Here is a 72,089-nt window from a genome sequence, read left to right on the forward strand (position 1 = left end):
ACATTTAGTTCTACTTTCATTCCAGTTTGTGAGATGAACATTCTAACTGGAAGGTTGCTCATGATCTATTCCTTTTCTACGTTGTTATAGATTAAATAGGATCAATTACTAATTATGCCTACCATTAATTCGTCAAACATGCATTGGGAGAAGGATATATAATTTCTACCAAAATTCTATAACATGTACTCCTCTTCATTTTGTAGCTATTCCAAGTTTTCTTACTTTATAAAGTTTTCTTACAATTTACATTTCAATTTCCAATCATTACTTAGATGTAATTCCTTCCATGCTACTGATATAAGATAACTAGGCTACAATCTAGTGTTTTTTATTTATTTATGACATTCCAGTCAATGACATCCCTCAATCGCATTACTCAAAACCATTAGATTAAACCATGCATCTATAATGCTTACACATACATACTTCAAGAGAAATAACATTTTATCCGTATTATACATAATTCTTTAATATGTAGTTTTTTTTTCTTCCCTTTCTGCATTCATTCCATATTTAGTATCATATAAGCCAATTTTGCTAATTTAACAAAGAGTGATTCCATAGATGTGAATTCCTTCAATGAATCTAAACCAATATTCTAGTTCATAACAAAATATTTTTTATTCTTTAAAAAACAAACAACTTATCTGAATAGTAAGCATTCCTTTGGGAAAACTATGGGAGATAGCACACATGTCCCAACAAGTGAGCTGAACCTCAAAAAATCGCCCTGAGGTAAGACTTCTTGTCTTCAAGAATCCTCCCCCTTTTATATTCCTTAGTGGTGTTTTATATTTTCTTCCCAATAATTTTTCCTACCAATGTCCTGCTTTTAGGGTCTATACCCTTTGATTTTCCTTGGGCTTTTTATTTTAGTTTGAAAATAGTTGTTCTTTTTTCCTTTAAAACACACCATTCTCTCCCATTTTTCTTTTGTCAACTTTTACCCAAACTCAACATTTCTCTCCAGCTAAGATTCTAGCACAATACTTCTCACCAATTATGCTACTTTTTGAATATTAATTTAACATAATATTTCTCTCTATTTATGTTATTTTCCTAATATTAATTTATCTTGGGATTTTTAGGATAAATATTTGGGAAGGTCCACCATGTGGGCTTGAGCACTTAACAACTTTCTAGAATAGCAACAAATCCCTAGTTACTAATGTTCTCTTTCCCATACAATTCCCAAAAGTCAAAGATTTATAGAATTTAATTACATAATCATAATCCCTAGGTCACAATAATTTAAAAATAACTTTGTACTTAAAAAGAAGAGCAGCATGGGTATCACACAAGGGTTTACCCTCACCTTCATACAAACACTCAATAATGCAATATGAGACCACCATGATACCATAATTAATAAGCAAACCACCTGTCCCACATGTAGACCTTACATGCCCATGCATACACTAAAATGTCATGTCGTTAGAGAAATAAATACCCATCAACTCTGATGTGGTGGTGGACGCTCCACCAAGGCTTTCATGTCCTCAACATTAACACACACATTAGGGGAATTTTTGTGCATTATTATTATTATGGTACATAGTTGTTAAAATTGGCATTACAAGCATTCTACATGTGTATTCATGAAAACCCATTACCACCAAGCATAGAAATGTCTATATTAAGATTAGGGTTTGCATCTGCATGGAGAACTTATATGTTTGAGGTCATGTGGTTGTGGGAGTTTTTTCTAGGAGGAGGTTGGGGATGTTACAACTCAACTTGTAGGAAACATAACGTGTACATATGAGCTAAAATTGAGGTGATTTTCACATTTTTGGAATTGTGAAAAATAGTGTCAAGGCACTAGGAGCTATGCTTGCAAAATTTTGACCCAAAAAGTGTCATTTACCGCTTGAAAAAATGACTCATAAAAGTTTTAGAACCTAAATCTTGAAACTCAAACCTCCTACTAAAATGGCCTATCAAAGCTAGTTCATTAAAAATTTCAACTAAAAAATACAAAAATAATTGGCAATATATATAGATTCATTATACATGAAAAAACATGTACATTTGCAATTTTTTCTATATAAAAAAATTGGTTGAATATTTTCCCATTAAAAAATCTTGAAAAAATGCTTACATTTATAAACGTTTAATTCATTTTAATGTAGAATAGATTTAAAATTAAAATAAATTTATGAATATTTATATTCATACCTAGAAAAAAACATAAACATGTACAACTTATTATACGTATTGTATGCATGGTATTATGTATTTTATTTTTTCCTTTCACTGAATATTATATTGTTTTGACCAAAAATATTTACAAGTTCTCTATAGTTTAACATTATGGATTCAATTTTATTATTTTTATTAATATTTAAAATTATTTATCTACAATTTTGTAATGATTGTTATTGCAACTTTTGCACAACATAATGCCATATGGATAACTACCTCATATTTTTCTGCTATAATTCTAGATGTAGTTCCAAAAATTAAAATCCTTCAAAATAACTTATACTCAAGTAAATAACATATTTACCATAAATTACTACAAACTATAATTTCAGCAAGAATTTATATAAAAAATGGATAGGAATATTATCCTCAACAAATAGGAATACAAATCTAAATATGAAGACTTAATAAGTAGGAATACAAATGTAAATGTGAAGACTAGAGTAAAAATTTAAACGTGAAAACCTTTTAATGGTTACTATGCAAGTCTTTTCCATATAGTAGATTTTTATTTTTATATTTTTTTCATATATCAATTTTCATTTATTTTGAAAGCATAATTTCCACCTAAATGGAATGGATTACAATGCCATAATTAAAATAGATATCAATTCACACAACACATAACTAAGTAAATAAAGTAACTCCATTTTTAATATTTATATTTTTTAAGGAATATATTTAACCTATCTTTCACAGATATCTCTAGTAAGAACAACTACCCTTTAAAATATGTTTATCTATACTTTACATAGAAAATGTAAAACCTTGTAGACAATCTTCTCAAAAAAAATATTATCACTACAATAAGAAAACATTATCACTACAAAATAAATTATTATTGTCACTAAGTGGGATTGGATTCTCCACAGCCAATAATTAACAAAATACTTCAATTTACCAATAAATAAAAATTAAATTGACTAGATTCTAAACCTTAACACTAACTTGAATTCAATATTTTTATTTTTATTTAGTTATATTTACACTAAATAATACGTTAATTAACAAATTTATATGGTTGTGTAAAATTTAAAAAAATATCATCTTTTTAACACTGATTAATGTACAAATTAAATAAATTTGATGAATTCACAACTTGATTGGATTTGTTTGGGATTTAACAGATCACTCACATAATTGTTATACAATGCGAACTTGTCAAGTAAATTACTTGAAAATATTCAGTGTTCCATGGGGACGCATCCCCAGGGTGGGCTGCACGTACCCCATGATTCCCACGCACTCAGGGCCGGGGATGCCTAGGGAAATATTTCCCCACGTCCTCCTTTTGGGGAGACGTGGAGAGACGCAAGGTGAAATTTTTCCCACTGTGCGAGACATGTCTCTCCAAAAAGGGTGGTTCTGGATGCACCCCCTCAAAAGGGGGACACCCTGAAGCACCCCTTTTGAGTTTTGAGAACTTTTTTATGGGAAATCCTAGTATTCAAGCCTATGGCCCTATTATTTCTCTGTAATTCATGGTAATATTAAATTCTTAAAGTAAAAGTGACATTCTCCTTTATCTTTCATTTACATCCTTTTACTTAAATTTGTAACATTACCATGAAATAACTTAGGATGTTTGAGAGTCATTTCGACCTCATTGATTTTCATATGGAGAAGGTAGAATTTTAGATTTCACTCAAAATCGAGGAGACTTAACAATTTTATTTATTTATTTTTAATTTTTATTTTATTTTATTTTATTTTATTTTTTATTTTTTATTTTATTTATTTATTTTTTATTATTATTATTATTATTAATTATTATTATTATTATTATTTTTTTTTTTTTTTTTTTTTTTTTTTTTTTTCAGGATTTCAGGATCGGGGGATTGCAATGTTTCCATTGGATTTTGTTATGCACGAGGCTATGAAACTAATATTTAATCAAGAGCACCAAGCCCTCTATGTACCTTGATGTTATTGGCACTGGTTGTCAAACTCCTCTGTCATGAGCTCACTAAAAATGTACATATTGATTAGGAATATCCCATTAGAGGTAATGGTTTTGATGATATATTAGCATTTGTTGTATCATGATTTTCTTTTAGATATTAGAGGTCATCTAGAGCCTATTTCTTGATGTATTTTCAGTTCAAAGATAGATCACACTCGGTGTCATTTTCATTATGTGCACCCTATATGCTATATAAATGAGAATTTTTTCTTATTTGTATATAAATGGTTTGGTTTCATATGGATGCACATGAATATATATGATTTTATTTAAAATTTAAATATTTTAGGTGTTTTTGGTTGACTCTTCAGAGGGTTTTTTGGTTTGATTATTAATTCAGTTTCAATAACATTTGTATCTACTATTTTCTATTTTTCTTAGTACTAATTAAATTCTAGAATGATAAATGATCAAATTTAAATTTTAAATCAATTTGCAATCCAGAATGATGACTGATAAATTAAATTTTTAAATCAATAGAATGATGAACATGGATTAATGTATTTCATTATTTAATTCAATTATACATACATACATACATACATACATACATACACACACACACACACACACACACACACACACACACACACACACACACACACACATATATATATATATATATATGATGGTGATGATGATGATGATGATGATGGTTAACGTCCACTGAGACCAAATTGGTCTATCGGACCTACAATTTTCTTAATTTTTACTCGTCTACCTCCTCGTCTTTCTTGGCGAGATTGGTGTTGTAGCTTTCTTTTTTTTCTCTACGGTCTTCCAACTTCCTTTATCTTGCATCTCCTTCATCTCTTCTGGTTCTTCGGACATTGGTGTCTTAGCTTCGCGATCTATTGTGTTCGTTCTTTTGAAAATAGTCGGAGAAGAAGTTTGGTCTAGGAGATCTGCTTTGCTGTTAAATGAAGATTTATTTTCTGCGGTATTCGAATCCTCATAACTGTTGATTTGTTGGGGCGGGCTTTCTCCTTGCTTGTCTTGAGAGTTGTTTCTTTCTTCCCTGATTTCTTGTGACTCAGAGTTTTCTCTAGAATATTCTTCTTTGATGACAGTGTAGTGTTCTTTTTGTGCTCCTTCCCACCATGTAGATCTGTGGTGGTTTTTTCTAGAAAAATTTTTCTCAGAGGCTTTTGGACAATTTTTGGCTAGATGCCCTGTCTCAAAGCAGGATCAACATCTGAAGAGGACACTTTCATAATCAAGTTTCTGGTTCCACACATAGTATTTACATGTTAGATTTCTTTCAGCTGGGAATCCGGCGCTGAAGTCAATTTCCACACAGATGCGTGCATAGGTGGTTCTAGCATATTCCTCTGTTTCTGGGCACCTGCAGTAAAATTTCCCAATTGCATTTCCGATGGCTTTTAGCGAGGAGAGATTCTAGAGATGCAAGGGTAGGCTTGGCAATCTCACCCAAACTGGTGTTGAGGTTATCACTGCTGTAGAGGGATCGAATGATGGGTTCCATGGCTTCATGAATAGGCCTGATTTTTCCTAAAACCAAGGGCCGGAATCTAGAATACATTGTCTGCTTTCAGGATTTTCAAAATCTACTATGAAGAAACCCCTAGCACAAGGGTAGATATTAATTTCATTAGAAATGACAGGCTTCCATATCTCCGAGATTCAATTGTGGATTGTTATCAGCCGTGGCCAAAAACCATTGAACCGAAAAATTAGGGCACTTTCAGAGAACTTCAAAGCTTCATCGAGTGAGGCCTGGACCACTTGGATAGTGGGAGTTGGGGCTTCACTGACGATATGGGCAGGAGATTGCCCTCCAGAGGCAGATGAGCCACCAGTTATTTTTGCGAAGCTCGGAGCCATATTTTACTTGCCCGTAGAACCCAGCCGCAGAAAAATAACGCAGAAGATAAGATTAGATCTAGATCTGGCCGCAGAAAATTTTAGCCGCCTAGATCTAGATCTAGCCGCAAAAAATTAGATCTAAAACCTAGCCGTGAAGGGAAATGGAATTACCTTCAAAAAATACCGCTGGACCTGCAAAGCATCACGCAGCTATGCGTTGGATCTGTTAAGTAGTTGACATATAATGCGAAACAATAAAGTGGGGAAAAAGAGCGTGATGTCTGTATTTCGACCTAGGCGTCTAACAATCCCGATCTCCTCGCTATCAAGTGAATCCTTTTCACCTTTGCATTGCTCCGACCTCGCCCGTCCAGCGAATCGCTGAATCGTCAATTCACTTCTGCAATCTCGGTCTCCTCCACGCCACGTGATCTGTAGTCCCAATCGTATGGGCTGATCCTACTATAGCGAAAATGCTGGATCCCAGCTTGGATCCTATGGGTTGGGCGCCGTTCTTGCGAAAATGCAGGCAACAATATATTATTGGCAATCAACACAACCTCCAAGCACATATCCTCAATAGCAGCTCCTTTGGCCGGCCCGCAACAGCGAGTCCACTCCAACTCGATCCCGCAGCAGAGCAGAACGAACGTAGAACGAATATAAATCTATATCCTGATGTCTCCCCGTGCCCCTAAATTTCCTTAAAATTTGAGAGTATTCTCACATTCCCCTTGTGCATCTCCCCACACTGGCATCTCCCATCCCGAAATCTTAATAAAACATTGAAAATATTACATAAATTTAAAGTTAAAATACAAATTAAATAAATTTAATTTAATTTTTAATTTGTATTTTTTTTAATATATATTAGATGAATTCACAACTTGGTTGAATTGGTTTGGGATTTTAACACATCACTCACATAATTTATTTTTATACAATGGAGGTTTCGCCGTGAATTAGTTGAAAATAATATATAAAGTTAAAGAAAAAAATAAATAAAGTCTATTTTATTTTTTAATATTTATATGATTTTTAATTTTTTTTAGGATTTTCACACATTACTTACATGAGTTTTAACAATAAAGATTATTCAATAAATTATTTGAAAAGATTAGATAAATTTAAACTAACAAATTTATAATTTATTTATTTATTTATTTTGGTTAGGTTATGTGAATTTTGTGATAGTTATATTGTTAATTTGTGGTTTGAATAACTTGATCTAAGGTATCTAAATTATCAAAATTTCTAAAGATTGCACTCAACTTGATCTACACTAACCCTTAGCACATGTAACCTTTACACCAAAGAATGTCTTACCCTCTCACACTCATAATAGTCTAACTATATTATTAACTCTTCTCTCGGAAAACTTTTCTCCCTTTCTTTTTATCACAGAAATAAAATATGAACTAATCTCAATTAATCTCTTAATTTTTAAAATTTGGTAAACCATATTATTCTTAATAAGCATTAATCATCATAATATCATTAAAAATAAAATGAATTACCTAAATACACTAATCAATGTCTTTTAAAAATTTAAAAATATGACATCAGTTTACATAAATAACATTAATATTTATAATTATAAGGTGTGCTGTATCCTATAATGCAATAGAATTTTTGTGAATTGCACGGCAAGGTCCGGATGCTTACGTGGAAAAGCCATAAAATTAGTTTCAACACATATAATTCAAACATTATAAAAACAAACGCAGCAAATAGAGAAGATATAATGTCGATAACATCATGATATAACCTTGGGCCACTAGAACCTGATATAACCTTGGACCACTAGAACCTGTCGTATGTCACCATTTAACTTTTCTTGTGAAGTCAAAATCTAAAGAACGGCTACTCTGGATGTCAAATGCCCCATCGATCATATTTAGCGCTTTATTTTTTTTGTCGTTTTTTCATATATAATTTGAAGACTTCGAAAATACCAAATCTGACTTCATTGTCATCCAAAACATTTATACAATCTCAACTTTTGTATAATGCCACAGCGAAAGAGACCTTCAACCAAACTAATCAGTTTCTCAGTTCATTCACGATTTACAAAGTTAAAATGTGTGTAAACGTACGACAGGTGAACAGAGCTGTGTATGTCAATATGCAAGAAAGCACATGGTGGAGGAACACAAAAGTTTCCTTGTAGCAATTGTGATTTGCATGGGAGGATTTGATTGCCATAACAGTGCACTCAAAATCCATGGACAGGACACGAGAAAGTCAGTTGCAATGTAAAGCTAGGGTTCATGACATTGCCTTACTATACAATCCAATGAACTCTCCTTCCTCCTAAACCTAATCTCAGGATCATGAGTTTTAACAGATTTCAGAACCCATAACCATCAATATTTGAGCTTTGATGAAAAGAATAGTGTTTCCATTGCAGATGCAAAATCTCAATCGACATGAATCTTGGACCTGCAGATAAGGATCTCGATTCTCTTATTAATGGTGACATAGGTTCTATTCAGCAATTTCATGTCGGCTGGAGAAAACTGCACAACCCCAACTTTAAGGCCTCCGGGCGATTGTGCGACGGGCGCTAGGCGAAGTTGCTGTGCACGAGGGCGTGGGCGGGCGTGCGGGCGCATGGGCGCACGACAGGCGCACGACGGGCGCGCGACAAATGCAAGTGCAATGGTGCTGCGGAAGAAATGCGACGATACCGTGAACGAATGCGACGAAAGGCAAAACACTTAGAAATACGACTAAGTGTGGAACGAAACTTATACGATGGTTATGAGAGCTTACAAGCCGACTTAAAGAAGAGTCTTGTGGGCGCATGTTGGTGGCTTTGGGGGTCGGCCAAGGGGTTGCACACCCCATGTAAACCCACGCTAGGATGGCTATATATGTGTGAGCCTTAGAGCTCATTTCAACATCGCATTCTCTCCAACACTTCTACGCATAGCTTGAAGGAGGTAACAAAGAGTGCGCAGATTTAAGTGGAGCTGTGCATATCTCATGCGCTCTACTTGAAGGTGCACTTGGAGGTTGTCTTGAGCCGGTCGAGGTGTGGGCAAGGTGTGCCCGAGGTGCGGTGGATGTGCAGAATTGTGCAGGACTTGGCAGGGGTATCTAGGTGGCTCGGGTGAGCACCACCCTTCGTGCAAGAGGTGCACATGTATTGTAAAAGGTAGGGTTGCCTCTCTTTGTAATATTTGGCTAAGTGTGAGACTTGGTTTGGCAAGACACACTTGTATGTTGTAAACTGATATTCTTATTATATTGATTCGGGCAGACTCACATTACGGGGAGTTTCCCCTTCCCTTTATACTTGTTGCAATTGTTGATGTTCTTGTTATAATTGCATGATGATAATGAATGAGTATGGGCTTCATTAAGTATAAAGGATAATTGGATGTTTACTTGGTTGCAAAACACAAGCTAAGTAATGTTAATGTGAAAGTAGACGTAGTCCACAAATGTTAGTATTGGTGAAAAGAAAGCGTTCGGTGGTGCCGCACCTTGTTACAAGCGGTTGGAAGACTACCGCAGGTGTAGGGGCGTGACACCAACTGTTCCAGCAGCAACGTGGAGATGGAGTCGATAAACATCATCAACACAGCTAACAAGCATAGATGCATGATCGAGACAACTGCCATCAATGCCGGTGCAATTTGTTCTTGGGACATGGCGGCGGGCACGATGGGTTCTTGGAAACCAAGGCCCGGCATCTGCCCTGTAAGGCCTTCGTGCAACAGGGCGATGATGGGCGATCGTGCACGGGCGCGGGAGAGAGCGCGGACGGGCGCGCGGGTGCGTTCAACCGATGTGCGACGGAGCGCAGAGGAAATAGGACAATCCTACGACACTATGCGACATAAAATGCGACGATAATATAAACACATAATTTAACTAAGTGTGGGAAGCGTATCACACATATATGCGATGGAGAAAATACTTGAAACCGACTTGTAATATAGAGATATGTGTGGGCATACGTGAACACTTGTGGGGTCGGCCATGGGGGCTACACACCCCCTTAACTCATACATATGATGCATATAAGTGTATGGAGCATGAGGCTCATAAAGATCATCGAACTTGCTCTCTCATATGCATAAGGGGTAAAAAAACTGCGAAGGGTAAAGGAGGATACGCATACCTCATGCGTAGTCCATCTAGAGTGCAGTTTTGGTATTTTTATGTCGGTTTAAGGAGGTTCGGGTGTGCAGTTTTATGCAGGATTTGGTAGGAAGGTTGAGTGGCTCGGGTGAGCACTCCTTCTTATGCAAGGGTGCATAAAATGATGTAAAGGTTGTTCTATGCCTTGTTGTAAAATTATTCTAAGTGTTGGCTTGAAGATTGTCAAGCATCACTTGTATTTGTACTATTGAAGAAAAGCTGTTATAATACATTGTTGGGCAGACTTTCTGGGAGTTGCCCCTCCCTTTGTACTTGATTATTGTTGATGTTCTTGGTTTATTGTTCATGGTTAATAATTGAGAATGGTCTTCACTAAAGTATAAAGGATAATGTTTTATTCAGTTGCATAAGCTAAGTATGTTCATGTTGAAGTAGGCGTAGTCCACGGGTGTTAGTATTGTTAAAAAGAAAGCGCTCGGTGGTGCCGCACCTCGCTACAAGCGGTTGGAAGATCACCACAGGTGTAGGGGCGTGACAGTTGGTATCAGAGCTCGGTCAGAGTTGGTGAGCAAAGGTTGCTCGTGATAGAGGAAAGGGTGCTTGCAGGTGAAGGAAACCGTTTCACACGAAGTGGAACAAAGGTTGGTTCTAATTGCAGGTGACTTGGTGAAGCTGTTGGATGGTCAAAACTAGATTGCAAAAGAGAAAGAAGTTGTTAGAGATGGCAACTGAATCTCAGGTTGGGTCTAGCCACGTTATGAAGGATACTACTATTGGGTTCCTTGAAAAGATGTCGGAAAAGATAGAGAGTATGGAGATTTCTTTTAAAGAAGAACTTGATGAACTCCGAACACAGAACGATGAGCTCAAGACACAGTATGAGTACACTGATCTTAGGTGTGCACAACTTGAGCTAAGGGTCAAAGAGGTCGAGGAATCAAGAAATCAAGGTCTTGCAGAGATTGTGAACTTGAAGAAGACTCTTGAAGATACAAAGAATGAGCTTGCGATTGTGAAGAGGGCCATGGGGCATAATTCATTTGGAGGAGTGCCTCATATGAAGGTCAAGGAACCGGAATCTTATGATGGAACAAGGAAGGCAACAATTCTTGGCAACTTCTTGTGGGACGTGGAGCAGTACTTGGAGCGGTTGAACCTGGTTGATGGTGAGACACAAGTCAAGGTAGCTACTCAGTTCTTGACAAATGATGCTAAGATGTGGTGGCGAAGGAGGGTGGACCAGATTGCCAATGGTAGTGCTGATGACATCACTTCGTGGAAAGACTTGAAGAAGGCTTTGCAGACCCACCTTAGTCCTCAGGATGACACATGGGAAGCAAGGACCAAACTCAAGTACATAAAGCAAATAGGAAGCCTACAAGCATACCAGCAAGAGTATTCAAGTGCAGCTTTGGAACTTCATGACATGGCAGAAAAAGACAAGGTGTTCAACTTCATTATGGGATTGAAACCTTGGGCACGCAATGAGGTGAGGAGACAGAAGATTAGAACACTTGAAGAAGCTTTTGCTGCGGTTGATAGGTTGGTGGATCACCTTGATGAGACTTCTGATGACAAGAAGAAGAAGTCCGAAAAGCCAAAAGAGAAGAAGGATGATGGTGCTTCGAAAGCAGATGATGGTTCGAAGACAAAGAAACCTTTGAAGTGTTGGATATGTGCAGGACCACACATGGTGAAGAATTGTCCCTCTAAACCAAAGGTGGCTGTGGTTGCACAGTCTGATGATGAGAGTAATGATGCTTCTGTGGGGATGATGCAGATACTTGGTGCTTCTACTACTACAGAAGTAGTCTCTAAGGGAGACCCAGAAAGAAACAAGTTATAGTATGTTCGAATGAAGGTTGGAGGTACTAGTGTACTCACTATGGTGGATATTGGGGCTTCTCACAACTTCATGGGAGAAGATACTGCAAGAAGAATTGGGCTGAAGTTTGTGCCGGCTAAGGCACAAATGAAGACAATGAATTCTCCTCCTATGGACATTCTTGGTATAGCTAAGAAAGTGGACACTACACTTGGTGAATGGACCGGGAAGGTGGACTTCACTATAGTGCGGATTGATGACTACGAAGCTGTATTGGGGGTGGAGTTTATGAAACAATTTGATGCTATGATTGTACCACATTTGAAGAAGCTCTACATTTATGATGGAAGGGAAGATGTACCCATTGGTGTGCCTACCATTGGTGCAACGAGACCTGATTGTAAAGTAGGAGCAATGCAAATGGAGGATAAGGAAAAAGTGAACAAGCGGTTGTCCACTGTTGAGGCAAAGCTTGTGGAGCAGTGAGTGGTCATCAAGACACTTTCAGATAGCATCTTGGACTTAACAAGAAGGCTAGAGCTGGTGGAAGATGATGATGATGATGATGAGGTCTATGTGAGGCCGGATGTCCAGAAGGAAGACCGGGTTGCTTATCTAAAAAGGATGGAGATTGAGGATCCTGATAGATGGATCGAGTTGATTAGTGAGGGAGAGCCATTAGGCTCTACTCCCTCTACATCTTCTTAGATGAGTAAGAAGATGGGCTCATTTTTAGCTGCTCATGGCAGTGAGTCCTCAAGCATATGGAGCAGGTATGATTGATGATGGCATGTTGCAAATGAGATGGATGGAGCTTCCATGGACCTGAGCATGGATTATGGAGATACATACTTTGGTATCGTGAGCTTGGTGGCAGTGGTCACTAGGCCGGAACATAGTGGAGAAAGAGTCTCTACATATGTTGCAGAGATGTTTGCCTTGTGTGGAAAGGTCGACATCGTTGATGATGATGATCTTGGTGGATGGCTACCGAGATGGTATGTTGTCGAGGACGACAACGATTTCAGGTGGAGGAGGATGTAAAGCCTTCGTGCATCAGGGCGATGACGGGCGATCGTGCACGGGCGCGGGTGAGAGCACGGATAGGCGTGCGGGTGCGTTCAACCGATGTGCGACGGAGCGCGGAGGAAATACGACAATCCTACGACACTATGCGACATAAAATGCGACGATAATATAAACACATAATTTAACTAAGTGTGGGAAGCGTATCACACATATATGCAATGGAGAAAATACTTGAAACCGACTTGTAATATAGAGATATGTGTGGCCATACGTGAGCACTTGTGGGGTCGGCCATAGGGGCTACACACCCCCTTAACTCATACATATGATGCATATAAGTGTATGGAGCATGAGGCTCATAAAGATCATCGAACTTGCTCTCTCATATGCATAAGGGGTAAAAAAACTGCGAAGGATAAAAGAGGATACACATACCTCATGCGTAGTCCATCTAGAGTGTAGTTTTGGTATTTTTATGCCGGTTTGAGGAGGTTCGGGTGTGCAGTTTTATGCAGGATTTGGTAGGAAGGTTGAGTGGCTCGGGTGAGGACTCCTTCTTATGCAAGGGTGCATAAAATGATGTAAAGGTTGTTCTATGCCTTGTTGTAAAATTATTCTAAGTGTTGGCTTGAAGATTGTCAAGCATCACTTGTATTTGTACTATTGAAGAAAAGTTGTTATAATACATTGTTGGGCAGACTTTCTGGGAGTTGCCCCTCCCTTTGTACTTGATTATTGTTGATGTTCTCGGTTTATTGTTCATGGTTAATAATTGAGAATGGTCTTCACTAAAGTATAAAGGATAATGTTTTATTCAGCTGCATAAGCTAAGTATGTGCATGTTGGAGTAGGCGTAGTCCACGGGTGTTAGTATTGTTAAAAAGAAAGCGCTCGGTGGTGCCGCACCTCGCTACAAGTGGTTAGAAGATCACCGCAGGTGTAGGGGCGTGACATGCCCGAACGCGTCGTCGCTTATAAATAGTTTGGAGCCCACGTCGATTCAACGGAGCTCCAGCGTTATCATAAAAATTGTGCCCGCATCTATAAATGTCGCGTCAACGTTGCACAAACATTCTTCAGGATTCCACGATCGACCAGCAGAAGCGGGAGGGTATTTGTCTCGCGGCACATGTACGGTAAAAGTAAAGAAGAAGCGCTTGAGACGCGCGCCCACCATGGTGGTGAAGACGAACACTTCCAATTTCAAGGCCATGGTGCAGCACTTCACTGGAATCCCCTCCACCTCTACAATTACCACTCAAGAATCCACTAAAGCTCCATCTACCTCCTCTTCTTTTTCAGAGATTAGTAGCTCAACCACTTCTCCATGGCCAAGCAAGCCCCTCCCTCACCCCGTCCTCTCCACAATCTCAAACGCGCCCACCGCCACTGCAAACACGAGCCCTTCCGCAGCCACGGTTGATTTTATTCTCCTCTGTTGCCTCCCTCCCCTCCCTTCTGCCAATCTCTCACCGAACTGCCCTTCATAGGTGGCTCCTATCATAATCCTACCCTTGACAATCCAGAAGAACTGACCGTATCTCATTGACCCAACTTTCTTTGATGAACTGTGGAGTTTTTAAAAACTGAAGGGGAGAAATATACAAGCGTTGTACAAATATGCAGAGCTGCTCTTGGTGAAAAAGTGGTAATATTAATGGCTCCATCAAGTTGTAATGTAGATCGTTTCCCATGATCTGTTTGTTTCTCTTATATTTTTTTTCATAGCGTTCTAATTCTTTATTATTTATCATTGTCGAGTTACCACTAGGTTATTTGGTCCACTATGTTGTACTATAATTAATTTATGAACATATTGCATTCTCTTTTCAAAATATCTGCGAATAAGATTCGCTGCAGAACTTATCCAATTTTCCATTTGGTTTCTGTGAAATGTTGTTTCTCGTTTTGTGAAATGGTCAACAAGGGTTACAGATATGGTGTCGGATAGCAGGGTTAACGGCTGCCTCTATTCTTATTTGATTTCACTGGGAGATTCATTTTTCAATGACAATCGCTTTCAAGCTTCGAATGATTTAATTGCTTCTTTAAAATATCGAATCTCAATAATTAAAATTTAAGATTTTATAGTTGAGACATTCTGACCAAATGAGGATCTATAATCTGCTCACATTTACCTGAAAAATCTCTGCTTACCATATAAAAATTTCTTATTAAAACAAGTGATTAGTTCATAACTACATTTATATTTATTTTCCTGACCCATATTGATTATCAAAATTTTAAAAAAAAATCTGAAACCATTATACAAAAGTAAAATTGCTGATCTAGAATTTATTTTTAAGCAGGTAATGATTACCAAAATGCATATGATTAGTTTATACTAGTTATATTTATTTTTAAAGTATATATCAATTTCTAAAATTGGAAAAAGTGTAAAATTTCAGCCATTGTGTGTTAAATTTCAAGTTGACAGATGTTTCTTATAATTATGTCCTAAATAAAAAATAATGTTAGTTATAATTAAAAAACAAAAAACAAAAATAATATAGTTAGTTTTAATTAATAAGTCTAACTTATCATGGTTTTATATTTCTATATCAACATTATGTAATATAATTTCATATCAAATTTGAAAAGTGATAGTAAAAAATATGTAAGTAAGATGTTTAAACCATATATTTTTCAAAAATATTTCAACCTTTGTTAAATAAATTATTTGAAAATCTATATTAGCTTTTATATATATATATTAAAAGTAAATATTTTAATGTTGTACACAAAATATTTAATGCCCAAAAAACTAACTTAAATTTAAAAACTACAATAAAATATGATATAAAGCATTTGAAAAATTAAAAAAGTTATACTAAAACATTTGAAGTAATTTTCTTTTATATTTTAGTTGTTTTTTTTATCAATTTCTTTTAAAACATTTTTTAGACTTACAAGTTTAAGTTATGTACTTTTTATAGCATTCAAATTACCATTTAAATAATGAGAGTGTGCACTACTAATTCATTGGGATCTATGGAAAGGAAGGGAAAGGATGATATTTTTTTATTGAATTTTTGCACCTGAAAATAGGTTTGTATCTAAAGAGATTGATCCTATCAGCTCATGCTACATCCATCATACTACATCCATCAGATTGATTAAGATGGATCTATACTAATTTATATCATACTCATATAATGTAACATGCCCTAGTAACCTCATCCAGGGAGTTATAAATTTCTACACAAATTACCCATGAGTAATTATCTAAATCACTCTTCCAGATATCAATGTAGAGTAATTTTTAGTAGAGGAATATTCACTTGCATAACTATTAACAACCACTGTTGTAGTATATTAACATAAACTGTATGATGTAACTTTGCATCTATTTCATGCTTCCCTTAACCAGATTAATTAACTACATACTTGACATTATGAACATCACGTCAGACAAGGAATCAATCATCATCAAACTGACACAATAATCATTCATAACATGGAAAATTGATATACCCTAGAAACCTCATAGGGTGAAAACCAACAAACGTTTAATTTTATTATTAAATGCTCATGAGGGTGTTCATCCCTCACTCAATGGCTTATAAGGGAGTCCATCCCTTAACCATTGTCATAAAATATTACAATGAAATATCATTAAAATACAACATACATAAAATGTTACAATGAAATATCATTAAAATACAACATACCTAAATAAAAGCTATTACAATAATCATGAAACTATTTGCCCACAAATAATCACTCTTTATATCCTTATGGCATGTTTGTTCCATCAGTGGACCATCCTGCAACTCTTACTCATCAGCGTGGACCATTAGTTCTTTTTCTGCCACAATATTAAACATAATTTGTCTTTTGCACAAATCATCATCCTTTCCTGTCGTTGTTTTTGTCAACAAGCTTTGGTAACATAATTAGATAAAGTATTAATCAATCAATAATCAGTGTCTAAAAACGATCTTTTAACATCTATTCATGGGCATGCATGAGATGTAAATATAATATCACAACATGCTTCTTCTAACAACATTGTGCATGTATAAACAAATAATTATCAAGCATGTCAAAATAATTACCACGTTACTATGATCATTATTGCACCAACACACATTCATATCCATTTCATTTAAAGGCTATTAGAAACTTATCTTTATTTTTTCATGCATGTAATTAGATAAAAAATAATTCAAAGAGAGCTAATCCCTTAGCTTCTTCTTTGTGCATGTAACTAAGTAATCTTTCCAATACAATAGATATTATTATAATACATAAAAATGCATGCCCCCTTCTAAGGGAAATCTAACATGATAGACATCATTATCATGCATGCAAATGCAAGTTCCTTTTCGAAAAACATCTTTCCCAAGATAGAGCTATTTACAAAATCTATTGTATGCACAAAAACATGCATTGTTATAAAAGAAAACTAATGTGTTAGTCATTACTTCTTGCATGCAGATATATGTATTTTAAAAAAGAAAGATAGTGCATTTATTGCATGTAATTACTTGTTTTCCTTTCTAGGATCTAACATAATAATTATTCTTTTCTGCACACAAATCCATGTTTCTTTTTAAAATATCTAACACAATAGTTCTACAAATTCATGTTTCTCTTTAAAAGATCTAACACAATAGTTCTATTTTCGTGCATGTAAAGAAAATCTTTCTTTTCAAGAATCCTATCACAATTTGAGTATTTCTTATACACACAATACATATCTCTTCCCCAAGGAATCTATCAAAATGAAACATATACCCCTTCACAAGGAATTAACACTACAATTATTATTCTTGCATAGAAATACACTATGTGAATACATAATATTTCCCATAATAGCTATTATTTTAGCGTGAAACCATAACCTTATCCAAGGGAACTATCACTATAGGTATTATACTTCCAAAAAGAATTGACATAATAGCTATGACACTTATACAACTACATGTTCTTCTCCAACAAAAAGCTTAATATTAAATACATGCTCTTTTGCAAAATAATCTTTTTCAAGAGAAAACTAATTCAACATATTTCTCTTTCAAGATATGATATGTATTTATGTATTTTACTTGCAATATTCATGTGTAAATTCTTTCAAAAGAATAGTAAAATAAATATATACATACTTCTTTCCAAGAAAAATCAAAATCATATTAGTTAACTTCTCAATCATGCACACACACATGTTTCCTTTCCAAGAAACCAGATGCATATATCTTTTCTAGGAACTCCAATACAATAGTGATATTTTTCATGCATGCAAAGGTTATATTCCTTTTAAAAAATATATACTTAACCATTTCTTTTGTATGCATTCACTTTTCCATAAAAGAAAAAACTATTGTTTTTTTTTTCATGTTCTTGTTTTTTTCGCATATGTATATGTTCTCTTTTCAAACAAATAGTTATTTTTTTATGTGTCAAACAACACACGTTTCAGAACTAGCCAAAATAAGCACCTACATTTTCCAAGAACTAGTTCAAGATTTCTATATAAAAGTTAACCCAGAAGATTCACATATATTGTTTTTAGAGAATGACAAAGTTCTTTATCTCTCTTACACACAAAATTCATAGTAATATTTTCAATAGATACTAATTTCATGCTAGTGCAATTCTTTTACGCATATGAAAATTCTTTTCTAAACAGAATCTAACAAACATATGCATATCCTTCTTAAATACAATAAGAAAAATATTTTTATTTATTTCTTTTTACGTGAACTCCTCTCCTTTCTGCACTTATCTACATCTGTACATTTGCATTTCTCGTCTTCAACAATGTCTTCTTTTAGCAGTTATGAAATTTCAAGAGGAAAGAGGAAAGCTACCAGAGTTGCATTGCACATAAAGTTGATTATTCCATTCCTAGCAAAATGACTTTGTTTCCCTCTCCAAATCGTTGAATTTTTATGCCAACAAAAACTTGATTCAACATTCGTGCAGCAAAATTTGTAACCCACTGGACTGAATCCCTAGGATGACCTTCATTTGAGATTTCAGATGAGATTACCCATGTAACGATCGATTATTATTATGGGTCACCACAAATAACTGGCAACAAAAAATAAATACCACCATTAGAGCTACAAACTCGATAAAAAAATAAAGGATTTACGAAGGGAAGCGAAAATGAAAAGTGCTAATAAAAAATCCCCCACCTTTCGTTCTCCCCAAGAAAATAAAGAAATGAAAGCATATGGTTACCTTCAGTGGTTGTAATAGAATGGTAAATAATAATCTTTTGAAAAAGAATAGTAAATTCCAACATATAAATTCCCAGTATATTTCACCAATATTTAAATTAGTTTTGGAACCAATTTTAATTTGTAAACAAATGAAGTAAAAATATAATTATGTTTGCAACTGATTCTTGATTCATAATGGTAGAAGTAAATATTATTACTTTTTAATAATGCCAAGTAACTGTGGGATATTACATACTCCCCTTCAAAAGTTCATATTTCACTGGAACTTTAAATTTTACACATGATATAACCATCTAACCCTCGACAAAGGGGTCCTTCCCCTTCCAAAATGAAGTATTTTATTTCCAAGAAATACCCATAGACAAAACAATAACATTTATCAATAGTCATAAGCATTTACAACTGCAAAAATATGCAAGTTCTACTTTCCATCCCATACTCATTATTCAAATTCAAAAAATAAAAAACAAAATCTCAATATCAACTTACCATTACTTAACAATTACTCTTGAAAGTCATGGTCACTTTTATGAAAGTTTTCTAAGAATGTTTTGACAACCCATCCACACTCCATGGCAAGCACCCTGTAATATATGACTAACAAATCCAACATAATCATATTAGTCACAACATTTTCAAACAAATTAAATAATTTTAACTATCAATCAATTATGTAATGTCAGGTGATATTTCAATCACAATACTTCTACAAGTACTTAGAAAGTACCAAAATTATAATCATCAAACTGATAAATCATTGCACCACGTGCACACTATCTTAGCTCCTACTAAAGAAATCCACGCATTACTTCTAAAAGTACTCAGAAATCACCTAGATCTATAATCATCGAAATGATCAATAAATGCACCAAGTGCATACTGTCCTAGCCCCTTCTAAGACATTCAAAAGATTAGTAATAAAATAAAGGAACTCCAATGCCAATAATTTCTTACCAAGTACAAGGCTCCTTTCCTATCAATATGTACATAACACTTCTACATAATTATATATAAAATTTATTTTTAACACAACACATAACTCATTAGTTAATTTGTTCTGCTATGAGAACCATAGTGGAAAAATAATTCTCCTCTGAACCTATTGGAACTAGTTTCCACAACCAGATTGAGTGATTTTCACATCTAGATAGTTCTCTCACAGAGACCATACTAGGTCTATTATGGAATTCCATTGGCTAACCAACTCAAGAATTCAAATGACTACAAAGGGTCCAATACAAGATTCGTCTTGGTAGCGTCCTACCTATTCCTCTAACGACGTCCCGTTTATGAGGAATTTTGGGCCTCCTCCAATTGGCACCAAATCAATAGAGATTCCTTATGATTTTTCCCCTCTTCACCACCTTGGTAAACTCTTTTCCCTTACTAAGATCATTTATCTCTAAAGAGAGTAAATATGGGTAGGTAAGTGTCATCAACCCCTCGGAGTAGGAAAATACCATTAACCCTAGGCCTCCTAGCCTTTCACAACTGTCTAGCATATAAAATTATCTTTTATTACTCTTTCCCAAAGTGAGTTACATAATGAAACATATGCACATTATTCATAACTTTTTTTTTTTTTTTTTGGGTACATCATACATTAATAGTTGACCCTCAACATGCGTCCACAATATCTAGATGATAGGAAACATAACTGACATACAGGTGGTATACATTACGATTTTCCAAATAACATGATCATGTATATCATAACATTATACTTTCTCATTTACGATTTCAATTTGCATTGCAACATTTTACCTTCACACATTCTCATGTTGCAATTAAGCTACTCGTGCTTAATCCCATCAACAACGTTAGTCATAAATATGATTTTTTTAAACAAGTATTCACCTTTCCAATCATTTTAGTTTCATGCATACAATATTGTCATGCATATATATATATAAAAATATTCATTAGTTTCTAAATGTTAATAACAGCTAGGGTAACAATCCAAACATTTCCAATTTCCCCTAGTGTATTGTCATCAATAGACTGATAGATGAAGTAGCTACCATAATCACTTGGTTAAAACATGCAATAAGTAATTCATGAATATAATTTTTATTAATTAGTCATGCAACACTAAACATTCAATGCTACCAACCATGTTTATGGGGCTTTAACAAGACTTAATCAACGATTAGTTATTACAGTCAAGTCTCACTACTTGACCCATTATTTATTTTTAATATCTAAAGGGGTTCTTTCAATGTCTTTTTAAAACACTCTATCGTCTTATTCAAGGACATTCCCCATATTTTACATTCATGCATTTACTCATTAAAAGTAGTGCATTGTAACTTTAATCATGTTCATTAAATGTATCATTAATATTTTCATATTTGCAAAGGTTGGTAGTCAAATTTCACTTTTACTAGTGAGTGTTCAAGATTGTTCATAGGTGTAATAGAGTTTTTATTATTCTTTATCCTCATCAAGATTCAAATGTCATGAATAAAGTTTTGCAGCAAACTTTATTACTTATTACTCTTCAATGCAATTATAAAAATGAATCATGCATCTCAAGCCAAAAGTAGTCTACTGCATGTATCAATATATAGATTGTTAGACTCATACCTGAGTTGATGCTCACTAGTAGCATACATCAATTTCTTTTCTGTTTGAGAATTCCCAAAGGTGCCAGTGTTGTAACCTTCACTGTGATACCACTTGTAACATCCCCCGGTAACCTCACACAAAAATGCAGAAAGTCAGAAAATGTTTACACAAATTACCCACGAGTAATTATCTAAATCACTATTTCAAGTCGTCATCAACCATTGGATAACTTGTTCATTAGTACATAGAGAAAATTTTAGTAAAATAATACTCATTTGCATAACTATTAACAACCATTTTTGTAGTATATTAACATAAATTGTGTGATGTGACCTTGCATCTATTTCATGATTACCTTAACCAGATTAATTAACCACATACTTGATATTATAAACATCACATCAGGTAAGGAATCAGTAATCTTCAAACTGACACAATAATCATTCAATCCATGGAACACTGATATATCCTACAAACCCCGTAGGATGAAAACCAACAAATGTATAATTTTATTATTAAATGTTCGTGAGGGTGTTCACCCCTTACTTAATGACGTATAAGCTGGGAGTCCATCTCTCAACTATTTTCATAAAATTACAATGAAATCTCATTAAAATACAACATACCTAGCTAAAAGCTATTATAATCATCATGAAACCATCTATATCCTCGTGGCATGATTGCTCCATCAATGGACCATCCTGCAGCTCATACTCATCAACATGGACAATTAGTTCTTTATTTGCCACAATGTTAAACATAATTTGTCTTTTGCAAAAAATCACCATTCTTTCCTGTCATTGTTGTTGTCAACAAGATTTGGTGACATAATTAGATAAAGTATTAATCAATCAATAAGCAGTCTCTAAAAGCAATATTTTAACATCTATCCATGTGCATACATGAGATGTAAATATAATATCGCAACATGCTTCTTCTAACCACATTGTGCATGTATAATTATCAATCATGTCAAAATAGTTACCACATACTATGATCATTATCATACCACGGACGTGCATATTCAAAGGAAACCACTATAACCATCCATTTCATTTAAATGAGATTAGCAACTTATCTTTATTTTTTCATGCATGTAATTAGATAAAAACTTATTCAAAGAGAGCTAGCCCCTTGGCATCTTCCTTTTTGTCCATGTAACTAAGTAATCTTTCCAATATAATAGATATTATTATAATACATAAAAATACATGCCCCCTTCTAAGGGAAAGCTAACATGATAGGCATCATTGTTGTGCATGCAAATGCAAATCACTTTTCGAAAAACATCTTTCCCAAGATAGAGATATTTACAAAATATATTGTATGCACAAAGACATGCGTTGTTCTAAAAGAAAACTAATACGTTAGTCATTATTTCTTGCATACAAATATATGTATTTTAGAAAGTAAAGCTAGTGCATTTATTGCATGTAATTACATGTTTTCATTTCCAGCATCTAACATAATAATTATTCTTTTTTGCACACAAATCCATGTTTCTGTTTAAAATATCTAACACAATAGTTCTACAAATTCATTTTTATGTTTAAAATATCTAACAAAATAGTTCTATTTTCGTACCTGTTTCATTTAAAGGAGACTAGCAACTTATGTTTGTTTTTTCGTGCATGTAATTAGATAAAAACTTATTCAAATAGAGCTAGCCCCTTATCTTCTTCTTTTTTCATGTAACTAAGTAATCTTTCCAATACAATATATATTATTATAATACATAAAAATACATGGCCCCTTCTAAGGGAAATTTAACATGATAAGCATCACTATCATGCATGCAAATGCAAGTCCCTTTTCGAAAAACATCCAAAGATAGAGCTATTTACAAAATATATTGTATGCACAAAGACATGCGTTGTTCTAAAAGAAAACTAATGTGTCAGTCATTATTTCTTGCATGCAAATATATGTATTTTACAAAGGAAATCTAGTGCATTTATTGCATGTAATTACATGTTTTCCTTTCGAGGATCTAACATAATAATTATTCTTTTATGCACACAAATCCATGTTTCTGTTTAAAATATCTAACACAATAGTTCTACAAATTCATGTTTCTCTTTAAAAGATCTAACAATAGTTCTATTTTTGTGCATGTAAATGAAATCTTTATTTTCATGAATCCTATCATAATTTGAGTATTCCTTATACAAACAATACATATATCTTCCCCAAGGAATCTATCAAAATTAAACATATACCCCTTTGCAAGGAATTAGCACTACGACTTTTATTCTTGCATAGAAATACACTATATGAATACATAATATTCCCCATAATAGCTAATATTTTAGTGTGGAACCATAACCTTATCCAAGGGAAATATCATTATAAGTATTATATTTCCAAAAGGAATTGACATAATAGCTATGACACTAGCATACAACTACATGCCCTATCCAAGGGAACTATCATTATAACTGCATGCCTTAATAAAGGGAACTATCATTATAGGTATTATACTTCCAAAAGGAATTGAGATAATAGCTATGACACTGGCATACAACTACATTTTCTTCTCCAACAAAAAGCTTAATATTCAATACATGCTCTTTTGCAAAAGAATCGTTTTCAAGAGAAAACTAATTCAACATATTTCCCTTTCAAGATATGATATGTATTTATGTTTTTTACTTACAAGATTCACATGCAAGAATTCTTTTAAAAAAATAGTAAAATAAATATAGACATCTTTCCAAGAAAAATCAAAAGCATATTAGTTAACTTTTCAAGCATGCACACACATGTGTCTTTTCCACACCCATGAGTCTTTTCCAAGGAGCCAAATTCATATCTCTTTTCAAGGAACTCCAACACAGTGTGATATTTTTCATGCATGCAAAGGTCATATTCCTTTTAAAGAAAATCTACTTAACCATTTATTTTGTATGCATTGACTTTTCCATAAATGCACTAACTATTGTATTTTTTCATGTTTCTTTCAAAAAAATAGTAAAATAAATATAGACATATTTCCAAGAAAAATCAAAAGCATATTAGTTAACTTTTCAAGCAAGCACACACCACACACGAGTCTTTTCCAAGGAGCCAAGTTCATATCTCTTTTCAAGGAACTCCAACACAATAGTGATATTTTTCATGCATGCAAAGGTCATATTCTTTTTAAAGAAAATCTTCTTAACCATTTCTTTTGTATGCATTCACTTTTCCATAAATGCACTAACCAAACAGTTATTCTCTGTGTCAAACAACACACACTCATTTCAGAACTAGCTAAAATAAGCACATGCATTTTCCAATAACTATTTTAAAAATTCCATCCAAAAATTAACCCACAAGATTCACCTATAATGTTTTTACAGAATGACAAAATTCTTTATCTCTCTTATACACAATATTCACATGTAATCTTTTGAATAGAAACTAATCTCATCCCAATGCATGTTTTTAGAGAATGACAAAATTCTTTATCTCTCTTAATCTTTTGAATAGAAACTAATCTAACAAACATATGCATATTCTTAAATACAATAAGAAATATATATATATATATATATATATATATATATATATATATATATATATTTAACATAAACTCCTCTCTTTTCTTCACTTATCTACATCTGTATATTCACATTGCTCTTCTACAATAGTGTCTTTTTTTGAAGTTACAAAATTTCAGGAGGAAAGGGGAAAGATGTCTTTTTTAAAAGTCATGAAATTTTAGGAGGAAAGGGGAAAGATACCAGATTTGCATTGCACATAAAGTTGATTATTCCAGTCCTAGCCAGAGGACTTTGTTCCCCTCTCCAAATCGTTGAATTTTTGTTTCAACGAAAACCTTATTAGCATTCGTCCAAATCGTTGAATTTTTGTTTCAACGAAAACCTTATTATCATTCGTGGAACGCACTTGAATGAATCCCTAGAATGTCCTTCATATGAGATTCCCCGCCTCACAATCGGCGCATCACAAATCACTGGCAAATAGAAACTAAATACCACCATTAGAGCTATAAACTCAATCAAAAAATAGAAGATTTACGAAGGGAAGCGAAAATGTAAAGCGCTAATAAAAAAATCCCCCACCTTTCATTCCCCAATAAAATAAAGAAACGAAAGCATATGGTTACGTTCAGTGGTGGTAACGGCATGGTAAATAATAATCTTCTGAAAAAGAATACTAAATTCCAACATATAAATTGCCAGCATATTTCATCTATATTTAAATCAGTTTTGGAACCAATTTTAATTCGTTAAAGACAAAGAACGAATAAAAATATATTTATGTTTGTAACTGATTCTTGATTCATAATTGTAAAAGTAAATATTATTATTTTTTAACAATGCTAAGTGATGATATTTCATATCATTTTTCTTATGAGTTTGGAAAACTTAATAATTTTATTATTAATATTATTAAACATCTGAGAAATTTCCACAATTTTTATTAGTTAAATCATCTTATCTCACAAACAAAAAATTTCATCTATTTTAAAATATAATTTATAATTTTACTATAAAAAATTAGATTTTTAATTTATTTCACTTAAAAAAACATTATTAAAAAATATATAATTATTTTATTAAAGGAGAGAAATATATTATGTGTTTTCTCTCTTTTATATATATAAATTAAAATGAAAAGCAAAATTATTTTTATTTTTTCAAGATTTTATCCTTTTTAAAGTAATACTAGGTTAATTAATTAATATAATTTCTAGTTAATAATATTGATGAATTATTTATATTTATAATACAAAAATTATCTTTCTTAAATATAAGAAATTATAAATAATTGTGTAAGGTGATTTGTGATTTCATGAGTTGATATGTATATATATTAAGATAAAAAAAAAATATTTTTTTTTTCCTTGGTAAAAACTATGCTAATATATTATGTACAGTAGGCAAAATTTACATCATGACAAAACAGAGAGAACCAGGCTCTGGGAATAACATCCAGGAGTAGCAGTTGAGGCCAATCAAAAAACTCATCCAGGAGCAGTTGAGGCCAATCAAAAAACTAGCCCACGCAGGGGCGCCAAACAGAGAAGCTAAACCATCCAAAAGAGCTAGCCCACGCAGGGGCGCCGACCAGAAATCCGAATTATCCCACGCAGGGGAGACTAACAATAACCAGCCCATTAACGAAGTTTCTAGGACACAAACACAAAGCACTGATGCCAAAACTAAGCTAAAACAGACAACAATAGAGACCAGAAGACCAGACAGAAGAGCCATGTGAACCTTGAGCTCGGGCATCGCTATTCATCCATTTGCACCTCCTCTACCCGGCACCAACCGTAAGCCTCCCTTTCAGCAGCAGTGGGGGCAGTGTCTTCTGCTTCGTTGGTCCTCTCCCTCTGATCTAGCCTGCTTTTCGAGACATTTTCCAGGTCTGAGGCAGGATCCTTTACTTCCTTCTCCGGGCCAGTTTCAGGAACCTTTGCTTCTTGCATCTTGCTGTCAGCTTTCCCCTGCCCATGTTCATCCAGGGAGTCATTGTCTTCCTGGGAATTTTCAATGAACAGGACTGAAACATGCGCACTAATCTGAGGGCTGTTCATGGAACTGCTAAAATTGAAGATAGCAGAGCCGAAGGCAGGCAAGGAAGCCGAGCTCGATGTGCCAGCGTCCATGAATTGACTGGAGTGAAGGGGATTAGCTCCAGTGGAGAGTATGTTATGGCCATGACAGCAGTGAACAAAATTATCTGCATCGTGGCTGCGAGAGGTTCCTCCTCTGGAAGTGCCTCGACGGCTAAGCAGGTGCTGTCGAGGTCTCACCATCCTTATAGGGGTCGAGGAGAGAAAATTCAAACAGACCACGAAATAATCCAAACAGCCAGCTGCCGGAACAGACTACAGAATAACCCAAACAGATAGCGAGGAGATCCCGGCGGAGACGGAGAGGCAGGGCAACCGGAATTGCAGAGACCTGCTAGAAGGAAGAACCACCAACATTCCTTGACCAGACGCAGTGACATGGTTTATAGCCTCAGCTGCCTTACCTTGGAGTGCGCCCGCCATAACTGCAACCTCTACTTGAGCCGAATAGTCATGCAGGGCATTTACTATGCTCTACTGTATAACCTTATACCAGCCGCTTGCAACGCCTGTGCCTCCGACGTCTACCACTTGATGGCATATGGCCGGCATGTGGCCTGCCGCACACTCCCGTCCCATCCTATCTAACACCCGCATCCGGGGAAGATAAAAAAAAATATTATGTTTATTAGAAATTTTTAAAAAATCATATGGATCACAAAAATTTTAATTTAGAGATAATATATTTTTTCAAGACAAAAGAAATATCGTTATAATAAAAAAAACAAAAGAAATACGTATTTTTAGTTAGTTTTAATTAAAAGCACTATAAAAGTTTAATAATCCCAGCTTTTCTATAGTTACTTAATCTGTTGTTGATATTACAACCTAAAGTGGTAAAAATATTTTATTCACTCTTAGTCATAAATAAAATATTTTGATATCTTCGTATAATTTCATATCAGCTTTAAAAAGAGATAAATTATTTAGAAGTAAAAAATGTTTTAAACCTTATATTTTCCAAAAATATTTTAACATAAATTTTTGTGGATATCAACTTCAAATATATCTATATATAGAAAGAAAATGATAACATAAAATAATTTACTGTTTCATATAATAAAATAGTCAATGTTCAAGAAAATATGAAAGGTAAAAAATAAAATAGAAAATACTATGTACTTCCTAATGAGAATAATAACAGACACGTGTAATTAATTCAAGTCTTAATATAAAATTAATATGTGACATTTAAAAATATTGACAATAAAAAAAGTATTTTAATATGTATAAGTACTATTGGCATAAAAAAAATGTCAGTAAGTTGTTTAAACCTTATATTTTTCAAAAATATTTTAAGACCAAATTTAGATAAATTATTTGAATATCTATGTTAACTAATTTATGTCATAACAACTTCATATATATAAATAAAACGTTAACATAATTTTTATAAATAAAACGTTAACATAATTTTTTTTATGTTGTATATAATATAATAGTCAATATTCAAAGAAAATAGAAAATAGAAAATAAGTACTTCTTAATAAGAATAATAAGAGATAGAAGTGTAATTTATTTAACACTTAATATAAAATTAATATACGACATTTAAAAATATTCATAATAATAAAAAATTTCAATGTAGATCGTTATTAAATTATTCTAATATGTACAAATAATATCAATATATACTTAAAAATATATTAATAATACAAAAATCATTTTAATATAAACCATATAATCAAAATAAAATACCTCAATACACATATTATATAAAATATTTTGATACTAACTATATCTATTATATGTATTTTAAAACAATTTTATATATAAAACAATTGAATTTATTTTTTAAATAATCTTATTATTTTACATATTTCTTAATAATATTAAAAATTTATTTAAAAATTTCATATAATAATCGATGACAACTATAACTATAAAATTGATACAAGTCAGAATGGAAGCTATACCTCCCAACCTATAATTCATTCACACCGACAGTTATGGGTCTGGTCTCTAAAAATATTGATTTGAAGAAACCATGGGTTATCTACGAGCCACAATGCTGATATGCACTAACGTCGCTATAAGTTTACCAAGAGTGACGCAATCACTGAAATGGCCTAACTAAGGAGTGCTTCATTTACTAAATGGCTGAACTAAAGAGTGTTTCATTTATTAAAGTAATTTTTTCAATTTTAAATGTAAAATTAATATGTGATATTTAAAAATATTTATAATAATAAATTTATTAATATAGGTTATTAATAAAATATTTTAATATATAAAAATAAGTAATATTGATATATATTTAGAAATAAAGAAAGAAATAACAAAAAATTATTTTAATTTGGGCAATATATTTTACAAATAAAATACTATGTAAAATATTGTAATACTAACTAAATATATTATATTATATGTTGTTTTAAAATTTATGTATATATGATATAAAACAATTTAAAAAATAATTTTTGATGATTAAAATGTTTAAATTAATTTCACTAATTTATATTTTGATTATTTTTAATTATATTCTTTTTAATCAATTTTCATTTAAATCTAAAATTCAAAAATATAATTTAAAAATTTACATATTATATGTCAAATTTTGCATTGTAAAAAAATTTTGTGATTAAGAAATATATATTATATATCAAATTTTACACTCTAAAAAAGACTTCGATCTGTCGAGTCATATTTATATTAATTCATGAAAATATATAACAAAATAAAAAAATAAAGTCTTACAAATAACTATTAAAAATTATTTAATATTTTTATATAATAACCCATAATCACTATTGCCTAACAACTAAATTATAATAAAATTTATAACCCCAAATAAAATCATGATCGAACCTATACCTCCCCACCCTGTAATACATTCCGCCGACAATCATGGGTGTGGTCTCTAAAGATCTTGATTTCGGGAAACCATGTGGTACCTACTAACCACAACGTCGATATCCTCCAACTTCGGGATAATCAACCAAGAGTGACGCGATCAGTGAAAACTTTGTATTAATGAAATTTCATTTCTAATGATTATTTAGTAATCTCTTTCTGTATTGATGATTCAATTTTAGTGTTTGGTTGTTTTCGTTTTCTTTTTCTAGTTAACCACATGCCCCCGTCACATTAATAAAAAATACCATTATATTAAACCATGAATTGCCCATGCTTACCCATGCATACTTCAAGAGAAATAGCGTTTCATCTATACTGTACATAATTCTTTGAGATATAGTTTTTTTTCTTCTTTGTCTACATTAATCAGTATAAAACATCAATCGATACGAATAAGTTCTTTTTATAAATTTACTCAGTGGTTATGCCTAATGACATGGACCTCATCCAATGTTTGTACTGCAAATTTCAAGGCATGGGGTTTCCAATTTCCTTTCATGTCATTTACATAGTGGTAATAATAATTAAAGGACAACTTTCTTACCTTGTTTTTTTTTATGAGTCACAATTAGTGATCTATCCTATCTGACAACATTCTATGTTGAAATATTTGATTTCATAACATACCATATATGCAACAATTGGGCATGATCAGAGTTTAAGATAAACTTCTTATCCTACCATTTCATGGTTGCTATATTTTTGTCTACATTGGTCAAGTGGACTTAGCCATGTCCATCTTAGTTATTTTATTCGTCCCTTACTACCATTTATCTTAGGCATGAGATTTAACTAAGTTCTTCCCATTTTGGTTTCCTTCTTGGTTAGATCTACTTCTAGAGCTCTATTTTCTTTTCTTTTTTTCCTTTCCTTCTTCCCAATAACCACTGGGATTGAATTACAAAACTAAAAATGAAAGAGTCCCTATTAGTAACATTTGGTAAAACCAAAATTCTCATGACCATAATCAAGGTCCACAGTGAAAAAAAAAATGGAGTGGCAACATCCCAAACCTGCAACCGTTCTTTCCACACTTCATCTACCCTTTTTCCATAACTTACTCCCATAAGTTTGTAGTTCATCCTACGGCCTGCCTTGCAGGTTGTTGATGGATTTTATATGCCTTTCACTTCCATGTAAAATTCCAAGGTCTCTTCCCCTTTCCTTCCCAAGCATATCAACTGTCTCAACATACATTTTGTTAGTTCAACGATTTTAAACATGATTGATCTCGTATGGAATCTAATGGGTACATACTTAATCATGCACTTATCAAGAATTCAACAATACCTTATATTTTCCTATAATTAAAATTCATTATATATATATCCACTAGCAAAATTTAGGCTAAGATATTTTCTCTTCTAGTTATGGCTACGCCACTTAACCATACTTGTGCACTCCCACTAGGTTGTTTCTTGTTACTCCATTGGGTTGATCCAGGGAATCCAACTGTCATTCACTTATTTATCTTGGTGCATCAACTTAACTAATTTTTAGTTAATTTTTATTTCAAGCAACCAACTTTCCTAGTCACTTTGATTTCAGATAAAACTAACAATTTTGGTTATGGAAAATACTATAATTAAACAAACTGGTAAATTCTCTAATAAATGAACCACTCTAATATGTAATCCATATAGATTTAATATCCATTTCATCCTTCATGTATAAGCCATAAGGAATTGTTTTTCCCTTTCCAAGGTCTATTGCATTTCCTTTTAAGGAATTATATCATTTCACTCTTGATTTCAACATTAATCTATTCCACACTTACCTATTTCTGCATAAATATGACATTTTTTGCGTTCTTTCTCTACTACTCTTGAGTTCTTTCGCGTGTTTTGCGTTTCCTAGAGAAACCAAATTGGCGTTATTACTATCATTTTAAATTTTATAGTCTCTAATTATTTTTTCTTTAAACCACAATCTTTTGTGATATTCTATTTCATCTTACAAACATATTACATATTTAGCAAGTTTCTCAAATATGTGACCACCCGCATATTCCTAAGGTATCTTTTTATTCAACCAATTCTCTTGGTTACAAACTTTTTTTCCTTGTATCATATATATACATTTGCATGGGCATTAACGATAATCTCATATTTGGTAGTTTTGAATCTAAGACTTCCACTTGATTTTTTTCATTATAGATTAAAGGGTTAAAAACCCATTTGGTATTGCCTTCTTTTTCTGACATGGAGAGGATATCCATAGTCATGGTATATTTTATTCATCTATTGAAGTTTTAATTTTATATATGATCTATTTAGAGCATGTTACTAGTGGGAGGATTCAAAACACCTCTTAACTAGTTGCATGTACTAAAACATTGTCCAATGAATCTTCAAAGGTTACATGCACTACCAAATAAGAATACTTCGTGTTCTCTATTTATAATTTAATTTATTCCTTCAGATATTATATATATATGTAAAACACTCATGGTACTTGCAAAGCAACCAAATTGTTGTTAAATTTTAGTACCACTAAGTTTCTCAACCATTCATTATTTCACTAGTTTTCCATCCTATAAAACCTTCCTTAGCTTCATATTGCTTGTAATGAGTTTATTTACTAGGTTTTCCTCCCATTGTACTTCCTTTCCGAACGTAATATTAGTACACACCACCATTTACATTCAATTCTAAATTTTACTTTTATACAATTATAACTATGTACTCTTATTTGGCTTCCTCTCACCATTTTTTTTAGCAGTTTTGTTCTTAATTATGTACCTAAGAAAATAGACATTTATTATTACCCGTTGATTGAATTCATATGCCATAATGAATTTTGTTGTCATAGAAAGTACATACCTTTTTGAGTATGCTTGAATATCAATTAATCCACACATTCGAAACATTTAGTTCCACAACATTTATCACATCCTTACTCTTTAATATTGGGGTTTCCCATCATTACTCCATACTTTAATATTCTTCTCCAAGGAAGGAGTGAAAACGTTGACCTTCATGCTTAACATAATGTACTTAATAGGTACCTGTTTTGAACAGATTCCGCACCTTGTACAACATTGTCCGTTACAGGATTTATGTCGCCATTTATTCTGGTTAAACCATATTATCTAGGAAACTTGCTAGTTAACATCCTTATATAAATTTTTAACAAATGGCCATAAAATTATTTGATAACCATTTAATGCTATAAAGGATATGCATCCCTATTTTATTCAAAGAAAAATATTTACTAGATGTTATTCATGTGTTCCACTCCATGTCTCTCTTAATCACAAATCACCAATCGAAAACATAATTTCTCTACAATAGCCTTGGATTTAACATCTAAGGGACCACCACCCTCAGGTAAATTCCTTGACTGTAAGGCATACCAGTCTTGTAAAGTGAATAAAATAACAGTATTAAATGGACAAAGCCCATAGACTAGTTTGTACAACAAAATTGTCGAAAGATAAGTTCCCATCGTACCTATATCCTAGTTTTACATCCGATAAAGCAATATACTACTATACAAAATTGTATATAAAAGTGGGTCTTATAATTCCATTTCGAACTTATTTTGTATATAAAAGTGGGTCTTATAATTCCATTTCGAACTTAAAGCATTATTAGCATACATTCTAATAGATACTTTAGTTGTAACAACTTCTTTTTTTATACCTCTTACTCTATATTTCTTTTATGGATTATTTTTGAATTATGAACGGAGGAAAAACCCCCTTAATCCTTTATTGGATATTGATAATTTTTCCACGGCTGACATTGTATATGTAATAGTCAATTCTACCATTTATATCTACCCTATATGATTTCAGGATTTAATTGGGGGTGGGGGTGGGGTTAACATGTGATGTATACATCAAATTCTCATGTGCACATAATTACTTTCTAGTTAAGGTTATAGACCTTGATATATGGCTTAGATTATAAATTTTGTATGGTCGCCTAATATGAATTCATTCTTGGTTTTTTGTGGATGTATATTCCTTGGTGTCTTTGGGTCCCAACGCCCATGTGCCCTATGCCACTTTTCCATTCCATTAAACACCCACTTTCCATATTCACATGGCTATCAGGTTCTATGGAAGAGATCATACAATGTAATCCAATGACTGATATGTGCTCACTTGGATTGACTAGGGTTGTCTTTCCAATTTTCCTTCCTTCATTTAGTTGTTTTCAGCCACCATGATATTTCTTCTAGAGGAAGGAGGGTTCAATCCCCTCTACTTTGTCCTCCTTGTGCACATAGGTGTGATCTCATTTTTGTTGAATGTAGGTGGCTTCCTAACACAAAATTTCCCTACCACGTGGCATTCTCTGGTGAGTAATTTTGTGGTTTTTGATTATTTTGTCTACCTCTGTCTTTTTCCCATGTATGGATTTCCACTAATTCGATACCTAACTATTCATAATGCTCATTTCAATTTGAAGGTTGTAGGAGGGGGTGAGCCTATTTAAGCAAAACCGGGGTCCTTCTCACATCATTGCTAATTTCAATAATTATAACATTCATGGCCGCACCATTCTTGGTTTGTTTTAGGGTTTTACCAAAGTGTCCATTTGATGTTGCTAGGGAACCCTAACATCTCTCCTAAATATTTTACTTTTTCATTACTGTGATTAACAATCTAATTCATTTCACTATCATTAAATCTTTTGCAAGTAAATTACAATGGGAATGAGTGTCAGCTAACTTAACACTCATTTGGTGAATTATCAGGTAGTTTCTTCGCCCTCTTCTAAATATTTTAACCTTGAAATATCTCTATCTAGAATTACTTTTCCTCTATGGTACAAGGTTATATTTGTTTTTCCCTAGGTTTTTGTTCGTAACGTCTTATGTTTCCAACTGATTACGATGGTTTTTTTTTTATGGCACACTTTAGAATCTAGCCTAAAGTTGTCCTTCCTTGTCCTAATTTAAAATTATGGTTTAACCCTTATCATGTGCTAGGGTTTTACTTCATTATTTTTAGTTTATAAGTTTAAGTTCTGTTATTGGGTAACATGGTTGTGCACCCTATTGAATTCTTATTTTTCCTGATCTCATATAAGCTTCTTCACTTTAATTTTAGTAGAGATTAATTTCATACCATTCCCCTTTCATGCAGGTAACTTAGGTGGACATTAAGGAGTTTCCCCTCTCTATGGCTACAATGCTTCTAGCTCACCCATACGAGTTCGTATCCTTGTGTCTTTTTTTTTTTTTTCTTTAGTACTGGTTCATTGACAAGTCTTAAATTTCCTGGCCAAAGGTACATACTAAATATAGCTTTGATTTTAAAGGTTTTATTAAATGGCTACCCTGGCACAGTGTGACCTTAACCCTAGCTAACTTTGCTATATAGGTTGGAATTTTAGGGTGCCTTGGCCGAATTTTTGCTTCTAACTCTAGTTCATTTTCCGTGTTGGATTAGGCATCTTGTAGATTTGTTTCTTCAAGAAATTAGTCATATGTTGGGTAGAATTTTGTAATTTCATTTGGAAGCTTTTAATTAATGAATCTTCGTGACTCTAATATTCACTAAATTACGAGTTGGACATATACCATTTGCTCAACAAACACTACATTTCTTAGTTTAATTTTGATGGAAAATTCGCCTTATAATTTTCTCATAATCTATAAGTTGTGTATATTTAATTTTGATACTCCTTTATGTGCTTTGACTATGAAATTTTGTCCTCTACAATTTTATTTGTGAGGGATAGTATGATTAATTACTTTTCGTCTTTGTAGGATTTATTTATTATAAAATTTATTTAATTACTCTCATAGAACCAAAGTTCCATGTACTTGTATTTTTCCTTATGTTTTAATATGTATTGTAATAAATTATAATCACTCATAGACTATCTCTTTATTTCCCATCACCTTTGCTTCTCCTTATATACCATCACGACTTAATAATCCGACATAGATTAGAGGGACAAAGATTAGAGCCACAAATGGAGCTTAAATATTTATACCTTCAAAGGCATTCTTATTCCATCCCAAAATTCCTCATCATATATTTATTGAATGCATGGCACTCTAACATTTAGTTCTACTTTCATTCTAGTTTGTGAGATGATCATTCTAACTAGAATTTTTCTCATGATCTATTCCTTTTCTACATTCTTATATATTAAAGAGGATCAATTACTAATTATGCCTACCGTTAATTCATTAAACATTCATTGTTAGAAGGATATATAATTTCTACCAAAATTATATAACATGTCCTCCTCTTCATTTTGTAGCTATTCCAAGTTTTCTTAGTCTAAAGTTTTCTTACAATTTACATTTCAATTTCCAATCATTACTTAGATGTAATTCCTTCCATGCTACTGATATAAGATAACTAGGTTACAATGTAGTCTTTGTTTTTATTTATGACATTCCAGTCAATGACATCCCTCAATCACATTACTGAAAACCATTAGATTAAACCATGCATATCTAATGCTTACCCATACATACTTCAAGAGAAATAACATTTATTCCATACTATACATAATTCTTTAAGATGTAGTTTTTCTTTCTTCCCTCTCTACATTCATTCCATGGTTAGTATCATGTGAGCCAATTTCGCTAATTTAACAAGGAGTAATTCCATAAATGTGAAATCCATCAATGACACTAAACCAATATTCTAGTTCATAACAAAATAAAATTTATTCTTTAAAAAACAAACAACTTATCTGAATAGTAAGCATTCCTTTGGGAAAACTATGGGAGATAGCACACATGTCCCAACAAATGAGCTCGACATCAAAAACTCACCCTGAGGTTAGACTTCTTGTCTTCAAGAATCCTCTCACTTTTATATTCCTTAGTGGTGTTTTATATTTGCTTCCCAATAATTTTTCCTAGCAATGTCCTACTTTTAGGGTCTGCACCCTTTGATTTTCCTTGTGCTTTTTATTTTAATTTGAAAATAGTTGTTTTTTTTCCTTTAAAACATACCATTCTCTCCCATTGTTCTTTTCTCAACTTTTACCCGAACTTAGAATTTCTCTCCACCTAAGATTCTAGCACAATATTTCTCACCAATTATGCTACTTTCTGAATATTAATTTAACATAATATTTCTCTCTAATTATGTTAATTTCCTAATATTAATTTATCTTTGGATTTTTAGGATAAATATTTGGGAAGCTCCACCATGTGGGCTTGACCACTTAACAACTTTCTAGAATAACAAGAAATCCCTAGTTAGTAATGTTCTCTTTCCCATACAATTCCCAAAAGTCAAACATTTATAGAATTTAATTACATAATCAATTAATTTAGGTCTTGGCCTTCAGAGCCATTAAGCTCACAATAATCTAAAATAACTTTGTACTTAAAAAGAAGAGCAGCAAGGGTATCACACAAGGGTTTACCCTCACCTCCATACAAACCCTCAATAATGTAATCTGAGACCGCCATGATACCACAATTAATAAACAAACCGCCTGTCCCACCTGTAGACCTTGCTTGCACTAAAATGTTGTGTCATTAGAGAAATAAATACCCATCAACTCCGATGCGGTGGTGGATGTTGTTGGACACCTAATCCTCAATGGGTTAGCGTGGAAGTCGAATGGACAAAAGCAGTCCAAGAGACCTTGGGATCTGAAACCCAAGAGTCACGTATTGTACTATAAATGTATATCTCATGTTAATAAAAAATGGTATTGCATGATTTATCTTTCATATTTTCTCTCGTTCCCATGTGTGTTTAACATGGTATCAGAGCAGGCGTATTCCTACCCTGCATAAGTAATTTGAGCCATTTGTTTATGGCCTTTCTGTGCAGTGTATTTCTGCCATATTCCTTTATATAGACCTGTGCATTGTCTGCCATATTCACTTGAACGTATGAAATGTTCCTCTCTCTGCCTCTACCAGCGCTTTCTCCTCTAGTGTAATTGCATTCGTTGGTTAACGCCTCTGCCTCTGCCAGCGCTCTGTCCTTAAACGACTATGTCAATCTGCCACACCTGCTCTAATACAGTCCGGCCTGCGCCTTACTCTTCTGTTGCGCTGACCTGATTTGAAACGTTTTCCTTGTACCTGCGCTCTGGGCCTGACACGGTATCTCTGCACAAAAACGCTTCTGCCATTATTCTTTGTGCTCCAGTCTATTGTAATACTCGATACCACTCATACTGCGTTATGGTGATCTGTCTCTGATGACCATGTCTGCGTTCGGATTCCACTTCAAGAGCTCGTAGATTTTGTAAAAAAAGAGAATCCAGATTACTCCGAGAGCCGTAAATTTCTAAGGGTTTCAGCTATGCAATCTCATTTCCCTTCACGGTTTTCATCTACCTCGTAGGTTTTCTTCTGGAACAATAAGCCACCGCCTCGCACGTTTCCGCTTGCACAGTCCTAATTCCATATATTTTGGTTTTGGGGATGACCCAAAGCTTTTTTCTCCTCTTAGGTTTCATACGAAGTTTTTTATGACATTCAGACTAAATCCAGAGAATGCATTGAAATCGCAGATTCCCTTTGAGCTCAGAATTGTTTTGGGAATTCGGCTGGTTCTTCATTAGGTTTCTTCTTAATTCGACTTTACCAAGACATCCTTAACAATTGATTCCAAGGACTGTTGTGCATTGTCCAGAGCTTCTGCTGGAACAGGAACAGCCGCCAGTTTATCCACGATTCTGTCTTTCATTTGGGACAAACTCCTCCGTATATCTGCTGCAACTCCCTTGGAAACCTCTAACACGCCTTTTCCCTTATTCCAAAGCTGTGTGTGCTCTGCTCTATTCTCCAACCCTTTACCGTTCGTTTGCAAATGAAGGGCATGTTCAGGAGAGTATAATTTCCCCTGTCCACTGCCATTTTCCTCCTCTTCATCTTCAATTTTGTTTTTGTCTTGAGCGTCGACATGAACTGAAAGCTCCAGCGAATACAGTTTGCCTTGTGAGATAGAATTATGCTTCCCATGTGGGCTTCTGTCGGGAACATCTGGGGAGGACAATTGGGTTTTTCGGGTTCCATCACCCAACTCTTTATATGGAGGCGCGTAGAGTTTTCCTTGACCAATTTGCTCCTGTTCCTGCTCTGGATTGCTGTTAGCTGCACGCCCAAATTTAGTGGATGATTTAGGAGGATTCATTTGCTTTGAAGAAGTGCCATCGGATCGCAACAGAACATAATTTCTTAGGTGTTCAATATTCTGAAGAAGTGAATCAGGATTCTGATTTCCCCATAGCGCTTTTCTCCAGGCTAAGCGGGACTTGGAGTCGGTTTTGCCGTCAGAAGACAAAAGACACAGTGTAATATGCAGATGGGGAAAATCTTAGCGTGGAAGCCGAGGAAAGAAATTTGTATATGACTGTGTTAGTTTGGTCTCAACCTATTCATATCACCCATAAAAATCAGACCAGAGTAAGTGGCTCCTATATGGCATACGTTCAACAAATAGTGCGCATATAATTGTGGCCTCTAATCATGGATCTATTCTTAAGCGGAAGAGTTGTTTTAAATTTTATTATTCATTGCTGTTAACATATTGGATAGATTTGTACGGAAGGTGTTTAGTTCCATGACAACCAATAAAGAATGATCTAGCCCCAAGGCTACAAACTTGTATTTTCTGTGGTTGTTTCAGTTGAGCAGCATATCACTGTACCTATGCTTGAAATCTTAATGAGTATAGACTATTGGAAGTGATGTTTGGTGATGTACCTCTGCTATAGAGGGTCTCAAACTTCCTCATCTCATTGGATGTGTGGCTGTGAATATATTGAAGACACTCCATATTTATTTCTCTGTCTTGGAGTTGAATACGTTGCATATATTATCACTGTGGTGTTTTCTCTGTAATGATGGAGCTTCTTTGATGTTATAACACTTATCTACAGCCACTGTTCTTCCTAACATTTGCTGGTATATTCTACTTCAGATCTCTGTTATTATTAGAGTTGATATATCAGAGGTATATCTAATCCATTCCTGTAGTTGAAGTTCGAATTTCAAAGAAGGAAGAAGTCATCTAGTTGTGCATCCATACAAAGCGTATCTTGGTATACCTGAGCATTTTAAGGGTGAAACATATCTATTGTATTTGTGTTGGAAGGACTTTGAGCCTCTCATTCTTGCTGGACACAAATCTGTTAGTGATTGGCTAAATTCTTAGCTGGAATTAGTTGAGTGCCTTTTGAATACCTTCGGTGAAGTTTTTTACACCATTGGGGTCATTTCCAAAAAAAAAACGAGGTTGAGATTCTTGGTTTTATTATTGAAGGAAGAGTTCGAGCTACCCTTGTGTATATTCGTGGAGTTTGAGCCGTGTCTCCATTGCTGGTATTCGCGGATTTTTTATTCTTTTTGCATTCCTGAGCTTCCAGAAGGGATATAGAGGCAAGTTCTATAAAGTTTGAAGGAATCAACTACGTAACTCAATTTAAAAAGTCTAGTCAGATGTGAAATTTCTACAGAATTTAAAGAACAGAATCTCTGAAAGTCAAGTATTGGACAATGTATTTTTCAAACTGATATTCTTAATTTTTGAAATCTTCAATAGCTGGGGTTTGTCTAGACTTGCTATAGTCTCCACTACGATTGTTGAGTGTTCATTTCTTTGTTGAGACAATGGCTAGATTTGATGATGTATTAGAGTTACTGAATACACTAATACACTCCACTATTGGTGGGAAGGTAAATGTTAGCAAAGACACTCTTTGTGACATTCAGACTTGCCTGCATGATGCACAAGAAAAGATTGTTTTTTTGCAACTAGAATCTCAGTTCCAGCAAGATGAGCTTCAACAGATTTGTCATTCCAAATTGTTTTCTGCTCAAAACAATATGTTGTTCAAGGTTAAACTAGCAAGTGGTGAAATTAGTAAGATTGAGGTTGAATCAGATCCATAATCCAATAAAGCAGCAGCTGTACATGCAAATGCAGAAACTCAGTCTGCACTTCCCAAGCCCATCATCAGACCTTGGGAACAACTTGTCCACAACAAGAACAGAACTGGTCTTGGATATGACAAGGACTTGTACTTTCATATTCCAGACTACTCCAAGCCCATTCAGTTTCAGAGTGCTGGATTTATTCATGACAGTTCACCTGCTCCTCATGACAGTACGCCTACTCCTCATGACAGTTCAGCTTCAGCTGTTCCAGACTCTACCCCTCTTCCACAGCAGCAACAACAACAACAACAACAGATCATAAAATGCCAACACCGTGACCGAGTTGGCCATTTGAAAGATCACTATTTTGATCTTCATCCATGTAAGAACTGTCATAAAACCAGCCATTCTTCACATAGATGCTTTAGAAACAAATGTCCTGCAAGAACAAAGATTCATCTTGGATGGATTGCGTCTTGGAAATGGGCATCAACAGCCAAGAAGATATTCCAAACACATGTCAGAACTTGTTCCAGAATATTGAACAGTCTTGCAGTTGAGTTTTCTCCATCATCTCACCTTGTATCTGACAGGGGGGGAAATGATGGTCATCTACAATCTTCAAAGTCACATCAAGCGAGCCTGAGCCACAACATGCCACACCAGTTTCAGAGTTGTAGCCAGAGACAAAGATGCCTGAACATGCCTTCAGTTGGAAATCTTGGACACTTCCTCTAGCAGAAGACTTCAGCTTCTTGCCAGTTTTGGAAGAGTTCCGGGAACAAAATTGAGAACACTTCCTCTAGCAGAAGACACCAGCTTCTTACCAGCTTTGGAAGAGTTCCAGGAATTGCATTAAGCATTCCAGAGTTGTTGGTGATCCTTAAACCATCACAGGTTGAGACTTCCCTTTTCAGGTTGAAGTTTTACCTTTTATGCGGGGTGAGACCTCCCGTTTATGGTTGAAGGTTTCCCTCTTTAAAACAATAGGATCACTTCCTCTAGCAGAAAACTTCAGTTTCTTGCCAGTTTTGGAAGAGTTCCAGGAACTGCACTAAGCATTCCAGTGTTGGTGGTCATCCTTAAACCACTGCCCTTTATACCAACATTTCATAGAGCACATTCAGCCTAGTGCTGCCATGCATTTTTTGCACATTTTGTATTACAACTCTCTTCTTGGACTCATACATAACCCTTCGGATTAAGGGGAGGAATGTTGGACACCTAATCCTCAATGGGTTAGTGTGTCAGTCGAATGAACAAAAGCAGTCCAAGAGACCTTGGGATCTGAAACCCAAGAGTCACGTATTGTACTATAAATGTATATCTCATGTTAATAAAAAATGGTATTGCATGATTTATCTTTCATATTTTCTCTCGTTCGCATGTGTGTTTAACCTCACAAGGGTTTACCCTCACCTCCATACAAACCCTCAATAATGTAATTTGAGACCGCCATGATACCACAATTAATAAACAAACCACCTGTCCCACCTGTAGACCTTGCTTGCACTAAAATGTCGTGTCATTAGAGAAATAAATACCCATCAACTCCGATGCGGTGGTGGATGCTCCACCAAGGCTTTCACGCCCTCAACATTAACACACACATTAGGGGAATTTTTGTGCAATCTTATTATTATGGTACATAGGTGTTAAAATTGGCATTACAAGCATTTTGCATGTGCATTCATAAAAACCCATTACCACCAAGCGTAGAAATGTCTATATTAAGATTAGGGTTTTCATCTGCACGAAGAATTTGTGTGTTTGAGGTCATGTGGTTGTGGTAGCGTTTCTTAGGAGAAGGTTGGGGATGTTACAACTCAACTTGTAAGAAACATAACATGCACATATGAGCTAAAATTGGGGTGATTTTCACATCGTTGGAATTGTGAAAAATAGTGTCAAGGCACTAGGAGTTATGCTTGCTAAATTTTGACCCAAAAAGTGTCATTTACTGCTTGAAAAATGACTCATAAAATTTTTAGAACCTAAATCTTAAAACTCAAACCTCCTACTTAAATGGCCTATCAAAACTAATTCCTTAAATTTTCAACTAAAAATTACAAAAATAATTGACAATATATATATAGATTCATTATACATGAACAAACATGTACATTTGCAATTTTTTCTATATAACAAAATTGGTTGAATATTTTCCCATTAAAAAAACTTGAAAAAATGTTTACATTTATAACCATTTAATTCATTTTAATGCATAATAGATTTAAAATTAAAATAAATTTATGAATATTTATATTCATACCTAGCAAAAAAACATAAACATGTACAACTTATTATACCTATTGTATGCAAGGTATTATGTATTTTATTTTTCCTTTCACTGAATATTACATTGTTTTGACAAAAAATATTTACAACTTCTCTATAGTTTAACATTATGGATTCAATTTTATTATTTTTATTAATATTTAAAATTATTTATCTACAATTTTGTAATGATTGTTATTGCAGCCTTTGCACAACACAATACCATATGGATAACTGCCTCATATCTTGCCACTATAATTCTTGATGCAGTTCCAAAAATTAAAATCCTTTAAAATAACTTATACTCAAGTAAATAACATATTTACCATAAATTACTACCAACCATAGTTTCAGGAAGAACTTATATAAAAAAATGAATAGAAATATATTATCTTCAACAAATAGGAATACAAATCTAAATTTCAAGACTTAATAAGTAGGAATACACATGTAAATATGAAGACCAGAATACAAATTTAAATGTGAAAACCTTTTAGTGGTTACTATACAAGTCTTTTCCATTTAGTAGGAAATTATTTTTTTTGTTTCATATATCAATTTACAATTTTTTTTAAAGAATAATTTCCACATAAATGGAATGGATTGCAATGCCATAATTAAAATGGATATCAATTCGGGCAACACATAACTAAGTAAATAAAGTAACTCCATTTTTTAATATTTATATTTTTAAAGGAATATATTTAACCTATGTTTCACAGATATCTCTAGTAAGAACAACTACCCTTTAAAATATGTTTATTTATGCTTTACATAGAAAATGTAAAACCTTGTAGAGAATCTTCTCAAAAAAAAATATTCTCACTACAATAAGAAAACATTATCACTACAAAGGAAATCATTATTTTCACTAAGTAGGATTGGATTCTCCACAACCACAATGAATAACTATAATTAACAAAATACCTCAATTTACCAATAAATAAAAATTAAATTGACTGGAATCTAAACCTTAACACTAACTTGAATTCAATATTTTTATTTTTATTTAGCTATATTTACACTAATTAATATGTAGCACTTGTTAATATATTAGTTCTTTTAAATATGAATTAATTTTCAACCCCATAAAAATATATTAATAAATTAATTAACAAATTTATATGGATGTGTAAATAACAAGGTGATAATTAAAAAAATATCATCTTAGATATTAGTTCCTTTAAATATGGATTAATTTTCCACCGTGTAAAAATATATTAATCCATTAATTAACAAATTTACATGGTTGTGTAGATAATAAGGTGATAAATAAAAAATACCATCTTTTTAATAGTGAGTAGTGTACAAATAAAATAAATTATATATTTTTAATATATTTGATGAATTCACAACTTGATTGGATTTGTTTGAGATTTAACAATTCACTCACATAATTGTTATACAATGCAAACTTTTCAAGTAAATTACTTGAAAATATTTAGTGTTCCATGGGTACGCATCCCTAGGGTGGGGTGCACATGCCTCATGATTCCCACACACTCAAGGTGGGGATGCCTAGGGAAATATTTCCCCATGCTTTCTTTTTGGGGAGACATGGGTGCACATACCCCATGATTCCCATGCACTCAAGGTGGGGATGCCTAGGGAAATATTTCCCCACATCCTCTTTTTGGGGAGACATGGACGCAGGGTGAAATTTTTCCTAGTGTGGGGGACATGTCTCCCCAAAAGGGTCGCACCCTCTCAAAAGGGGGACGCTTAGAAGCAACCCTTTTGAGTTTTGAGAATTTTTTTTATGGGAAATCCTAGTATTCAAATCCATGGCCCTATTATTGCTCTGTAATTCATGGCAATCTTAAATTCTTAAAGTAAAAGTGACATTCTCCTTTATCTTTCATGTGTATCCTTTTACTTAAATTTGTAACATTACCATGCAATGACTTAGGATGTTTGAGAGTCGTTCTAACCTCATTTAATTTCATATGGAGAAAGTACAATTTTAGATTTCACTCAAAATCGATAAGACTTAACAATTTTTTTCAGGATTTCTAGATGAGGGGATTGCAATGTTTCCATTGGATTTTGTTATGCACGAGGCTATGAAACTAATATTTAATCAAGAGAACTAAGCCATCTATGTACCTTGATGTTAGTGGCACTAGTTTTCAAACTCCTCTATCATGAGCTCACTAAAACAGTACCCATCACTCAAACAAAATCTTGGCTTGACATGTTAAATTTTTTTTGTCTTATTGTGATGCTTAGAGGGTGATATTGATTAGGAATATCCCAATAGAGGTAATGGTTTTGTTGATATATTAGTATTTGTTGTAGCATGATTTTTTTTAGATATTAGAGGCCATCTAGAGCCTATTTCTTGATTTATTTTTATTTCAAAGATAGATTGCACTGGGTGCCATTTTCGTTATGTGCACCCTACGTGCTATATAAATGAGAACTTTTTTCTTATTTTTATATAAATGGTTTGGATTCATATGGATGCACATGAATATATATGTTTTTCTCTAAAATTTAAATATTTTAGGTGTCTTTGGTCGACTCTTTAGAGGGTTTTTTGGTTCAATTACTGATTCAGTTTTGATAACATTGGTATCTACTATAATCTATTTTTCTTAGTACTAATTAAATTTTAGAATGATAAATGATAAATTTAAATTTTAAATCAATGTAGATTATAGAATGATGAACATGGATTAATGTATTTCATTATTTAATTCAATTACTTATGAATCAATATATTTATGCTTTATATATATATATATATATATATATATATATCGACGTCTCCCCGTCTCCTTAAATTTCCTTAAAATTTGAGTGTATTCTCACACTCCTCTTGTGCGTCTCCCCACACCAGCATCCCCATTTCGAAATTTTAGTAAAACATTGAAAATATTACATAAATTTAAAGTTAAAATAAAAATTAGATAAATTTAATTTAATTTTTAATTTATATATTACATGAATTCACAACTTGGTTGAATTTGTTTGTTTGTGACTTTCACACATCACCCACACAATTTATCTTTATACAATGGAGGGTGTGAAGTGAATTACTTGAAAATAATATATAAATATAAAGTTAAAAAAAAAAAATCTATTTTATTTTTATTTTTAAATATATATATATATATATATATATATATATATATATATAAAATATGATTTCTTTTGGGATTTTCAACATTACTTTCATTATTTTTAACAATAAAGATTATTCAAATAAATTACTTGAAAAGATTACATAAATTTAAACTAACAAATTTATAATTAAATTATATTTTTCTTTGCTAGGTTATGCGAATTTTGTGATGGTTATATTGTTAACTTGTAGTTTGAATATTGTTAACTTGTGGTTTGAATATGCTTGATTTAAAGTATTTAAATTATCAAAATTTCTAGAAATTGCACTCAACTTGGGCTACACTAACCCTTAGCACATGTAATCTTTACATCAAAAAATGCCTTACCCTCTCACACTCATAATAGCCTAACTATATTATTAACTCTTCTCATAATCTCTAAAGCTTCTCTCTTCTTTTTTATCACAAAAATAAAATATGAACTAATCTCAATTTATCGCTTAATTAAACCATATTAATCTTAATAATCATTAATCATCTTCAATATCATTAAAAATAAAATGAATTATCTAAATACAGTAATCAATGTCATTTAGAAATATCACATCAGGTTACATAAATAACAGTAATATTTATAATTATAAGGTGTGCTGTATCCTATAATGCAATAGGATTTTTGTGAGTTGCACGACAAGGACCGGATGCGTACGTGGAAAAGCCATAAAATTAGTTTCAATACTTGTGATATAATTCAAACATTATAAAAACAAACGCAGCAAATAGAGAAGATATAATGTCAATAACATCATGATATAATCTTGGACCACTAGAACCTGATTAGAGTCTGACATGTTTTTTTTGTCGTTTTTTCATATATAATTTGAAGACTTCCAAAATAAGAAATCTGACTTCATTGTCATCCAACACATTCGTACGATTTCAACTTTTGTATAATGCCAGAGCGAAAGAGACCTTCAACCAAACTAATCAGTGTCTCAGTTCATTCACGATTTACAAAGTTAAAATGTGAGTGTAGACGTACGACAGGTGAACAGAGCTGTGTATGTCAATCTGCAAGCAAGCACATGGTGGAGGAACACAAAAGTTTCCCACCTAATCTTGTAGCAATTGTGATTTGCATGGGAGAATTTGATTGCCATAAAAGTGCATTTGACACACTCAAAATCCATGGACAGTACACGAGCAAGTCAGTTGCAATGTAAAGCTAGGGTTCATGACATTGCCCTACTGTACATTCCAATGAACTCTCCTTCCTCCCAAACCTAATCTCAGGACCATGAGTTTTAACAGGTTTCAGAACCCATAACCATCAATGTTTGAGCTTTGACGAAAAGAATAGTGTTTCCATTGCAGATGCAAAATCTCAATTGACATGAATCCTGGACCTGCAGATCAAGATCTCGATTCTCTTATTAATGGTGATATAGGTTCTATTCAGCAATTTCATGCCGGCTGGAAAAAACTGCCTGACCCCAACCGTTCCAGCAGCAACGTGGAGATGGAGTCGATAAGCATCATCAACACCGCTAACAAGCACAGATGCATGATCGAGACAACTGCCATCAATGCCGGCGCGATCTGTTCATGGGACATGGCCGCGGGCACGATGGGTTCTTGGAAACCAAGGCCGGGAATCTGCCCGAACGCGTCGTCGCTTATAAATAGTTTGGAGCCCACGTCGATTCAACGGAGCTCCAGCTTTATCATAAAAAATGTGCCCGCATCTGTAAATGTTGCGTCCGCGTTGCACAAACATTCCTCAGGATTCCACGATCGGCGGGCTGAAGCTGGAGGGGATTTGTCTAGCAGTACAGCTACGGTCAAAGCAAAGAAGAAGCGCGTGAGACCATCTCGGCGCGCGCCCACCACGGTGGTGAAGACGGACACTTCCAATTTCAAGGCCATGGTGCAGCACTTCACTGGAATCCCCTCCACCTCTACAATTACCACTCAAGAATCCACTAAAGCTCCATCTGCCTCCTCTTCTTTTCCAGAGATTAGTAGCTCAACCACTTCTCCATCGCCAAGCAAGCCTCTCCCTCACCCCGTCCTCTCCCAAATCTCAAACGCCCCCACAGCCACTGCAAACACGACCCCGTCGGCAGCCACGGTTGATTTTCCTTCTCCTCTGTTGCCTCCCTCCTCTCCCTTCTGCCAATCTCTCACCGAACTGCCCTTCATAGGTGGCTCTTATCATAATCCTACCCTTGACGATCCAGAAGAACTGACCGTATCTCTCATTGATCCAACTTTCTTTGATGAACTGTGGAGTTTTTAAAAACTGATGGGGAGAAATATATAAGCACGGTACAAATATGCAGAGCTGCTCCTGGTGAAAAAGTGGGAATATTAATGGCTCCATTAAGCTGTAATGTAGATCGTTTCCCATGACTGTTTGTTTTTCTTATATTTTTTTTTTCACAGCGTTCTAATTCTTTATTATTTATTATTGTCGAGTTACCACTAGGTTATTTGGTCCACTATGTTGTACTATAATTAATTTCTGAACATATTACATATTCTCTTTTCAAAATATCCGCGAATAAGATTCCCTGCAGAACTTGTCCAATTTTCCATTTGGTTTCTGTGAAATGCTGTTTCTCGTTTTGTGAAATGGTCGACAAGGGTTACAGATATGGTGTCGGATAGCGGGCTTAACCGGCTGCCTCTATTCTTATTTGATTTTACTAGGAGATTCATTTTTTAATGACAATTGCTTTCAAGCTTCGAATGATTTAATTGCTTCTTTAAAATATCGAATCTCAATAATTGATTTAATTGCTTCTTTAAAATATCGAATCTCAATAATTAAAATTTAAGATTTTATAGTTGAGACATTCTGGCCAAATGAGGATATATAATCTGCTCACATTTACCTGAAAAATCTCTGCTTACCATATAAAAATTTCTTATTAAAATCAAGTGACTAGTTCATAACCACATTTATATTTATTTTCCTCACACATATTAATTATCAATTTAAAAAAAATTCTGAAGCCATTATACAAAAGTAAAATTGCTGATCTAGTATTTATTTTTAAGCAGGTATTGATTACCAAAATGCATATGGTTAGTTTATATTAGTTATATTTATTTTTAAAGTATATATCAATTTCTAAAATTGGAAAATTATTGTAAAATTTTAGCCATTGTGTGTTAAATTTCGAGTTGACAGAGGTGTCTTATAATAAAAATAAATTATATTTTAAATAAAAAATAATATTAATTATAATAAAAAACAAAAACAATACAGTTAGTTCTAATTATGAGTATTAATAAGTCTAACTTATCATGGTTCCATATTTTTATATCAACATTATGTAATATAATTTCATATCAAATTTAAAAAGTGATAATAAAAAATATGTAAGATAAATGTTTAAACCATATATTTTTCAAAAATATTTCAACCTTGGTTAAATAAATTATTTCAAAATTTATATTAACTTTTAACTCTCTCTCTCTATATATATATAGTCATATTAAAAGTAAATATTTTAATGTTGTATATAAAATATTTAATGTCCAAAAAAACTAACTTAAAATTAAAAACTATAATAAAATATGATATAAAGCGTTTGAAAAAAAAGAAGTTGTTATACATAAAACATTTGAAGTAATTTTCTTCTTTAATATTTTAGTTGTTTTTTACATTATTTTTTTGTTAATTTTTTTTAAACATTTTTTAGACTTACAAGTTTAAGTTATGTACTTTTTATAGCATTCAAATGTACAATTCAAATAATGAGAATGGGAGAGAGTTGTTTTTTATGTTATTTTTTTGTCAATTTTTTTTAAAACATTTTTTGGACTTACAAGTTTAAGCTATGTACTTTTTATAGCATTCAAATGTACAATTTAAATAATGAGAGTGAGAGAGAGTGTGCACTACAAATTCATTGGGATCTATGGAAGGGATGAGAGGGATGCTATTTTTTTTTTCCAATTTTTGTACTTGAAAATAGGTTTGTATCTAAAGAGATTGATCCCTATCAGCGCATGCTACATCCATCGTACTACATCCATCAGATTGATTAAGATGGATTTATACTAATTTATATCATAGTCATATAATGTAACATGCCCTTACAAAAATTTTACACAAATTACCCATGAATAATTATCTAAATCACTCTTCCAGATATGTTAATCACCATTGTACTATATGTTAACTATTAACAACCACTGTATATTAACATAAATTGTATGATGTAACCTTGCATTTATTTCATGTTTCCCTTAACCAGATTAATTTGACATTATGAACATCACATCAGACGATGAATCAATCATCGTCAAACTGACACAATAATGAATCACAACATAGAAAACTGATATACCCTAGAAACCCCATAGGGTGAAAACCAAAAAAAATTAATTTTATTATTAAATGCTCATGAGGGTTTTCACCCCTCACTCAATGGCTTATAATGGAGTCCATCCCTTAACCATTGCCATAAAATATTACAATGAAATATCATTAAAATACAACATACATAAAATATTACAATGAAATATCATTAAAATACAACATACCTAGCTAAAAGCTATTACAATAAGCACGAAACCATTTACCTACAAATAACCACTCTTTATATCCTTGTGGCATGATTGTTCCATCAGTGGAACATCTTGCAACTCGTACTCATCAACATGGACCATTAGTTCTTTGTCTGCCACAATATTAAACATAATTTGTCTTTTGCACAGATCATCATCCTTTCTTATCATTGTTTTCATCAACAAGATTTGGTAACATGATTAGATAAAGTATTGATCAATCAATAAAAAGCGATCTTTTAACATCTATTCATGTGCATGCATGAGATGTATATATAATAGCACAACATGCTTCTTCTAACAACATTGCACATGTATAAACAAATAATTATCAAGCATGTCAAAATAATTACCGCACTACTATGATCATTATCGCACCAACACACATTCATATCCATTTTATTTAAAGGATACTAGAAACTTATCATTCTTTTTTCATGCATGTAATTAGATAAAAACTAATTCAAAGAGAGCTATTCCCTTAGCTTCTTCTTTGTGCATGTAACCAAGTAATATTTCCAATACAATAGATATTATTATAATACATAAAAATACATACCCCCTTCTAAGGGAAAGCTAACATGATATACAACATTATCATGCATGCAAATGCAAGTCCCTTTTCGAAAAACATCTTTCCCAAGATAGAGTTATTTACAAAATCTATTGTATGCACAAAGACATGCGTTGTTCTAAAATAAAAGTAATGTGTTAGTCATTGTTTCCACGGGGGTTTCACTGGGGAGCAATATGATACCATGTGGGTTCATATTGAGGGATATATATTGAGGAAAAAATGACACAATATATTGAGTATATAACAAGGGGTAAAGGGTTTTATTATTGGTAGATATTAAAAATGTAGCTGAAAGTTAACAAAAAAATATAAAGGGGTATCAAAATTTCTAATGAAAAAATGGAAACCCACAATATCAGTGAAAGTAGGGGTTTTTAAAATTGCAAAGGTGTATTGGGTTCGTATTGGTAGGTGGTTAAATAATGTAACTTTTAGAGGTATTTTCCAATATGTAGTCAAATTAAAGGTATTGTTTAATATGATACAAACGAACGTTCTATGTGAGAGGTTCATTGAGTGAAGCCCTTGTGATTATTTCTTGCATGTGGATATATGTATTTTACAAAATAGAGATAGCGCATTTATTGCATGTAATTACTTGTTTTCCTTTCCAGGATCTAACATAATAATTATTCTTTTCTGTATACAAATCCATGTTTCTGTTTAAAATATCTGACACAATAGTTCTACAAATTCATGTTTCTCTTTAAAAGATCTAACACAATAGTTCTATTTTCGTGCATGTAAAGGAAATCTTTCTTTTCAGGAATCTTATCACAATTTGAGTATTCCTTATACATGCAATACATATCTCTTCCCCAAGGAATCTATCAAAATTAAACATATACCCCTTTGCAAGGAATTAACACTATGATTATTATTCTTGTGTAGAAATACACTATTTGAATACATAATATTTCCCATAATAGCTATTATTTTAGCATGGAACCATAACCTTATCCAAGGGAACTATCATTATAGGTATTATACTTCCAAAAGGAATTGACATAATAGCTATGACACTTGCATACAACTACATGTTCTTCTCCAACAAAAAGCTTAATATTCAATACATGCTCTTTTGCAAAAGAATATTTTTCAAGAGAAAACTAATTCAACATATTTCCCTTTCAAGATATGATATGTATTTATGTCTTTTACTTGCAAGATTCACATGCAAGAATTCTTTCAAAATAATAGTAAAATAAATATATACATACTTCTTTCCAAGAAAAATCAAAAGCATATTAGTTAACTTTTCAAGCATGCACACACACATGTTTCTTTTCCAAGAAACCAAATGCATCTCTTTTCAAGGAACTCCAACACAATAGTGATATTTTTCATGCATGCAAAGGTCATATTCCTTTTAAAGAAAATATACTTAACCATTTATTTTGTATGCATTCACTTTTCCATAAAAGAAATAACTATTGTTTTTTTTTCATGTTCTTGTTTTTTGTGCATATGTATATGTTCTCTTTTCAAACAAATAGTTATTTTTTGTTTTCCAAACAACACACGTTCATTTCAGAACTAGCCAAAATAAGCACACACATTTTCCAAGAACTAGTTCAAGATTTCTATCTAAAAATTAACCTAGAAGATTCATGTATAATGTTTTGAGAGAATGACAAAGTTCTTTATCTCTCTTACACACAAAATTCATAGTAATATTTTCAATAGATACTAATCTCATGTTCTTTTACGCATATGAAAATTCCTTTCTAAACAAAATCTAACAAAAATATGTATATCCTTCTTAAATACAATAATAAAAATATTTTTATTTATTTCTATTTACGTGAACTCCTTTCCTTTTTGCACTTATCTACATCTGTACATTGGCATTGCTTGTCTTCAACAATGCTTTCAGCAGTTATGAAATTTCAGGAGGAAAGAGGAAAGCTACCAGAGTTGCATTGCACATAAAGCTGATTATTCCATTCCTAGCAAGATGACTTTGTTTCCCTCTCCAAATTTTTGAATTTTTATTCCAACATAAACTTGATTCAACATTCGTGCAACAAAATTTGTAATGTGTTGGATTGAATTCCTAGGATGGCCTTCATTTGAGATTTCACATGAGATTCCCCACGTGACAATCGATTATTATTACGGGTCACCAAAAATCACTGGCAACAAAAACTAAATACCACCATTAGAGCTACAAACTCAATAAAAAAATAAAGGATTTACGAAGGGAAGTGAAAATGAAAAGTGCTAATGAATAACAACTTTGTGTAAAACCCAGCACTAGTAGAAAACATGCAAAGCTAGGGTTTGAAGTAGGAGATCAGTGTTGGGTACCATTGAGAGGCGAGAGGGGGGCATCCCACTCCCTCCTACAGTCAGGCAGTATCTAATCGATTCAAGAAACCACTAGGTTCTGAAACCGGGGATTTAGGAAAAGGGAAATAGGAAACAGAAGCTCACGGGGGCAGGAAGATACACAAAAAGAAGTCAGATGAGAGAAGTGAATAGGAGGAGATAATTAGAATGCTGACACCGGCAATTAGACTGGACCATTTAAGCCTAGGGAAACCATCACACCCCAAGTGGTGTTAAGTGCTCTAGCGCTATAGGTGCATAGGGAACACATGGTGGCTTATGCAGTTATGTGTAAATTCATGGCGTTATGGACAATGGAGAAGGCTTTAAATGCATGGATAAAGAATAATTGAAAACGTAAGGGGGATATAGATCTGTACCTTGGATTCAAGGGTTTCTTTACTATAATTTTTACAAACATAGAGGATAAAGACAGGGTGTTTGAAGGAGGGCCTTACTTCTATGCTGCTGCAGGCCTCTATATCAGGCCTTGGGTGATGAATTTCATCCTGAAGCATGAGACATTCACTTCCGTCCCAGTGTGGGTAAGGCTCTATTCCATACCTCTAGATTATTGGCAGCCATAATCATTAAAAGCCATAGGAAATAAATTAGGGAAATTTTTAAAATCATCAAAGGCCACAATGCGAGGAAAGTACACCTCCTTTGCATGTATATGCATAGAGATGGACCTTTCTGGAGCTCTTCCGGATGAAATAATTCTAGAAGTTGTTTATGAAGAATGGGTGCAAGCAATGGAATATGAGCATGTTCCTTTCAAATTTTGAAAGTGCCATGAGCATGGGCATCTATTTAGAGACTTCCCCTAAAAAAAATGGAAAGCAGAACTAAAGCAACCTCAGGGAAAGAAACTAAAAGCTTTAACAAAGTGGGGAGCAAAGGTAAAGGAGGGAGAAAGAACCAGAAGAAAGTCAATGAGGAAAAGCAGTTTAGTCATAATCGATTCAAGATATTAGAAGAAGAAGAGGAGCACGATAAAGTGAACCAGATACTGGAGGAAAATAATGCAGAGAAGGAAAAGGAAGATAGCATGTAGGATTTACCTGAAAACAACCAACAAATGGAGGATCTTCCAAATACTATGGAACTTGACAGGGACCAAGAAATGACCTCGAGCGAGGTGGGAACAGAGGATCATGAACTGCAGGATATTCTGGATAGGGAGCATCTAGATCTGGAAAAGTTCCTGGAGCAAGGAACTACCAAAGGAATGGATTCGCTACCTCAAGAGGAGTTTAATAGAGTGCAACAACTATTCCTATGGAGAACTCAGGAAAAAGGTACGGGGGTCAAAAGAAACCATGATAGTCAGGACAACGAAGGGGTTAAAACAATGAAGGCAACATTGAGACTAGCTCTTAGGAATCCACGAAGGAAAAGAGGTAGGAAAAAATAGAATGAGCTGCTGATAGAGTGTGGAAAACTCATGATCAATTCAGGTAAGATGAAATACCTAACTAGGTACTCATTTACAAATATTTCTTAATGAAGCTCACAACATGGAATATTAGGGGTCTAGGAAGTAAAAAGAAATAAAGAAATCTTAGTAATATAATGAAAGAAGAAAAACCAGATATGATTTTCATCCAGGAAACAAAATGTTCAGTAGACAAAATAAGAGAGATACATAGCAAATGGCTTATCAAATATGAATATCTAGAGGTTAAAGTAGACAAAGTAGCAAGAGGAATTCTGCACTTTGGAACCCTGAGAAACTTGGTATCCTAGATGCTGAAGCATCTAGGAACTATTTATTAGTGGTCATCCAACATTTGGGGGACAAGGAAGTTTATTTGCTCACAAATGTTTATGGTCCATAAAAGCCAAAAGAAAAACTCAGACTTCTAACCTCATTGGAGGAGTTAAGAGGAAGACATCCGCTTATCCCTTGGATTCTGGGACGAGACTTCAATATGATCAGGTCTCTATCGGGAAGAAAAGGGGGAACCAGCTCACTAAGCAGAGATTCCATAGCATTTCAGAATTTCATAAACAACATGAAGCTTGAAGACACAAAGACAAGTAATGGCATCTTTACCTAGAATAATAAGAGGGGAGGAGCATCTCAAGTGGCCTCTAAACTTTACAGATTCATTATCTCGGACTACCTCATCCTCACAGGACATAACTTGCCAGCAATGATACTTCCTTTTGGAGGCTCAGACCACTAGCCTATTCAACTTGAAGCGTCCTTTAAAGGAACTCTAAGAAATAGACCTTTCAGGTTTGAAAACATTTGGCTTACCCATCCTGACTTCATCAGCAATATTGAAAGATGGTGGACAGAAGATACGCAAGTTCAAGGTACTAAAATGTTCCTTCTGCATCAAAGATTGAAACATGTCAAACGAAGGCTTAAAGACTGGAACATGAATGAATTTGGCAATATATTCAAAGCCAAAAAAGCAGCGGAATGGAAACTACAGGAAATTAACCAAACCATCATTTTAGAGGGCTTCACCGCGGAAAGTAAGGAACAAGTGGATTATGTTCAATAAGAATGGGAAGGCTTATGCAAGCAAGAGGAGATTTTTTGGAAACAGAAATCGAGGGTTCAATGGTTAAAAGAAGGAGAAAGGAATACAAGGTTTTTCCACAAATCTACAATGGATCATAGATCGCATAACAAGATTTCAAAAATCAAAGATACTCAAGGAAAATAGTTCACTACACACCAAGAAATAGAAATTGTTCAGGTTCAACATTTCCAAGGCATAGCCGAGGAGCCTCTCATAGATAGATCTCAATTCATCAAGGACTTCAAAAAGCATGTTCCTAAACTAGTGACAAGAGAAGACAATTATAATCTTAACAGGCCAGTGAATGAGGAGGAAATCAGCTAAGTCATCAAAGAAATGCAAAATGGGAAAGCTTCAGGTCTAGATGGTTTCAACGCTGACTTATTCAAAGCATGCTAGGAAATAGTCAAGCAACATATCCTCGATGTGGTGGAGGACTCAAGGAAAAGCAAAACTGTTCTGAAGGCGCTCAACACCTATTTCATAGCCCTGATTCCAAAGCAGGAGAATGCTATCACACTAGATAGATTTAGACCCATGGCATTATGCAACGTGGTGTATAAATTTTTTTCAAAAGTAATGGCAAACCGAATTAAGCCACTGCTCCCAACTCTTGTGTCTGAGGAGCAAACTGGATATGTGGAAGGCATGTAAATTCTTAATAACATCATTCAAGCTCACGAGGTGGTTCACTCACTTAAGAGAAATAAGTAGGCAGGTATGATTATTTAGCTTGACCTAGAAAAGGCTTATGATAAGCTGAGCTGGGCTTACATCAAGGAAGTACTGATAGCATATGGCTTTGACCATGATTGGATAAGATGGGTAATGGCCCTTGTAACCACCCCAAGTTTTTCAATCCTGCTAAATGGCTCACCATCCAAGACCTTTAAGCCCTTGAGAGGACTCAGACAAGGAGATCTGCTCTCACCCTTCCTCTTTATTTTTATGATGGAAGGGCTAGGAAATGCAATTAAATATGCCAAAGGAGAAGGCAAAATCAAGGGTATCAAACTCACTTCAAATGAGGATGCCTTGAGCCATCAACAATTTATGGATGACACCATGTTGCAGGGTACACCCATGGTCAAGGAAGCTCAAGCCTTCAAAAAAATCCTAAACAAATTTTCTTTGGCTGCGGGGACAGAGGTAAGCCTAAACAAATCAAAAATTTTCTTTTTTAATACTGATATTGCTATTCAAAGAAACCTCACTAGAATTCTAGGCTTCCAAAGAGATATTCTACCCTCCAAATATTTGGCAGTACCTCTGACAGATAAACCTCTGAGCAAGGTAGTTTGGGAGCCGGCTATTAATAAAATTCAAGACAAAATCCGGAAATGGACAAGCAAGTCTTTGAATTTAGCAGGAAGGCTAGTGCATACAAAAGCTATCCTTCAAACTGTCCCCATCTTCATGCTTTCAGCCCTTCCAGCTACTAAAGAAGTAATGCAAAACATCAGAAATATCCAAAGGGATTTTCTTTGGGGCAAAGGGGAAGAGAAAAAGAAGTGGGCTTTGGTAGCTTGGGATAAGATATGTAAACCAAAGATACACGGAGGTTTGGGACTTGATGACCCCAAAACCCTAAACAAAGTCTTGGGAGAAAAACTATGGTGGAGATGGCTAAAAGAATGAGTTTCCCCTTGGGCCAAAGTATGGAAACAAAAATATGCAAATAATTGGCAAGAAATGGATTACATCAGGATGTCTGGACTCATCAAAGGCTCCAACATTTGGAACAAATCTTGGGAGAACAGAGCCATAGTTCAGGAACATAGTTTCTGGGAGATCAGAGATGGAGACCTTGCTTGGTTCTGGGAGGATAATGGGCAATAGGAACCTAAACTATTAAAAGAAGAATTCGCCAATCTCAAGTATGATACTAATGACAAAGGGTTACTCAAAGTAAAGGACTTTTGGGATCAGGACAGAAGTGATGGAAAATGGAGAATATGGAAGAACCTTGTATACAATGATGATTCCCCATTGAAAGCCTAGGAAGAAGCTCTTACTGTCATCTTGGATCATATAAATATTCTGAAATCATCATCTTCAGACAAACTAAGATGGGGTAAAAATAATGAAGGCAACTTTAACCTCAAAGAGGCCAAACAAATAGCCCTGGGGCTCGACTTCCCAAACCCAGATAAGGTATGGAAGGACCTATGGCAGAACCAAAACTGGATGAAAATTAAACTGTTTATGTGGTTAGTGCAGCATAAAAAGATTCTGACTTGGGAAAACCTTAGGAAAAGAGGGGTAGCCAGTCCATCTAGATGCCAGCTATGTGAATTACAAGAAGAAACTATGGAACACCTTCTCAACCTCTGCCCATTCACCTCCACCTTGTGGAATTGGATGGCTTCAATCTTTAGACAAATAGACAGGGACATTGGCAGCATCACCAGTACTTTGAAGAATTGGAGGAAAAATTTCTCTGCAAATGAAATAATCAACAAAGCATGGGCTTTGGTTCCAGGCTTTATAATCTGGGATGTCTGGAAAGAACACAACAACAGAATCTTCAAGAACAAGTTTGGGTCACCCCAGAGCATCATGGCTCAGATTATAAGTCAGCTCAAAGAGATTGTAGGAGCCCTCATAAACCCCCCCTGAAAACCAACCTCAAGTTTAGGATGAGCAGATTCTTCTTAATTTGGGACTGCAAGGGCTTTTCCCCCAGGGCACAAACAAGATTGTTAGTCATATCACAGCTGATAAGGAATTCTAGCAACCTCCACCTCAAGGTTTTATGAAATGTAATATAGATGGAGCCTTAAAAGAAAACCCTAGAATGGATGGTTATGGAGGAGTCATAAGAGATGAAAATGGTATCATAAAAACCGTCTTTCACAGTCACTTGCGGAGGGCCACCAATAATATGGCAGAACTCATGGCTATGGAGCATTGCCTAGAAATCTTGAGGGACTCAAATATACACAACACCATAATTGAAGCTGATTCCAAATTGATAATTAATTTGGTCAAGAGAATTGGCAATGGCTCAATTCCAGAGAAAGTGTCGAGACACTGGAGGTTACTGCAAGTTTATCATCGCATTCAATCTCAGTTACAGGCCATGAGAACCCTTAGTTTTATCCATGTGCGTAGAACAGCCAATAGATTAGCAGATATTTTGGCAAACGAAGGCGTGCTTTGTTCCAAAAGAATTATAAGATATGACTGGATAAGGACTCCCTAAGGACATTTGCAGGAGGAATGCTCCAAACAGGCGGCCTTAGACAGAGAGTTTTATCAAAGCAAGGAAAATAGACAGGATGAAGACTGATAGAGACAGATGATTTTTGGTCCACAGGGGGAAACAGTATACGGAAAAGTGCGAGCAGGGGGTCAGATACCCCTCTAAAGTCTATATTTAGTTTTCAAGTGGGAAAATGCTCCCGGAACTATACAAACTTATGGTTCTCAGACGGGAAACTATAAACAGGCCTAGTCTTCGCATGGACCCTAATTACATTAAGAAGGGCCTTTTAATTATTTGGGCCGCAGAATCTTTTAAAATGGTGGCAAGTGGGCGCAATCACAACAATCCTATGGATTTCACGAGGACAACAGCAAGAACTTTAATAATTAAATCAGACCCGAAATTTCTTAGGTTGGATCTTTATCAAACTTCGAGTCCGATAGGAAGGTTAAGTTACATGCTAGTAGCACTGTCATCCTGGGATCATGCGCTTCTGGAGGATTTCGGGCAGGTAATGTGCTCGGGGGTTAACTCCCCAGAAAGACCCAAAATGACTTTTAAAGTCAGTTCAATGGTCTTATCAGGTCCGAGTTAATGGTTAAGGAGTGTGCATGTTTGACACCCGAAATGCCTCTCGACCGTTTGATTTGTGGAGGGAGATCGCTCGGTCTTCGGAGAATATTTCCTATTGTTTTGTGGGCCCTCGACACAAGGTATGTAATTTTGGCTCAATAAAAAAGTTTGGGTGGGCTCATCATATAGGTGGGCCACACCGCCTTAGTTTTTTATGTACAATATGTAACTTTTTAATTAATTGAATAGAAGGAACCACTCTCGCTTAAGCAAAAAAAAAGTAAATGAAAAGTGCTAATAAAAAATCCCCCACCTTTTGTTCTCCCCAAGAAAATAAAGAAACAAAAGCATGAAATTACCATCAGTGGCTGTAATAGAATGGTAAATAATAATCTTTTGAAAAAGAATAGTAAATTCCAACATATAAATTGCTAGTATATTTCATCAATATTTAAATTAGTTTTGGAACCAATTTTAATTCGTAAACGAATGAAGTAGAAATATAATTATGTTTGCAAATGATTCTTGATTCATAATGGTAGAAGTAAATACTCTTATTTTTTAACAATGCCAAGTAACTGTGGGATATTACATACTCCCCCTTAAAAGGAACATTATCCTCGGTGTTCATATTTCACTGGAACTTTAAATTTTACACATGATATAACCATTAACCCCTGATATAGGGGTCCTTCCCCTTCCAAAATGAAATATTTTATTTCCGAGAAATACCCATAGACAAAACAATAACATTTATCAATAGTCATAAGAATTTACAACTAAAAATTATGCAAGTTTTACTTTCCATCCCATATCCATTATTCAAATTAAAAAAATAAAAAACAAAATCTAGATATCAACTTACCATTACTTACCAATTAGTCTTGAAATTCATGGTCACTTTTATGAAATTTTTCTAAGAATGTTTTGACAACCCATCCACACTCCATGGCAAGCACCCTCCAATATATGACTAACAAATCCAACATAATCATATTAGTCCCAACATTTACAAACAAATTAAATACTTTTAACTATCAATCAATTATGTAATGTTAGGGGATATTTCAATCACAGTACTTCTACAAGTACTTAGAAAGTATCAAAACTCTATTCATCAAACTGATAAATCACTGCACCACGTGCACACTATCTTAACCAACTCAAGAATTAAAATGACTACAAAGGGTCCAATACAAGATTTTTCTTGGTAGCGTCCTACCTATTCCTTTGACAACGTCTCATCTACGAGGAATTTTGGGCCTCCTCCAATAGGCTCCAAATCAACAAAGTTTCCTTATGGTTTTCCCCCTCTTCACCATCTTGATCAAATCTTTTCCCTTACTAAGACCATTTATCTCTAAGGAGAAGAAATATGGGTAGGTAAGTGCCATCAACCCCTCGGGGTAGGAAAATACCATTAACCCCAGGCCTCTTAGCCTTTCACAACTGTCTAGCATGTAAAATTCTCTTTTAGCACTCTTTCCCACAGTGAGTTACATAATGAAACACATGCACATTATACATAAAGAAAAATAATTTTTTTGTACATCATACATTAATAGTTGACCCTCAACATGCGTCCATAATATCTAGATGACAGGAAACATAACTGACATACAAGTGGTATACATTACGATTTTCCAAATAACATGATCACGTATATCATAACATTATACTTTCACATTTATGATTTCAATTTGCATTGCAACATTTTACCTTCACAGGGTCTCATGTTGAAATTAAGCTACCCCTGCTTAATCCCATCGACAACATTAGTCATAAGTATGCATTTTTTAAACAAGTATTCATTTTTCCAATTATTTTAGTTTCATACATACAATATTGTCATGCATAAATATATATACAAATATTCATTAGTGTGTAAATGTTAATAATAGTTAGGGTAACAATCCAAACATTTCCAATTTCCCCTAGTTTATTGTCATCAATAGACCGATACATGAAGTAACTACCATAATCACTTGGTTACAACTTGCAATAAGTAATTCATGAATATAATTTTTATTAATTAGTCATGCAACAATAACCAATCACTACTACCAACCATGTTTATGGGGCTGTGACAAGACTTAATCAACGATTAGTTATTACAGTCAAGTCTCACTACTTGACGCATTATTTATTTTTAATATCTAAAGGGGTTCTTTCAATGTCATTTTAAAACACTATATTGTCTTATTCAAGGACATTCCCCATATTTTACAATCATGCATTTACTCATTAAAAGTAGTGCATTGTAACTTTAGTCATGTTCATTAAATGTATCATTAATATTTTCATATTTCAAAGGTTGGTAGTCAAATTTCACTTTCACTAGTGAGTGTTCAAGATTGTTCATAGGTGTAATAGACATTTTGTTATTCTTTATCCTCATTGGGATTCAAATGTCATGAACAAATTTTTGCAGCAAAATTTATTACTTATTATTCTTCAATGCAGTTATAAACATGAATCATGCATCTCAAGACAAAAGTAGTCTATTGCATGTATCACTATATAAATTGTTAGACTCATACCTAGGTTGATGCTCACTAGTAGCATACAACAATTTCTTTTCTATTTGACAATTCCCAAAGGTGCCAGTGTTGTAACCTTCACTTTGATACCACTTGTAACATCCCCCGGTAACCTCACATGAAAATGCAGGGGGTTAGAAAAATTTTACACAAGTTACCCATGAGTAATTATCTAAATCACTATTCTAGGTTGTCATCAACCATTAAATAACATGTTCATTAGTACATAGAGAAAATTTTAGTAAAAGAATATTCAATTGCATAACTATTAACAACCATTATTGTAGTATATTAACATAAATTGTATGATGTGACCTTGCATCTATTTCATGATTCCCTTAACCATATTAATTAACCACATATTTGGCATTATAAACATCACATTAGGCAAGGAATAAACCATCTTCAAACTGACACAATAATCAATCAGTCCATGGAACACTGAGATATCTTACAAACCCCATAGGGCGAAAACCAACAAATGTTTAATTTTATTATTAAATGCTTGTGAGGGTGTTCACCCCTTACTCAATGGCATATAAGGGAGTCCATCTCTCAACCATTGTCATAAAATATTACAATGAAATATCATTAAAATACAACATACCTAGCTAAAAGCTATTATAATCATCATGGAACCATCTACCCACAAATCACCACTCTTTATATCCTCGTGGCATGATTTCTCCATCAGTGGACCATCATGCAGCTCATACTCATTAGCATAGACCATTAGTTCTTTATCTGCCACTATGTTAAACATAATTTGTCTTTTGCAAAAAATCACCATCATTTCCTATCATTGTTGTTGTCAACAAGATTTGGAGACATGATTAGATAAAGTATTAATCAATCAACAATTAGTCTCTAAAAGCAATATTTTAACATCTATTCATGTGCATACATGAAATGTAAATATAATATCACAACATGCTTCTTATAACCACATTGTGCATGTATAAACAAAAAATTATCAATCATGTCAAAATAATTACCACATTACTATGACCATTATTATACCAACAAACGTTCATATGCAAAGGAAACCATTGTAACCATCCATTTCATTTAAAGGAGACTAGCAACTTATCTATATTTTTTCGTGAATTAGATAAAAACTTATTCAAAGAGAGCTAACCCCTTAGCTTCTTCTTTTTCATATAAGTAAGTAATCTTTCCAATATAATAAATATTATTATAATACATAAAAATACATGCCCCCTTCTAAAGCTAACATGATAGGCATCATTATCATGCATGAAAATGCAAGCCCCTTTTCGAAAAACATCTTTCCCAAGATAGAGATATTTACAAAATATATTGTATGCACAAAGACGTGCATTGTTCTAAAAGAAAACTAATGCGTTAGTCATTATTTCTTACATGTAAATATATGTATTTTACAAAGTAAAGCTAGTGCATTTATTGCATGTAATTACTTGTTTTCATTTATAGGATCTAACATAATAATTATTCTTTTCTACACACAAGTCCATGTTTTTGTTTAAAATATCTAACACAAAATTTTTACAAATTCATGTTTCTATTTAAAAGATCTAACACAATAGTTCTATTTTCGTGCCTGTTTCATTTAAAGGAGACTAACAACTTATCTTTATTTTTTAATGCATGTAATTAGATAAAAACTTATTCAAAAATAGCTAGCCCCTTATCTTCTTCTTTTTGCTTGTAACTAAGTAATATTTCCAATACAATAGATATTATTATAATACATAAAAATACATGGCCCCTTCTAAGGGATATCTAACAAGATAGGCATCATTCTTGTGCATGCAAATTCAAGCCCCTTTTCAAAAAAAATCTTTCCAAATATAGAGCTATTTACAAAATATATTGTATGCACAAAGGCATGCATTGTTCTAAAAGAAAACTAATGTGTTAGTCATTATTTATTGCATGTAAATATATGTATTTTACAAAGAAAATCTAGTGCATTTATTGCATGTAATTACATGTTTTCCTTTCTAGTATCTAACATAATAATTATTATTTTCTGCACACAAATCCATATTTATGTTTAAAAGATCTAACACAATAGTTCTACAAATTCACGTTTCTCTTTAAAAGATCTAACAATAGTTCCGTTTTCGTGCATTAGTCCCTTTTCGAAAAACATCTTTCCAAAGATAGAGCTATTTACAAAATATATTGTATGCACAAAGACACGCATTGTTCTAAAAAAAACTAATGTGTTAGTCATTATTTATTGCATGTAAATATATGTATTTTACAAAGGAAATCTAGTGCATTTATTCCATGTAATAACATGTTTTCCTTTCTAGTATCTAACATAATAATTATTCTTTTTTCCACACAAATTCATGTTTATGTTTAAAAGATCTAACACAATAGTTCTACAAATTCATGTTTCTCTTTAAAAGATCTAACAATAGTCCTATTTTTGTGCATGTAAATGAAATCTTTATTTTCAGGAATCCTATCATAATTTGAGTAATACTTATACACATGATACATATCTCTTCCCCAAGGAATCTATCAAAATTAAACATATACCCCTTTGCAAGGAATTAGCACTAGGACTATTATTCTTGCATAAAAATACACTGTGAATAGATAATATTTCCCATAGTAGCTAATATTTTAGCGTGGAACCATAACCTTATCCAAGGGAACCATCATTATAGGTATTATGCTTCCAAAAGGAATTGACATAATAGCTATGGCACTAGCATACAACTACATGCCTTATCCAAGGGAACTAATACCTTATCCAAGGGAACTATCATTATAACTTCATGCCTTAACAAAGGGAACTATCATTATAGGTATTATAGTTCCAAAAGGAATTGAGATAATAACTATGGCACTGGCATACAACTACATGTTCTTCTCCAACAAAAAGATTAATATTCAATACATGCTCTTTTGCAAAATAATATTTTTGAAGAGAAAACTAATTCAACATATTTCCCTTTAAGATATGATATGTATTTTCAACATATTTCCGTTTCAAGGTATGATATGTATTTATGTTTTTTACTTGCAAGATTCACATTCAAGAATGCTTTCAAAAAAATAGTAAAATAAATATAGACATCTTTCCCAAAAAAATCAAAAGGATATTAGTTAACTTTTCAAGCATGCACACACACAAGAACCAAATTCATATCTCTTTTCAATGAACTCCAACACAATAGTGATATTTTTTTTGGAGGCAAAGGTCATATTCCTTTTTAAAAAAATCTACTTAACCATTTCTTTTGTATGCATTCAGTTTCCATAAACGCAACAATTTTTTTCTTTTTTTGTGCATATCTATATGTGTTTTTTCAAACAAATAGTTATTTTCTGTGTGCCAAACAACACATGTTCATTTTCATTTCAGCACTAGCCAAAATAAACACCTACATTTTCTAAAAACTCTTTCTAGAATTCTATCCAAAAATTAACCCACAAGATTCATGTATAATGTTTTTAGAGAATGACAAAATTCTTTATCTCTCTCACACACAATTCACATGTAATCCTTTGAATAAAAATTAATCTCATCCCAATGTATGTTTTTAGAGAATGATAAAGTTCTTTATCTCTCTTAATCTTTTGAATAGAAACTAATCTAACGAACATATGCATATCCTTCTTAAATACAGTTTAAAAAAAATATTTTTTTGACATGAACTCCTCTCTTTTCTTCACTTATCTACATCTGTACATTCGCATTGCTCTTCTACAACAATGTTTTTTTAGAAGTTGTGAAATCTCAGGAGAAAGGAGGAAAGATACTAGATTTGCATTGCACATAAAGTTGATTATTCCAGTCCAAGCAAGAAAGACTTTTTTTCCCTCTCCAAATAGTTGAAATTTTGTTCGAACCGAAACTTACTAGCATTCGTGTAACAAAATTTGTAACGCACTTCAATGAATCCCTAGAATGGCCTTCATATGAGATTCCCCCTCCCGCCTCACAATCTGCTCACCACAAATAACTGGCAAAAAAAAACCTAAATACCACCATTAGAGCTATAAACTTGATAAAAGAATAGAGGATTTACGAAGGGAAGCGAAATTATAAAGCGCTAATAAAAAAATCTCCCACCTTTAATTCCCCCAATAAAATAAAGAAACGAAAGCATAATGGTAAATAATAATCTTCTAAAAAAGAATGGTAAATTCCAACATATAAATTGCCAGCATATTTCACCGATATTTAAATTAGTTTTGGATCCAATTTTAATTTGTAAAAAAATGAATAAAAATACCAACATATAAACTGCCAGCATATTTCACATATATTTAAATTAGTTTTGGAACCAATTTTAATTCGTAAAAAAATGAATAAAAATATATTTATGTTTGTAACTGATTCTTGATTCATAATTGTAAAAGTAAATATTATCACTTTTTAACATTGCTGAGATATTACATTTTATTTATTTTTATGAATGTGGAAAACTTATATAATATGAACCATTTGAGTGATTATTATTTTTTTTTAAGTTTTTTTCCTATTTTTATGTCCATTACAAACCCGCTACGGGGAAGGGTAGTCTCCAATTTTAATCTGTAAAAGAATGAATAAAAATATCAACATATAAACTGCCAACATATTTTACCGATATTTAAATTAGTTTTCGAACCATTTTTAATTCGTAAAAGAATGAATAAAAATATATTTATGTTTGTAACTGATTCTTGATTCATAATTGTAAAAGTAAATATTATTACTTTTTAACATTGCTAAGTAACTCTGAGATATTAGATTTCATTTATTTTTATGAATGTGGAAAACATGAACAATTTGAGTGATTATTACAAAAAAAAATTTGTAAGTTTGGTAGGACTCTTCTATTTTTATGTCCATTACATACCCTCCTAGGGGGAAGGGTAGTCCAAAATTTGAACCCAACACATTTGATGAGACTTCATTTCCATAGCCACTACCACTTGAGCTACCCTTACAGATATAATTAAAATTTTATTATTATTATTAATATTATTAAATATTTTAATAGTTAAATCAGTGTTATCTAATAAACAAAAAAAAATAGTCTATTTAAAAATATAATTTATAATTTCAAAATAAAAAATAAAATTTTTAGTTTATTTCACTTTTAAGATTAAATATTATTAAAAAATGTATAATTATTTTTCAAGATTTTATCTTTTTAATTTTTTTTAAGGTAATACTAAGTTAATTAATTAATATAATTTTGAGTTAATAACTTTGATGAATTATTTATATTTATAATAAAGAAATTATCTTTTTTAAATATAAGAAATCATAAATAATGGTCTAAGGTGATTTGTGATTTCATAAGTTGATACGTATATTTATTAAGATAAAAAAAAGATTATGTATATTGGAAATTTTTAAAAGATCATATGGATTACAAAAGTTTCAATTTAGAGACAATATATTTTTTCAAAACAAAAGCAATATTGTTTTAATAAAAAAACAATAGAAATATGTATTTTTAGTTAGTTTTAATTAAAAGCATTATAAAAGTTCAATAATCCTAGTCGTAGTCACTTAATCTATTGTTGATATTACAACTTGAAGTGGTAAAAATATCTTATTCACTCTTAGTCATAAATAAAATATTTTGATGTCTTCCTATAATTCCATATCAGCTTTAAAAATGATAAATTATTTAGAAGTAAAAAATGTTTTAAACCTTATATTTTCCAAAAATATTTTAACAGAAGATTTAAGTAAACTATTTAAATATGCATGTTAAGTAAGTTGTATGGATATCAACTTCATATATATCTATGTATAGAAAGAAAATGATAACATAAAATAATTAACTGTTTCATATAATAAAATACTCAATGTTCAAGAAAATATGAAAGGTAAAAAATAAAAGAGAAAATAATATGTACTTCCTAATAAGAATAATAGGAGACAAATGTGTAATTAATTCAAGTCTTAATATAAAATTAATATGTGACGTTTAAAAATATTGACAATAAAAAAAATTCAATGCTAATTGTTAATAAAGTATATTAATATGTACAAGTAATATTGACATAAAAAATGTGAGTAAGATGTTTAAACCTTATATTTTTCAAAAATATTTTAACTAAAGATTTAGATAAATTATTTGAATATCTATGTTCACTAATTTATGTTATAAAAACTTCATATATATAAATAAAACCTTAACATAATTTTTTTTATGTTGTATATAATACAATAGTCAATATTCAAAGAAAATAGAAAATAGAAAATAAGTACTTCTTAATAAGAATAATAAAAGGTAGATGTGTAATTCATTTAACACCTAATATAAAATTAATATACTCAAAAATGTATTAATAATACAAAAAAACATTTTAATATAAACAATATAATCATAAATAAAATGCCTCAATACATATATTATGTAAAATATTTTAATACTAACTATATCTATTATATGTATTTTAAAATAATTTTATATACAAAACAATTAAATTTATTGAAGAATACTTCAACGAAAATCACATGGAGAAATTTTTGTCGACGCAATTCGAACCAACCAGTGTTGATCTGAATTTGAAACTACTTGAAATTTGTTTGTAAGGTATTCAATTCAGAATTAAACATGTTTAAAAGATTTCCATGTCTTGCAGAAAGAAAACACATGAAATTTTCAACTGTTCATGACCCATTTAAGCATAGCAGAGTTATTTCCTTTTACTATTTAACACATTAAAACAAATTTGTTCTGCAAAATAAATCAACCACAAATGCAAAAGAAGTTGATAAAGCAATTCACCCCCTCCAGGGCTACGTCTGCTAGGTCCAAAGCTTCCAACCGGGCTTGTCCTTGTTTTTATTAAATGCTCAAATTGAAAATACAGCTTAATAGAAGCATCTACAGGAGAAATAGATGGTAAAAATAGATTCAGAACACTTTAATCCTTCAGGATTGACTATTGGATCACCTCCAATGTATACCTGCAACCCTATACAGTCTTCACAAAACTGGGCCCTGGTGGCTCCTAGAACTTTCACGGCTCAAAAACCTCTGCAAATAACCTTAGATGGATGTAAGACCTGCACCAATGGCTTCAGAAGGTTGAAAATACCCAAAAAAAAAAAAAAAACCATCCAAAACCGCCTTTCCTAGCCAAAGTTATGGCCATTTAAAGTTTCTCCAGTTTGCCCCTAGAAAAACTCCAGCTAACTTTAGTTAACTCCAGATAGCTCCGCCAATTATGGCGGGTCCACCAAATTTGGCACTCCTGCCAAAATTCCGCCAACTTAACTGCAGTTGCATTTAATGTTTGGTGGTTTCCTCGCATTTTGTGCCCGACGGAATATTCCTTTTTTAATTTTTTTTTGAAAAATTAAAATTTCTAATGTTGTGGACAAATTCTTCTTTTTGCCATAACTTCCTCATACGGCGACCGTTTTTCGAACCGTTTGCGGCGCCAGAATTGGGAAGACGAGCACTTTCCAGTAATTCAACTTTGAACCAGTTCTAAGCACTTTAAATTTTGAGCATTTTACGACACTTAGGACATGAGCACCTGATCAAGTGTGGTTCATCGTCATGACAAGTTGAATGAGCAGATTTGGCCTATGCACTTTAAATAGTCCGGGCAGAATATCCAATGACTCAGATTACTTGATAAGGTAACAGCTAGAAAGACAACATCTCAGGCCAAATCGAGTTGTTGTCTTTCTAGCTGTTACCTTATCAAGTAATCTAAGTCATTGGATATTCTGCCCGGTCTATTTAAAGTGCATAGGCCAGATCTGCTCATTCAACTTGTCCTGACGATGAACCACACTGGTTGGTTCGAAACGCGTCGACAAAAATTTCTCCATGTGATTTTCGCCGAAGTATTCTTCAAAAATTTGATATGGATCAAAGAAGTCTCAATTCAATAATTAAATTTATTTTTTAAATAATCTTATTATTTTACCTATTTCTTAATAATATTAAGAATTATTTAAAATTTTCATATAATAATCAATGACAACTATAACTATAAAATTGACTTGGATACAAGTCAGAATGGAAGTTATACCTCCCAACCTATAATTCATTCACACCGACAGTTATGGGTCTGGTCTCTAAAAATATTGATTTGAAGAAACCATGGGGTATCTATGAGCCACAATGCTGATATACACTAACGTCGCGATAAGTTTACCAAGAGTGACGCAATCACTGAAATGGCTGAACTATGGGGTGCTTCATTTACTAAATGGCTGAACTAAGGAGTGTTTCATTGACTAAAGTAATTTTTTCAATTCTAAATATAAAATTCATATTATTTAAAATTAATATATGATATTTAAAGATAATTATAATAATAAATTTGTTAAGGTGGATTATTAATAAAATATTTTAATATATAAGAGTAAGTAATATTGACGTTAAAGTGATTGGGCCAGCTAAAGTGATTTGATCGATATAGATCAATACGTTATGCCTTGATAGATCGAGATAGATCTAGCCTATAACTTCTATCTTGTCCCCTACAAAGAGCCAACTAGCTAGTAAGTAGGGCAGATCGAACCGCGGTGATCAGCAGGCATTGAACACAAGGTTGAGGAGGGAGAGATCAGAAAGCCGGGCAGCAAGAGAGAGAGAGACGGGCTAGATAGACGGAAAGGTCTCAAGTAGAGATAGAGGATAGGGCTTATAATTGTTTATGGGACAAGGGACCCACTTTCATGCAAGTGATTTGCTTACAAAAGCATATATACTCTACTTCTCTAGTTTTGAACCTATGACCTCTTACAAAGAAACAAATGCTCTTAATCATTAGGCCCAATCAAGTTGTATTGTTTTAAAAATTATGTATATATAATATAAAACAATTTAAAAAAATATTTTTTTGACAATTAAAATGTTTAAATTAATTTCACTAATTTATATTTCGGTTATTTTTAAGTATATATACTTTTAATCAATTTTCATTTAAATCTAAAATTTAAAAATACAATTTAAAATATTACATATCATATGTCAAATTTTATATTGTAAAAAAAAATTATATCTAAGAAATATATATTATATACCAAATTTTGCACTCTAAAAAAAATTATATTAATTTATAAAAACATATAACAAAATAAAAAAAATAAACTCTTACCCATAACTAATCAAATAACCTCCGTGTGTAATGTGGTCGGGGTGAAAACCTAGCAGATCTCTCGCAGTTCTGGCTCGTCACCTTCTCCTGCCAATGGAGAAACTCCCCAGGCTCACCCGCAGCAAGTCTCACAAGCTGCTCTTCGGAAAATCGCTGCCAAATCGCTTGCAGAGGCTCAGCAATGGCGGATACAAGAGGAAGGTGGATTTTCTCTCCCTTAGTGAAAGAAAGAAGAGAACCCACCGTAATGGCACCGAACCCTTCACGAATAGGTGCCCTTCTTCTCCTGCAGAAAGCACGAAGAAGCTATCGGATGAGAATG

General features: G+C 33.2%; 1 protein-coding gene across 1 annotated transcript; it reads right to left on the reverse strand.

The window, feature by feature from the left end:
* Nucleotides 1-38,685: 38,685 nt before the first annotated feature.
* LOC149236786 (uncharacterized) lies at nt 38,686-39,249 on the reverse strand. The gene has a single exon (XM_089369028.1). The coding sequence runs from the start codon at nt 39,247-39,249 to the stop codon at nt 38,686-38,688; it is 564 nt and encodes a 187-aa protein (XP_089225154.1).
* Between the last annotated feature and the right edge of the window lie 32,840 nt (nt 39,250-72,089).

This window comes from Pinus tabuliformis, chromosome 8 (assembly GCF_031772625.1).
Source record: "Pinus tabuliformis cultivar Carrire ecotype Pingquan chromosome 8, CPIR1, whole genome shotgun sequence".
NCBI classification, from domain to species: Eukaryota; Viridiplantae; Streptophyta; class Pinopsida; order Pinales; family Pinaceae; genus Pinus; species Pinus tabuliformis.

What these genes read in the sequence shown, in the direction of transcription:
- LOC149236786 (XM_089369028.1), bottom strand. Translation starts at nt 39,249, where the DNA reads ATGAATCCTCCTAAATCATCCACTAAATTTGGGCGTGCAGCTAACAGC.